The 72,089-nt window shown below is 35.9% G+C and overlaps 5 protein-coding genes and 1 pseudogene across 6 annotated transcripts; 1 reads left to right on the forward strand and 5 right to left on the reverse strand.

Moving 5' to 3' along the window:
• Nucleotides 1-490: 490 nt before the first annotated feature.
• Nucleotides 491-1,243, reverse strand: LOC149379517 (uncharacterized). Its single transcript, XM_089603729.1, has one exon. It carries the CDS (start codon nucleotides 1,198-1,200, stop codon nucleotides 553-555), a length of 648 nt encoding a protein of 215 aa, XP_089459855.1. The 5' UTR covers nucleotides 1,201-1,243; the 3' UTR covers nucleotides 491-552.
• A 15,660-nt stretch (nucleotides 1,244-16,903) lies between these two features.
• On the forward strand, nucleotides 16,904-18,974 carry LOC149379518 (uncharacterized). Of its 2 annotated transcripts, none has more exons than XM_089603685.1 (6): nucleotides 16,904-17,461; nucleotides 17,727-17,784; nucleotides 17,914-18,080; nucleotides 18,157-18,250; nucleotides 18,382-18,443; nucleotides 18,603-18,974. In XM_089603685.1, the coding sequence occupies exons 1-5, from the start codon at nucleotides 17,279-17,281 to the stop codon at nucleotides 18,396-18,398; spliced, it is 519 nt and encodes a 172-aa protein (XP_089459811.1). In that variant the 5' UTR covers nucleotides 16,904-17,278; the 3' UTR covers nucleotides 18,399-18,443; nucleotides 18,603-18,974. The 2 variants fall into 2 exon arrangements, with proteins under 2 accessions (XP_089459811.1, XP_089459812.1); XM_089603686.1 differs by having other exon boundaries at nucleotides 16,969-17,461; nucleotides 18,172-18,250.
• A 2,546-nt stretch (nucleotides 18,975-21,520) lies between these two features.
• MEE60 (maternal effect embryo arrest 60) lies at nucleotides 21,521-22,311 on the reverse strand. Its single transcript, XM_089602405.1, has one exon. The coding sequence runs from the start codon at nucleotides 22,223-22,225 to the stop codon at nucleotides 21,689-21,691; it is 537 nt and encodes a 178-aa protein (XP_089458531.1). The 5' UTR covers nucleotides 22,226-22,311; the 3' UTR covers nucleotides 21,521-21,688.
• An 8,999-nt stretch (nucleotides 22,312-31,310) lies between these two features.
• Nucleotides 31,311-32,967, reverse strand: LOC149379520 (organic cation/carnitine transporter 3 pseudogene; annotated as a pseudogene).
• Nucleotides 32,968-41,795: 8,828 nt separating this feature from the next.
• Nucleotides 41,796-44,153, reverse strand: LOC149379521 (auxin response factor 16-like). Its single transcript, XM_089603769.1, has 3 exons — nucleotides 43,960-44,153; nucleotides 42,140-43,699; nucleotides 41,796-42,053 (listed from the first exon to the last, which is right to left on the reverse strand). Exons 2-3 carry the CDS (start codon nucleotides 43,693-43,695, stop codon nucleotides 41,984-41,986), a joined length of 1,626 nt encoding a protein of 541 aa, XP_089459895.1. The 5' UTR covers nucleotides 43,696-43,699; nucleotides 43,960-44,153; the 3' UTR covers nucleotides 41,796-41,983.
• Nucleotides 44,154-66,759: 22,606 nt separating this feature from the next.
• On the reverse strand, nucleotides 66,760-70,661 carry LOC149379522 (uncharacterized). Its single transcript, XM_089604022.1, has 2 exons — nucleotides 69,815-70,661; nucleotides 66,760-66,869 (listed from the first exon to the last, which is right to left on the reverse strand). Exons 1-2 carry the CDS (start codon nucleotides 70,659-70,661, stop codon nucleotides 66,760-66,762), a joined length of 957 nt encoding a protein of 318 aa, XP_089460148.1.
• Between the last annotated feature and the right edge of the window lie 1,428 nt (nucleotides 70,662-72,089).

Here is a 72,089-nt window from a genome sequence, read left to right on the forward strand (position 1 = left end):
TAAACGCTCAATAACAAACTTTGCCAAATATAGATTTTTTTTAAAAATTCTAAATATATACACGTGTATTAACTTCGAAAATTTTGATTGATCAAACGTGGACTACAAGTTTTGTAAGCAAATTCTAGTAGAGGATATTATAGTAATTAACATTTTACATAATTAAGACACGTCATCATTTTTTGCTAGAGTGAAAATTTGGACGAAACGTTGGTTAGATTACAATTTCAACGTTTAAGGTGGCTTAGTTCGACTAATTTAAATTAAGAGATTTCTAAGGAACTAGCCTTTTATGAAGGGGAACATTAAAATATTAGCCCAACTATTTACTTATTTAAGAGAATAGCCAATTTTATTTTAGATTCCAAAATTATCCTTGTTTCCTCATTTCCTCAAGAAAGATCAGATCCATACTCTCTCTCTTCGGCGTCCTCAAGAACACCTCGCAGGTTCGACCTTCTAGACAACCGGACCTCCGTCGCCTCTGCTTCATCGATTTCCGATCCAGACTCGCCAACCTCTCGATCTCCGACGCGGTGGTCTCGTACTGCCTCAGGCCGCGACAGTTCGTCTCCAGTCCCGACGCCGTGCCGGAATCCGAACCGCCGGCGAATGGACTCGCCTCCTAGGTCGGAGCACCGATTTGAACTCCGGTTTCCGCGCCGATCTCGTCGATCTCGCCGATCTGACCATATGCGACTCGTGCGTCGCCGCCGTGAACAAAGTCGCCGACAGCGGCGATGACGAGCCAGCCGATGCGCCGTCGCTCTCCGTCGTCGTCGACGTGATCACCAGCGACTGAGACGAGTTCTCCTCGACCTTCGGCTTGGCCGGCGCTTTCGCCGCGGCGGTGGAGGATTTCTTCGCCTTCCGAGATCCGGCGCCGGAGTTTTGAGACTGGGATAGGGTCTGACAGATGGCCTGGAGCTTGGCGTCGACGGAGGAGTGGAGCGGCCTGAAATCAGCGGCGGCGGATCGGAGGTGAGGGAAGTTTAGGCGAGCGAAGTCGCCGCGGAGCTTGTAGGCGGCGCGATTGAAAGCCATGGCTGCTTCCTCTGCGATGTCGAAGGTCCCGAGCCAGAGCCTGGTCCGATTCTTCGGGAGACGAATCTCCGCCACCCACTTCCCCCAGTGAGTCTGCCTAACGCCGCGGTAGAGCTTCGCCGGCTTCGGCGGCGACGCCGATCCCGGTTGTTTCATCAGAACCGGCCCCGGGTTTGTTTATGAATCGTAGGTTTCCATCTGTGTAATTTTTTTTTTTTGTCTCTATTATGTATTCTTTCTTCTTTTCTTGAAGAAAGGTCATCACCACTTAGAAATTTGTTGTAGTCTTTCAGAATAAACATGGCACACTAGTTATCATAAGAATGGTTAAAAAAATGTCAAGGTAAATAAGATTTACTTTTGTTTTTGTTGCGGTAAATATGATTTACTATTATTCTTGTTACGGTAAATAAGATTTACTTTTGTTCTTGTTACGGTAAATATGATTTACTTTTGTTCTTGTTGTGGTAAATAAGATTTACTATTATTCTTGTTACGGTAAATAAGATTTACTTTTATTCTTGTTACGGTAAATATGATTTACTATTGTTCTTGTTGCGGTAAATAAGATTTACTATTATTCTTGTTACGGTAAATAAGATTTACTTTTGTTCTTGTTACGGTAAATATGATTTACTATTGTTCTTGTTACAGTAAATAAGATTTACTATTGTTCTTGTTACGGTAAATAAGATTTACTATTATTCTTGTTACGACAAATAGATTTACCGTAGTTTTTGTTATTGTTAATTAGATTTACTAAATTTTTTGTTATGGATGATATTATTTACTATGATAGTTAATAATATTAACTTAAGGGTATTATTGGAATATTGGAATGTTGTCATGATAAATTGGCTACTTTCTTAAATATGTTAATAGTTGGGCTATAATTTTAAAGTAGTGGTGTTGTTTTGGCTAGTTGTTTAGCAAGCCCTTAAATTAATGTATTATGCAATAAAAATATTTAACTGTTTATATTTAATTAGTAATTTAAGCAAATCATATTAAAAACAGGTCCAGTAGATGTAAAAATATGTAAACAAATTAATATATACATCAGATACAAATTTGTAATTGTAAATTTAAATTAGGATCAATTTTATAATTATTAATAACTTAAACATTTTTAAAAAAAATTGAATAATGGTGATCCATATGAAGAATGCACGCATCTATATGCATCTCCACTATTCAATGGTAATACAAATATGAAGAATGCATATAGATCACTATTGGAGCAAAATCTCTTAAGGGATTACACCAAAACTATGATTATTTAAGATATTTTTAATCAAAATGCATTAGTTGCTTTTAATTCTAAAACTATGATTATTTATCGACAAACATGTCAATTAAGAACTGTGTTCATCATAAATATGTCAATAAAAAAACTATGTTTATTAACAAAATTAATCATAGTTTTGGACTTAGGAATTTTGTTCAAAAAAGTTTAAAATGATCATACGTTTAGAATTCTCAAATGGTCTAAAGCCTTTAGCCCATCCATGTAAACTTGGCCATGTAAGGCCTGTTCCCTTGCTGCTCCCCTTTACCCTTTTTGCATCCCAAGTTACTATTTTTCCTTAACTTATCACATAAGCTTACAATTTGGATCATAAACGTCATGATACGAAAAAAAAGCCTTTCCCATATGGGTATGAATGGCAACAGATACAAGTATGAATGGGTGCATCTATATCGGTACCCGTATCCATTAGAGAAATATCCGTTAACCCATTTTTTCAAACGGGTCGAGTAAAATATCGGCCGGATAACAGGTGTGAAATTTTAATACTCGTTAACCCGATTCAGAAATAAAAAAGTAAAAAAAATAAAAATAAAATAACCACTCAAAAAGTCTAAATATTAATTAAAACTACAATTAAGAGTCAAAATATAATTTAAAAAGGGAACAATAAAGCAAACTAAAATTCGTAGTTACAACACAAATAATTTAAAAGAATTAAAAGGGTTGAAATGTATCTAATTTATAAATAAAAAATTTCAAAAAAAAATTATAACGGGTCGGATTAACGGGTTAACGGGTCAGGTAAATGTTCTCTGTACCCGTACCTGTTTGAATGTTTATTGATTATACCTATTAACCTGTTTAAAACGAGTATTACCCGACCCGTTTCGAACGGGTAAACAGATATCGGATAATAATGTCATCCCTAACCATATGGCGTTCCATGCTCACGGAGTAAAGGATTTTTGAGGTGAAAAGGGTAAATGTTTGACACAGTGATGATGCTCAACTATATTCATGATGATATTATTCCACTTGGAAAACCATGCTTTCTTTTGACTAACAGTCTCTCTCCATCTGGTACATTGATATCTCGTTAATAGGTTCTTAAGGCTAGTGGCAAACTATGATTTGGGTCCAAATGCAGAGAAAGAAAAGAATAACAGTATGTTCATTTTATTTTTCTAGTCCCTGTTTTCATTGCCTCATAACAAACAATGTTTCAGGAGAATTTTATGTCTGCTAGAGTATCATATGAAGTAAATCCGCAAGATGTTGAACCGGCAAATTTTCAGCTACAGCTTATTACAAGTCATCATCTGAGGCTTGGACTAGATTCTCATCAAGCTCATTGATTATTATATATCTTCATTGAGCTTACTTAGACTAAGCTAGTTTAATATTTTGTTTTTTCTTCTTCTGTCCCTCCTCAAAACTAAGTTCAGTCATCTAGGACATTTCAACTTTGTTCAGTAACCGAAGTTTGAAAATCAAGGATTTTATTCATTGCTAAATTTTAATAATCACGTTGAACAGATGTTGAATTTGTGGCATACCTAACATATATTGCTACAATTTGTTTGGTCATAAACAAATAATCAACGTTTAGGTCCTTTTTTTTCTTTTAAAAATAAAAACAGACCTAAACGTTAATTACTGTTTCCGTGCACTAAGATTTGGTCCACCAGGTATCCAGATTCTTGTTTGTTTGTATTATTAGGGTGTTATTAGGAATTTGACAAGTAAATTAATGACTTAAACAATCCATTATGATATTTGAATCCTAGTATTTCTTTTATTCTTTTTTTTCCCCTTCCATTCCGTGTCTTTTATATTCATGTTTTTTTATTATCTATTTTTCATTCCCATTATACACAGTCGCGCGCATATATATTGTAATTGATTGTATTAATCACAAATTACAAGTGAATCTTTCAGGCTTCAATAATTGAGGATATATAGTTCTTGGTTTTCTCGGTTATGGAGATTGAACTCATGCCGTCAAACAAGATATAAGACCTCACAAAAAAAAGATAGTATCACCCGAACTAGGCCATTGTGAGTCTGTTTTTGTCTCTTCGTCTTATGAAACGTGATATTGTTTCTATCATTTGATTACGGTGAAATATAGGTGTAGTATATTCAATAAAATCCTTGTTTGAATTTAAGATACGGCACATTGATTGATTAGCAATAAGCATACAAGCTTGACAAGAGTGACCCTCACCTCCCTCGATGTTTGTTGATTCAGTATATACAGTCGTCTAGGATTTGTTGTTCGGAAGGGTAAATGGTACATTTGATAAATAATAATAAAAAAAACAAGTATTCTAGATTTTCTAAGACCATCTCCAATCCATAACATCAAATTGGTGCAACTATCAAATCAAACAGTGTTTTCATCTCCATTTCACAACACCAATTCACACACTAAAAATCAAGGTTTGAAATGTCGTTTTCGACGCCGTTTTGAACCTTCCGATTTACGGAAAATCGACACGTCGATGGAAAATCGAACGGAAAAAATGTGGAAAAAGAAAATTGATATGCCGTTTTCCATGGAAAACCGACATGCCGATGGAAAATCGAACGGAAATAATATTGCAAAATATGTAAAAATATATACATAGATATATTTTTCAAATTTTAAACTTGAAAATATATGATAGGCAAGTTATAATATTTGTTTATGTATATGTACTTAAATAATGATAAAAAATAACAATTTATACATATAATATTTGTTAAAAAAATTGTTTTGTACACAAGCTCAAATAATGGGCTTTTATTTTTTATGACTTGTGACTCTTTTCTTTTTTGAGTATTTAATTTACTTGGGCTCTTTTTTATTTTGGGTATTTAACTCATTTGGGCTTTTTTTTTTTTTTTTTGGCTCACTAGGGCTTTGAATTTGTTATACACTTCAGCCACCTTCTTCACTTACAGTAACAGCCACATCCAACATACATATTCTTCTTCTCCACTCCATTGTTGGCTTCCTTCAAACCTCTGCACCAACAACTGTTGCTTCCTCAGCGATCCGGCGACGTAGTCTCTACTCAAGCTGCTTCACGCCGACGTCTTCACCATCTTCAACAACACCCTCTTCCCACCAAATATACATATATATATATATATATATATATATATATTTTTTTTTTTTTTTTTGTATTTCTCCGATATTCTCCGATTAAACGACGAAAATGGTGAGATTTTTAAGCTTCTATACATCGAAATTTATCAGCCGTTTAACTGCGAAACGGCACGTCGTTTTCCCGAATATCGAACGGCATTAAATGGAGAAACGAAAAAATAAGTCTTCGTCGGCCGTCAAGGGTCCGGCAGCGACTTCGCCAGCGATTTTCGGCGAATTTCTCCGACATTTAGAACCGTGCTAAAAATAATACTCTTTTTATATTCTTCAATATTACTCATATCAATTACATGTTTAACCCATCTATTAACTTGTTATGTCAATAGTAATCTTGTTAGATATTATATTATATTTTTATATCAACAATATCAAATTAATTTTATAGTAGGGTATTCTAGCTAAATAGCCGATTAAAAGTTATGAATTTGCAAAATATCCAAGATTTATCTTAATTTAGTAAAATAATCAAATTGTGCAATAATCTGGTTTCATCTTTTTTTATACTTCAAGAGTAATTTTTTTAAAAGTGATAGATTAGTTATAATAATCGTAAAAAAAATTAATCTTGACTGTCAAATTTTTTTTGAAAACATAAATTTGACTAATTTGCTGAAAATCTAAAACTTTGACTATTTTACTAATAAATAAGTTTCAAATGCTTATTTTGTACAAATTTTCCTTTATAGTATCACAAAATTAACAATAAAAAAAACACCTCGAAAAATGCATATATATATATATATATATATATATATATATATATATATATTGGAATAATATTCATAGGTTAAAGACTACTAAAAAAAATAGTTTTGTTCAAGCAATTTAACTTTGTGTTTTTATTTGATTATGCATGCAATTGTATTTTTTTTCTTTTATGTCATGTGTAGTAATTTTATTTCTTATTGAGATTGTAGTATAATTAGTGTGATATTTATCTAGTATGTATTGTGTTTAATTAATGTTATATATATTTACTCGTTTTTTTTAATTGATGATATGTTATTTTTTTTATAAATTAAGGTCAATTTATAAATTATTGTTTTCTAGGGATGAGTTTGCAATTAAAAAATTTGTTACATCAAATTGGTGTAGGTGAAAAATCTCTCACAAAATTTGGTGTGATACTATTCACAACATCATATTACACCAATTTGATCTAAAATTTGGTGTGAGTTGGAGCAATATCCACACTGAATGTGAATGTGTCGCTTTCCACACCAAATTAGTATGGGTTGGAGATGATCTAAGGGGTGTTTAAGATTAAAAGAATTTCACCAAGACATATATGAAAAAATCAAATAATTTTTTTACAAAAAATATAAAATCCTTAAAAATTAGGGAATACAAATTTTAATCTACAAAAGTTAGGAGATATGGCCCTTGGTTCTTACCTGACAGAGTCATTGCAAGTCGTGTGGAAAGATGTCGGTCGTTATGTTTTCTCTTCTGGTATGACATCTTTCCTCCTGTGTGCAGACTCTTTTTCTGGCAAGTTTATAGTTTTGACAGATTGCTTCGCTGGTGACTTATTGCTGAGTTATTGCCTCGCTGCTGTCTTCATTACGAGATATCTGCCTCGCTGGTGTCTTCATTGCAAGATATCTCTCGCTACTGTCTTCATGCACGATATTCGCCTTGATGGAGTCTTTACTATGTGATATTCGCTTGAGGCCGGGTAAGGAAACCCGAGATAACTTCCAGGATTGTAAAGTTGCTATAAATGCCATGCGCTCCCCCTTAGCAGCCTTGACGTTTTTCATCAAACACTCAGAGCTCTTAGACGTGCAAGACCGGCGGACTGGGAGGCTGTGTGTTTTGGTGATAAGCGGTGTTTTCTCTCAAACACTATTCCACAAAGATTGAGTGTCTGTGAGAGTTGGGTTTTGTGTTCTCGTGATTGAAGGTTCACGTACAGCTGAAGACTAAAGGTCATCCGAGCTAGGAGGTTGCTCGAATGGTGGAATTGAGACGGAGCTCAAATTCAGGGGGAGTCCCTGACTAGGTGATCACTGGTGGTAATAGTCTCTAGGTTTTATTGATTTGTTGATTGTAATCAGATATAAACCTTGTGTGTACTATTGACTACAAGATAGTGAAAAACCTTTCCACTGGCAGCGTACCCCCAGATGTAGGTGTGTTTCACCGAACTGGGTAACCATATCGTGTTTACTTTGTTTACTGCACTGTTTTGTTGTTTATCCATAATATGTGCTCAAGTAAGTTGTCGGACACATTGTGTGCGACATCTTGTCTGTGCGTCTAATCAGAATTTCAATGATCAGAGTAAATTTTAGAGAGATTGAGTGAGACAGTAATCGAAGTTAAGAAAAAATCTATTTGTACTATTTTTTAACCTAATAATAGACGCTAGAGGTCACCGTTAGTCGCGGTTGTAAGATGTTATATAATAGTCGGTCACGACATTTGTCGCAGCTGTTAAAAATCCCCAACTATATAAGTGCTACAAAATTGCCGCCTGAATTAAAAAAAGTTAAATTAGTAACAAATTTCTCACAGCTGAAAAATGTTACTTATGTGTACATATCAAGTTTTCTTTTATTTTTCCACATGGTTGTTCATCGCCTATATGAAAAGATGGATATTTATTAACTTACTTTCTTGTTCAGGGGAACATGTACTTAGTATGACACGAAACTGTTGTTACATTGAGGTTGACATTTTGGTTCAGGCAACTCTATTGTTCCTAGTGTTGTCTCTTGCATCGCATAGAACATCTTTCGTCACTTTATGCCAGGAAACGACGTGACCTCGCTGACAGTTTTTTGTCTGTCCTCGTCCTTATATGTGTCATCTGTCCTGGTGTCTGTTCATAGGGCATTCTCTTCTCTTGTCTCTTATAAAAGAGAATGTCATACCCTAAGAAAGGGTAACACACTTTACACGCCGAAATCATCTCCTCAAGAGAAAAATATGTGGGTTTTTGTTCTCTAGGTTTTAGTTCTTTTCCGCGAAGACAAACCTACCATTTTCTTACGTATTAGCCCCTTATAATTGTTGGCACCGTCCCTTGAACTCATCCATAATCTTTGATAAAAAAATAGAAAAAACATGATATAATTGGAAATTTGACTTTCAACAATCTATAGAAATTGATATATTAGTTGAGTGAGGCAAGGGTTACTTGCTGTACGCCTCATAGGGATTTTATTTCCATCAATTCCCAAACCAACCCAATTTTGAAGGAGACCAGAATAATTAAAACCACAGCGTGCCAAATCAAGGCATGCAAAAACACGTGAAATTGACGACATAATATATCGGATTACATTAGGTTCTGGAAAATAAAACTAAGAATAATATTATTGATTCGCAATTTGACTAGTGGACCGGCAACAACTTATCTTGTTCGACTTAATATTCTTCATCTACGTAGTAAATTTAAATGGCGATAAAAAGTAGAATAATTCATCGGCCATTTGCCATATATGCTGTTCTTGTTAGCATCGAACGATTTTACTCTTGTGATCCAAAACAAATTGAAACACGTGGTAAGAAAGAAAATTACACTTTGGCGTTCAAAAAGTATTGGAAGTACTTTATGCGTATTAATAGGCCATCAACCACGTATTCGATGAATAGTTTTTTAAAATAGAAATTTCACATATACACGTAGAAGCATGATAAATAGCTCTTTTGATCCAAATTAATATTGCAAAACCAATCAAGTAGTCTAATGTTGTAACCATTTTGAAACATAGTTTTTGAAATCTAGCCAACGTTTGTTAAATTTTGCAATCTAGCCATTTACTGAAATTTACGGATATAAAATACATAATTTACCTTTTTTCTTATACTTACTTGATCAAAGTACTAGCCCACGTTTGACCGGTTTGAATTGTATACAGCTAATTAATTTCAGATTTTTCGCAATTTAATTGGATATTTAGCTAATTTAATAGGAGATTCGGTGATGTAATTAAAAGAGAAGGCTATTATTTATTTATTGAATAAGTCAAAGTCAAACACGTCAATGAATACACGGGATTAGTCATGAACCGTTCAAAATTTGAAAATAAATTTGGAAAAAAAAATTGGTTTATTTGATATTATGCGTGTGAATCCAGTAATGCAATAAATGCACAAAAAATTTACCATAATTAACAGAAATTAACAAATTAGCGGAGATTTACAAACATTTACATTGTATTTGCTTACACGGCTATAATGTTCATTAAAGAAAAGCAATTTAATTTCAGCTTTTTGAATTCATTCATAATAGGAGATTCGGTGATGTAATTAAAAGGGAAATGAAATATTTATTGATTGAATAAGTCAAACAGGATAATGAATACACGTAATTACTCATGACCCGTTCAAAATTAGAAAATAAATTTGGAAAAAAATACCGTATTAAAGGAAAGGAAATAAATCGGCTCTACCTGCATATATGTAAATTTACCATAATTAACAGAAATTAACAAAACAACGGAGATTAACAAAAATTTACAAACATTTACATTGTATTTGCTTACACGGCTATAATGTTCATTAAAGAAATAAACGCTCAATAACCAACTTTGCCAAATATAGAATTTTTTTTTAAAATTCGAAATATAAACCGAATATAACAAATTCGGCTACAAACCCAAGTTTCAAAATGTGGGCTAGTATTTTTGAAACCAAAACAAGGCTAATATAGTAAATACCATCTTACATAAATATGACACGTCATCAAATTTGGCTAGATTCGAAAATTAAACGAAACGTTGGCTGGATTACAATTGCAACGTTTGATGTGGCTTAGATCGACTAATTTTTCATGTTTATATGCACTTGAATGCGTGAATTAGAATCATGAAAAACGATATAGAGATAAATATGCAAATGACTTTTATATCAGTGGTGTGGATATAAACATATGTTTGCAAATTACTTTTTTTTTTCTTTTCAGAATTTTAAAAGAAGCTAAGGATATCACTATAGTTGCAACAAATTTTTTTTTTTTTAATTACGAAGAGAAAGGTAATATTTTGTTCCTGTTAGATCAATATTCTCCGTTTAAGGAAAAACGACACTCCACCACAAAAAAACGATCACTTGAAAAAGACTCAAGTCTACACCCGATGTATGAGCTTAACTCCAAAGCCACTCGGCGGACTTGAATCCAAAGCCGTTCGGCGGTGGGCGTGAATCCAAAACCACTTGACGGACTTGAGTCCAAAGCCACTCGACAGGCTTGAATCCAAAATCACTCGACGGGCTTGAGTCCAAAGCCGCCCGGCAAGCTTGGTCCAAAGCCACCCGACGAGCTTGAGTCTAAAGCCGCTCGATGGGCTCGAGTCCAAAGCTGCCCGACGGGCTTAAGTCCAAAGCCGCTCAATGGGCTTGGATCCAAAACCGCTTGACGGGCTTGAGTCCAAAGGTGCTAGAGCCACCAAAACGCCCCAAATTCGTAGGCCCCGCATACATACCCACTTTAAGGGCCAAAACTCTTATAAATACCCCTTCAAACACCACTTGGAGGGGAGGTTCTCTCCATCTTAGAGAAACTCTCTCTCTTGATTTTTCTCCCACAAGAACACTTGAGACTAAAACAATTACACAAAAATAAAGAGAAATAATCTACTTTCATTCTCTATAGAATGAGATAAGAAATATTTACTCTATAGAGAAATCAAGCCAAATTATATTCTCTCTCTAAATGTGTCCAAGAATTTGAGAAATCAATTTTCATGCTCTTCACTTAATAAGAGCAATATTTCACCACACACTTCACGTTTTCTCTTTTCTTAGAAATCTTTGACGACATCTAGGACGGAGACAAGGAGATGCCCATCCAAGCCAAATTATATTCTTTCTCTAAATGTGTCCAAGAGTAAATATTTCTTATCTCATTCTATAGAGAATGAAAATTGATTTCTCAAATTCTTGGACACTATTCTCTTGGACACTTTTAGGTGCGCCCCAAGTCTTCCACTACTCTCTCGAGAGCGACGAAAACGTGACCCGAGGACTTAAAATCGAAACATGTTGCAAGCTCGCATCCCGATGCATGTCCTCGAATGTTAATCCAAAAAACTCATTAACAATTCCCCGTCCCTCTAGGCATGTAATCCATCTACAACGACTTAACATATCAAATAAGAGCATCTCCAACCAAAAACTCCAGAATTTAGTTATTTAAACTTTTAAATAGTATATATTTTAATCATATTAAACAGTGTTTAATCTTCAATTTAATACTTCGTTTGGCAACAAAATAACATATTCTTTATTATTTTAATAATTTTAATAACTTTTTTATTCATCCCATCATCCATATATATTTAATAACTTTATAACTGTTCATTATTTTATAATATAAACACACAATACGTACACATCTATATACATAGCACAAAATTCATAAAGTAACATCGTACACAAATATTAATATATTAATGACTTTTTAATGTTATCATTTTCTATCCCATTTTAAAATTAATTATCATATCAATTTAGAAAAAAAATAAAATAATTTCATATGAAACTAATACAATTATAATACCACATATAAATATAATTAGTATTGTGGTTGATATCTGATTAGATAACATAATTTAATATACATTAAAATTTATCTAAAAATAGAGTTGAATGAATAGTAAAATTTTATATTTGGGGTTTCACTATTCATTCACTTTATAATGACGTAATAAATTGCGTGTGGTGGAGAAAATACAACTCTATTTTGTCATCGTTATAGAATGAGTAAGAAATGCTCGTAATATCTTGTATATCTTTGCAACTTAAAAAGGACACGAGATTATTTTCTATATAATTACTCATTTTGTTTGGAGAAAATTTGCGAGAAAAAATTGAAAATAATTCATTCTAAAAAAATAGAATTTGAAATATCTAAATTCAAAGAAATCTCGAATACTTTTACTTTTCCATCTCACACGTCTTTTCTCATCACTCTGCTATTTCCTTTTTAAAAGCTAGTTTGCTTCAATAATGATGAAAATATCTAAAGATAACTAAAATCAAGATATTAAACTTTCAAAAGCAATATATTTTCAATTCTTTCTTAACATTTTTTTTTATTTCCCTTACTAAAATCTGAAATCTGAGTTCCACAGCAAGGCTTATCAGCATGTGTTATCTTCCGCTAAAGTTGCAATACATTAGTCTTAACTATAAGAATTTGAGCCACTATTTTCGTGGTTACGTATGCGAATCAATGACCATATATCTAGAATATAAAGATTTCACGTACGTCTTAATCCAAATCACTAAAGTGATTCACCTTTACGTGGGTTTAGGGATATGGAATTTCAAGCATATACTCAAAGAGCAACACAAACCCCTAATATAAAATGTACGTACATAATGTTCGATTACTTAGTGGTCCAGCAATTGTCATAACTTTCCATTGAAAGTTTATCCTCTTTTTTGTGATTTTCTTTTCATTTTCATTTTTCCTTGAAGTTTTATTTGCCTATTCTTTTTGTTCATATTGTAGTAGTTAGCCATCGTTAAAGAGCCTAACCAAAGAAGATTCTCAAAGTTACAATACAATTATTATTTTATAAATAAATTTTGCTTCTGAAACTCACAATTAACATTAATTGATATATAGTCAGTTCTTAATTAATTTTGTGAGATAAACTTCTTTTAGTTTAAAAAATCACGTGAGGTTTCTCGCGCAAGTACGCGTCGCGATATAATCTCAAAATCTCGAAGAATAGACAGAATCATGTGCCATCACTTTTCACTTTAATACATATCATTAGTTGGCTGATTAATAACGTTTTTTTTTTTTTTTATTTTTTTTTTTTTTTTTTTTTTTATAACCAAGCTGCTGCTAACGTTTAGTTGGAGAATCTGCATCACGTTTTGTTGATAATTTATTTGTTCAAACATAACGACTATAATGTTTTAAGAAACTATTATGTATCATTATATATATATATATATATATATATATATATATATATATATATATATATACATCTATTATATTCTGTACCATTATGTTTTCATCAACTCTATTATGGAAATAATAAATAAAAACCATATTTGAAACTTTGATTAAATAAAAAATAAGTTCATGACCATAAAAAAAAATATATATTATTTAAATTTATATTTGATTCTTTATGTGTGCATGAAAATTAAAAAATATTTTTTTAAAATTTATTTGTTGTTCAAATACCCCGCGAGATATTTTTTTGACGACATATCTCGCAGAAAGCGGAATATCATGCGATGCGAGATATCCTGAACATACATCAACTATCGTGGAATACTATGATACGAGACGAGATGTTCCCATAAGAAATTGTGAATTAGTCAACTTTTAGTAAATACTCCGTAAATAGCCACTGTGCATACGTGACAACTTATTAACTACTTAATTTTTACATATTTGCCCTAATTTCGGCCACCTGTTTTTTATATTGCAGTTTTTTTTAAAAAAAATTTGAATAAAATATGAAACCGATTAGGAAGTTTCAATTTGTATAACCAGCGATATTAAAAAATTTAACCGCTTGCTTAATTTGAATTAGTTTCTATTTTCGAAAATTAGCAATAAATTGAGTTCCCGAATATTTTCCCATTTATTAGCAATCTGTTATTTATTTTTGAAATATTTATTGATACCTTTTGAAATTCAAATTGAATTCCTTTTCAGAATTCTTCCTAAAATTTCAGAATTTTAGGACGTCCAAAACAATCTACTTTATTTACGACTTATTTACGGTCACCTGTTTTTTAATAGGCAGTTTTTTTTTTAAAAAAATTTGAATCAAATATGAAACCGATTAGGAAGTTTCAATTTGAATAACCATCGATATTAAAAAATTTAACTGCTTGCTTAATTTGAATTAGTTTATATTTTCGGAAATTAGCAATAAATTGAGTTCCTGAATATTTTCCCATTTATTAGCAATCTATTATTTATTTTCGGAATATTTATTGATACCTTTTGAAATTCAAATTGAATTCCTTTTCAGAATTCTCCAAAACAATCTACTTTATTTACGACTTATTTACAACTTATTTACTATAAAGTATCCTGAATAGTGGGAGTAAATGTCGAGTATTCTTGTTAATTACTATAATTTCCTGATTTACATCTACCCAGGCATAATGATTGCAAGTTGTTATGTTCTATAAATAATAGATTTACTGAGCATAATGTCATATTCAACCAACAAAAATTACACCATTCCTACATACAGGTTAATCTATGCATCCAAAAATTTTCCTACACGCTCGTGTCGGCCGATCTTTGACGGGGTGTGGAACCGGCACCTTCTTTGGTATTTTTTTTTGGCAGAGTAGGATCAACTTCGGGCTTTTCAAGGGCCTGTCCATTCACAATTTATTAACAGTTAATAACTGGAAAAAAAATTTCAAGACCAACAATTTTTCAGAATTACAAACCCATACCGAAACAAAATTTATAAACTCATTTCAATCTTTCACTCGAAACTCATTTTCACACCTTTAAACGACAGCCATTTCTATTTTCTATTTCGTCCCCAAACAATCGTAACCCAAAACTGTAACCCACTTCTCGAAATAAAGCAAATGGTTTTCCGATGAAAAAAAATCTCAGAACAACCAAAATTCTTAAAAATTGTTGTCGCATGTAAGTAAATCGTTCATGCATACCTTCTTCTGAGCCGTCTGGTTTGAACTCGGTCTTAGATCTTTAAACGCCGATCATATTTTTCCTTTAATTTCGAATCGCCGCTTAGGGTTTGTCTCCAGTTTTTTTTTTTTTTTTTTTTTTTTTTTTTTTTTTGTAGAGATTTGGGTAACGTGTGATGATGATTTATTTCCGGTGTAAATGAATATCCCTCGATATCCGCGATAGCAGTTATGGCCGAAAATTGATTTCCTTTTTTTAATTTATGGGCTGAAAATAATGAGCGGGAATCGGCTGGGTTATAAGAGTTTTTTCATATTCTGTAAATAAGGGGCCCTGATTATTTACAGCATATTAACGAAAGGTGAACTATTTTAGAAAAACACTATAGCGTTTTGGCTATATAGCTTAATAACTCTTGTAACTAAGATAAGGGTAATAGATAACTAATAAATTCTTCAACTGCGCAAAAAAAAAAAAACAAAAAAAAACAAAAAAAAACAAAAAAAAACAAAAAAAAACAAAAAAACTTCATTGATGTTTCCGCATCATATTATTCGGCTTGGATTCTTGGATAGATTTTGAAAGAATATATCATATATCTTCACATCTGGATGGTATCTTCATTATTATGCTTATGACAAACAAACAAGATTTAGAATTGTGAGGAATATTTTGTAATTGTTTTATATTCAATTGAGAAAGTCAACTATTATTTGACGCAGCTAGGCATAAAGGGGAAGAAAAAAAATCCCCAACTTGATCAACCGAAAACACCTTATCCATATCAAATTATCCACTATTGAACTTTGAAAGTAGTAAATAAAAATTAAGTAATATCATATGTCAAAGGGGGAAGCACCATGCATGCAGGTGGTCAAAGATATCGCTACACGTGGCGGAAGGGGCTTTGAGCTGGCATATGTCCACTTGGAAGAAGTAGATGCAACCAAGTCGCACCTATAGAGAGAGAGAGAGAGAGAGTATTTTCATATATATTTTTGGTGTCTAAATACATACCCACCAAATATACGTTTCCGATTCATTTAAATAAACAAACATCAAGATGTGACTTATCTAATCAAGTTTTTTTTTTTTTTTTTTTTTTATTATTGTTCATATCAATTGAGCAAGTGCGTAAGAAGGAAAAAAAAAAAGAAAAAAAAAGAAGAACATAAGTTCGTGGGAATGTAATGTATATGGACAGCTGTCCGGTAGCTATTGAAAACCATTTATCTTTCATTCTGTATTTCTATTTCAATATAGAATTCTTGAGGTCCCTTAAAAACAATGGCTTTTTGCGCTCATCATAAGTTTTATTTATACTTTTTTATGTTCGAGCCATGAGATTAATTCCATTAATAAGAGATCGTTTCAGAATCCCAAGTTGTGCCACAAAGGCTTGAGGTTGGATTTTCGAACCCATGTCACCTTCATTAGTGACCCCCAAATTAAGTCTTTGACTAGCCTTAGATTAGATCGACCTTGAAGTCAACATTCTTTGGTCAATCACCGCAAACGCAATAACTGAAATATGTTCTTAATGACGTGGCAAGTCCTCTGATTTTTTATTTACCAGCAATAAAAAAAAAAAAGGAGTCCTGAATTCATAAATGGTTTGAAAGTCTTAACACTTAGGATCTAACTTTGATAAGGGTCATATATATGTGTTCATAATAGTTATACAAGAAGAAGAAAAAAAAAACAGCATAAATGTTATCTGTAGTGTATTTTTAAAATTTTTATATAATATAATATTCTCAATAGCAACAATATTCTTGATGGAAAGAAGTCAAAAGGAAGGATAAAAAGAAAGCAAAGATTGAATTGAATTGAATTGAATGAAGGCACATGGGAGGCAGAATCCAACCACCATAGTTTTTGGGGTTTATAAATAGAGTAAAGAGTAACGACTTAACACCATTGCACTTCCATCTGAAATCTTCACGTGTCTCTCTCTCTCTCAGCAATATTATTCATTATCGACTTCCTTTTTCTGCTCACACCTTATCCACTTTCTGTGTTTGGCCGTTACCAAAAGTTAAGTTAAAAAAAAAAGAGTCGGTTATTAGTTCGTTGATCGACAGGGAAAGCCAAGCAACCAATTCTCTCTCTCTCTCTCTCTCTCTCTCTCTCTCTATATATATATATATATATATATATATATATATATATATATATATATATAGGAACATCCTATCGGTAGTAAGTGTGCTAAATTGATATGGAGAACAACAACAACAACATGAACAGCAAGAGTACTGGAGGTCAATATGGTAAAACAAGTTCATCTTCAACTTCATCGTTTGACTATCTATTCGGTCCTCGATATCCCTCTTCTTCATCGTCCTCTTCAACTAATAATAACGACTCGTTTCTTTCCACAATTTTTCCACCTCATGAATCTGTAAGTCTCAGTTCTTCCCCTTTTTCTTTTTCTTTTTTGTTTTTCTTTTATAGTAAGTTTCATATATAGTAGAAGTTTCTTTATATTTGGTTAAACCCTACTCACGGTTTCACACATTTTATTAAAAATCAACTTTTTTTTTATGACTAAACACGTATGTGTCCATCCATACCAATCTCTCTCTCTCTCTCTCTCTCTCATGCGGATATATGTAATTTTGTGATAGCTAGGTTGCTAATTTTTGGAATATTGTTAACAAAAATAGGCCATTGCAAGAGACAACAGAAGAAACGATGTTGGAAGTGTCAAATATGAAAAATCAGGTTCGTTGACCATATACTGCTCAATTAATTTTCATGTCCGTCTTTAAGTAAGCTAGTATATTATTATGCCTTGAGATTAGGACTCCGTAAAAGGGTTTGCTTAACTTTTGTTTTTAATAAATTTTTTAGAGAACTTTTCAAATGGGAAAAAAGGTGAAGGGAGTACAAGCAAAGATTCCAAATATCAAAATGAAACATCAGAGGCGTCTTACTACTACAGTTCATCAATCCACTATGGTGGCCAAGAAAATTATTCTTCCACTCCAACGACAACTCATGAATCGCAATATAATAATGTCAGTACTCTTATATCTTAATTCAATATTTAGGAAATAACTTTTAAATTAATCAGTTTAGTGATTAATATATAAGAAAGGAAAAATGCAGTTTAGGAAAGATGGAAAGGATGACGATTCAAACGACAATAATAATCCAAATAGTGCTTCAAGAGGAAATTGGTGGCAGGGTACGTATTATTATTGTATTCCAAATTTTTTTTTTACCACGATAAAGTTAAAGATTATATATATGCATATTACTAAACTTTAATACAAAACCCTATATAAGTTATGCTTCTTCTCTTTTGTTTTTCCATAGGATCACTTTACTACTGACGTCTCTGTCACACGTGAATTTCGCTTGTAAGAAGTCTAATTAAGGTAAAAGCATATTATATATATCATTATGGCTCATTTATTAATTAAAAATTCTTGTTTTTTTGGCTAATTAAAATTTGAACTTCTTTTAATATGTTTTCTTTTTGCCTACCTCTTATCATCAAATACTCTTTCTTTATTTTCTTTTCCAATATCTTGCAGCTAAGAGTCGTACGTGAAGCCTATAGACATATCTGTCTGAGTCAATATATAGAGAATAAAAATAATAAATGGCAATGCTGTAGTAGAAAGCGAGAAGATAATTAGCATTAAAGATCTCCAAATTGAAGAAACGTGTTGGGTTCCTTTTTGTCTCCGATACGGTTTATACATATTATATATGGAATCATGTCTCGTATAAAAACCCACAACAAGTGTGGGTTTCAAACGAGATATATATATTATGTAATGTAATTCCTATCCTATATCTATATATAACCAATGGATTTTAAGAAACTTTTCAATATGTATGTGTAGTTGGTACGTTTACATGTATCATGAACTAAAATACAGAAATTACTTCTCTTGCGTGTATACTTCTCTCATTCTTTGTACATTAACTATTTTGGTATTCTTCATCATGTATACTATTCAGGTACGTATGTTAAAAATGATTAAAAATATAAAACAACAAACTTTTTTTTTAGAGGGGATGTAAGTACAAAAAAATTCAAGGGGCATATAAGTAAAAAAAATCTCATAAACGTCGGGCAGAGGAAATTGGGTAAGTTGTCGAATTATGAGCGATTTTAGACAAAACCTTAACGAATACGTGCTGGACCAGAACTTGAAACCGATCGACACAATATTCCTCACGAAACAAAATGCATACATATTTGTGAACAAATAAGCCAAACATCGATATGTCATATAATGCCATTTATAACTCAGGAACCAATTCTAATTTATTTATTTTTTGGTCGAAGACACATTAGACATACGTATTTATTACTTTATGGATACATCCTGACTTCATAAATTTCATGTCGCTATTTATATTCGAATTTTGGCTGTGTATCATTAATTTGTCATAACATACATATAATATATATACATATAATATATATACATATAATATATATATATATATATATATATAGGGACAAAATCATGAATTTATGTGAGGGGCTAATAATTACTACTCATCTCTCGAATTTTACATCTCTCGAATTTTGCGAGTGTCACCATTGGTGCCACGTGAATAAGGTTATTGTTTTAGATCTCGACCTTGCATTCTTGAAAAACTTGTAAAAAAATTAATTTTTCTTTAATTTTATCCGTAGTTAGTTATGGGTAATCATCTTGTATCGTGTTTTAGTGCTTATTTAAGTATACTTATAAAGTAATTTTGAAGTCTAGATGTTATGTCAAAATCTATTAAACTTGTCATTAAATTTGGGTTCGTGTTTGAAGATTTAATGATAAGTTTGCCAGAAACTAACATCATGTCATTACAACTCCAAACAATATGGAGAATGGCAAGCTCAATTCCGACGAGGGGAGCATTGTTACGGACGAGCATCAATTCGTGCATCAGTCCACAACAGACTTTTAAAAAGGAGGATATTTTAATTGTTTCAATTAGTTGTTGGTTTGTTTACAGTTAGGATTATGTTATTTTATTTTATTTGGCTGTTTGCATATATTATTTGGTTGTTGCTATATATTATTTGATCTCTTTGCGAACTCAGCCTATAAATAGGCTTAGATAATGAGTGAAAGACAAAGTTTCCCTTATTCACATAATTTTTTGCTGTCGCTTAAGATTAGTTATAATTAATTAAGCACGATTGGGAGGAAGAAAAACACCGGACCAAGACCCGTGACGAGCTCTATCAGTCGAGTTCGTAATAGGATCACTTATTGGACACATCAAAGACCACAACCTGAGATTTCAAATTAAGTCTTCTACTGAGGACTGAAGTAAATGCGAGCTTACTATCTTTTTCTAGGGAAAAAGCTATCCATTAAAAAAAAAAAAAATCATTAACAATAACAGAGTATTCCCATAACAACGTCTTAAATAGAAGAATACAGCAATATGGTGACAAGGTGATGCGCCAAAATATTGTTCCGTCTAAATCTCCAACCAAAACAGAATTCTAAACACAAACAGAATTCTAAACACAAACAGAATTCTAATATTCTAGTTTGTTGATTGATCAGCATCCAAATTCTTCTCTCGTATATTTCTGGTTCCAAACACTCTAAATGTCCAAGATCACACCATCCATGGTTTCATGTACTAGTTTCATCATACTTTGGATGCTGATCAATTGACAAACTAGGAAGACTAGATTTTGTTAAATGTTTTGAAATATCATATCTTGCAAGTCTTGTACTTGTTAGTTACACCCTAGCCGAAAAAATTCGTAGAAAATCGAAATATCATGTAGATTTTATAAAAGCAACATTACATAGCTTTGTTACTCGGCGAGGCCTTAAGATGCTAGGGCATGCTCACTCTAGGATGAACATCATTGACTTGCTAGAAGTTATTTGATTTTTGAGGAGGGAGATATGAGGTATGCAAAAAAAAAAAAAAAAAAAAGGTTAATTTGTAAATCTTTAAGATTATATATAATAAATTACGCCATGTTTTGACTCTTGCTTGCTTTGACTCTGACCAGTCCATGTTTCTTGTCTCACCAATGTCCCTCCCTGCCTTCTATGCTTCTTATACTAATTGCTTTTAATGGATTTTGGTTTTTGGATATAAAAAAGAAAAAAATTACTTCGCTACTCAGTGGTACCTGAACGCCAGTTCTAGAACAAGGAAGAGCCACTTATTTCATTTCACCAAACCCAGCCCAATACCTCGGATTGTTTCATGTGAAGTGCGAATCTCAACTATAAGATAGTGTTCTCAGAGCCAACAATCCAACATCCACCATAAAATTAGTAACTTCTTCTTCTATCTTCTTCTGAAGATACGCCTCAAATCACAAATCCAATTTCACAGAATTCGCATTTCAGAATCACAAGTAGGAACAATGGTGCCTGAACCAACTATAAGATAGTGTGAAGTGTGAACCAACTATAAGATAGTGCTCTCAGAGCGGACAATCCAATAACGAGTCTGAAGATAAGCCCCAAATCACATTGATAATATAACAATACACTTGATACAAATCCAATCTCACAGTACAATTCCACAAGTAGAAACAAACAAAGGACAACAACGCATCAGCGTTGAAGAATCACAACTTGCTCTCTAATAATTGAGCAATTAGAATTAGAAGTACCAATTAGAGCGTGAAGAAGGCGTACAGGACGATGGAGATGTAGATGAGGAGGGCGGTGGGGACGAAGATGACGAGGGGGACCACGGCGGCGTAGGTGAGCGGAGATCCGCCGCAGCCGAGGGAGCCGAGCTTGATCTGCGCCACGTTGACAAGCGCCAGCATAAGGAACGCGCAGCCGAAGACGGAGCCGGCGCCGGAGACGAGCATGGCGGCGCGGAGAGCGGAGGCGTTGACGCGGCAGAAGACGCCGGAGGAGCCGGGAGGGCAGGCGGAGGGGCTGGCGGCGATGCGGATGGCCTGCTTCACGGCGAGCGCGACGAGGCTGGAGAACAGGAACGAAGCGAAGGAGTACACGTGGAAGGCCACGAGGTCCTCCGCCACCGACGCCTTGGCCACGCACTCCGGCGAGGTCACCACCGAGTTCGCCGGGTCCTTCGGGTCCCACGTCAGGCCGATGAACACGCCCAGCGTGAACAGAGAGTTCACGTTCACCACGCCGTCCAGCGCCGTTATGTGCACGCGCGTCGTCGTCGGACTCATCGCCAAACTTAGGGATTCGGAGATGCGAGAAATGCAAATGTGAACGCCACTGCTCTTCTCACCACTACCACTTTCCCTTCTCAACTCAAAACTTAAAACATATAATTAAAAATAAGATTAAAAAATAATTCCTCATTGTAGTAAAAAAAAATATTAAAAATAAAAATAAAAAAAATTCTCAAATGGTCATAACATTTTGCATTTAAGGTATTTTAGTCCCTACACTTACTTAAAAAGGCAAACTCCTGTTTAAATCTTGAATTTGGCAAAATTATTTCTTTTGTCAACTTAATACGCGGAATCTGCACTTGCCTTGCTCGAGAAATTATTTTATATATAAAAAGAATAAAGTATTTTGAAAAGAAAAAAAAAAAAAAAAGAGAGAGAAAAGGGTTAGTATACTACTCTTGATAATTTTTTTTCTTTGCCATCAAAAGTATAATTTGAACAAATATACAAGTAAATAGGTCCAGCACACAAATACAAATTTGCCCTCATTTTTTTTTTTTCTTTCTTTCTCTTATTTCCCCTCCTTTCTCTTCTCTGTTTCTATCTCCCATTCACTCTCTCTCTCTCTCTCTCTCTCTCTCTCTCTCTATATATATATATATATATATATATATATATATATATATATATCTTCGATCTAACCTATACAAAAAAATTAGGGATCCGCGAGGCGGCATATACTAAGTCGACGGCGAGGGCGCGGCGACGAACTGGAGGTGAGATTTCGATTCGGAGATGGCTGAGATGAGCGATCGAAAATCATCGACGGTGAGGATGAAGTCCTGGTCGTCGAATCCTTGGAGCGAGCCAAAGTGGCGATGGAGTTTCAGCTCTCCATTGAAGCTTCCGGCGAGGAATTTGAAAATGAAAGCAATGGAGTTTCAGCTCCGGTGAGGCTAGAAGAGATTGGTGGCGAGGAGGGCGGGAGCGAAGGTTGGCGAGGATTGCGATGACAGTTTTACAATTACTATTATTGTGCCGGCGGAGATTGAGCAACGGAATCGAGATCGTATTCGTCCTTTCCCTCGTCGTCATCATGTCCTTCACGTCACCGGAACCCCCTCCATCCATCGACTCCAGGTCCGACAGCCTCTCCACCACCGATAGCTCTCTCCAGCCTGGTCCATCGCTGTCAATGTCCTTCCTTTTGGGTATGTCAATGATGATTTGTTTCGATTTTTATTTTTTTGAAAAAAAATTAAAGGACCGATCTGGACAAGAGGAAGCTGAGAAACTTCGTTTGGAGGAAGAGCGGAAGAAGGTGAACATGGAGAAACTGAGGAAGGACATGGAAAATGAGATTTTCACATTTAATGAATGATGATGATTATGATGTCATTAATGAGTGAAGATGAAGAGGTCGACAAGTTCTCTTTCTAGTGAACCAAAGAGTGTGTGTGTGTGCATAATAGATTCTTGTTCAATTTCGTGACTTGCTTGGAACAGATTTTTGTTATCTATGCCTTTTTTGTAAGTTGTGTTTTATGGTCCTTTGTTTTGGATCAAACTAATGATATGTTTAATTTAGAACTCATTCTTTTCTTTTTCTTTGTTTCTTTTCCTCTTGTTTTTTTTTGTTCCTTCCTTGTATACGTATGTCATTGGTGTTGTACTTTTTAGTTGATGATTCTTGAAACACCTCTTGTTATAACATTTGTTGATTTTTTTAGGTGTTTGATGAAATTCTTGAACCATTTACATTTTGAAATTAATTTATATAAACTTACATTATATATTAGGTGTTAGATGAAATGCCTGAACCATTTGATTTTTTGGCCTTGATTTTTTTTAGCATAAATAGTGAAAAAATTGTGTCATTCAACAAATCATGTCGATTGTTGACAATTATGTCAACATTTCATGTCGATTGTTGATATACGTCAAAAATTCTGTCGATTGTTGACATCTATATCAATAAATGATTTCATTTTATGTCAACAAACGGACAAACTTTTCAGTGTTTTCATTTGTTGACATATATATGTCGATAAATCATGTCATTTTTTAATATCTATGTCAGGTAATTAAATAAACTTTTCAGTGTTATGATTTGTTGACATATATGTCAACAAATTGTGTTAACTGTTGACATATATATGTCAACAAATCATCAAACAAACTCGGATTTAGAAATTAAAAACAAATTTCTCGCAAGACTCGGAGAAAAAAAAATAAGAAAAAAAGTAAAGAAATAAAAAGAAGAGGGTAAAAATGGATAAAAAAAAAAATTCTCTATCCTCCTTTTACTAGTATTTTTGTCCAAATTATAGTTTTGGTGCAAAATGGGAATTGAGTTATGAAATTGTAGTATATTTCTCTATAAAAAAAATTATAATTGTTGTGGGCAAATTTCACAAGCCCAAAAAACAATTGGGCCACATGGGCCAGTATAAAACAACGAAACTCTAACCTCTATCTCTCTTCTCTCTTGTATGGATTCACACTGCCACAAAAATCCAAAAAACAACATTTTCCTCCGCTCTCTCGCATTGGCTCCAGTCACGCAAACAAAGAAGAACAAAAAACAACGTCTTCTTCTCCTCCTGAGCCATTCACACGGCGAGAAAAAAAACACATGGAAAAAATATATCCTTTCCACTTCATAAAAAAAGAAAGAAAAATAAAAAGAAAAAATGACTCCATCCTCACAGTTTCCTCTCCAGCAGAGGCAACGAAGAGAAACAACACAACATCAACATTTTTTTCTCCAGCAAAACCAAAAGAAACGATAAAGCATACACATCTCTCTTCTTCCACTCCAGGTGTCCGAGCCTATTGTGCCAAGTCTGAGCAGTGATGTTGTTGACATGTGTAGTTTGACTACTCTTCAGCACATAAAGCCCTTCATGTTCCTCACCCTTGCCAATCATCCTCTTCATCGACATATCCTGTATAGTGAAAGAATCATGTGTAAAGGACACCATCACAGATGAATCTAATGCCAAAGTATGTAATGAGATCAAATTAAATTTGAAATCAGGGATGAAAAGAACATCTTTGAGCATCAGATCATCATTGATAATGACATTTCCATAATAATGCACAGGTATAACAGTGTGATTAGGTAGAGTAACTGTAGAATTCTTCAAGGTTTTCATGTTAGCAAAAAGAGATTTATTTGTACAAACATGCCTTGTAGCACCAGAATCAATGATCCAATTGAGATTAGAGTGAGCAATACAACCTGAACCATTATTTAAACAGCAAGAACCTATATGGAAAGACGTCATATTGATATCAATATGACCTTCTTGTGGTGCTGGAGAGACGATTTGATATGACAGCATGCTAATGATCTGGTGGATTTGATCATTCGTCAGATTTGTTATAGAGTTTCCACCTGATTCTTTCTTTCCATCAATTGTGCTCTCAGCAATGTTAGTCTGGTTCTTTCCCTTGGTTTTGTATCCTGGTGGAAATCCATGGAGCTTGTAGCATTTGTCCACAGTGTGGTTTGTCATTTTGCAGTGTGTGCAGTAGAGACGCTCCTTCTTGTTGTTGGATCTCTTCTGATCATTGACAGCCATAGCAACAACATTTGATTGATCTTGCTGAGCGAGGTTGTTGTGGCTCATTGATCTCTGCTTCTCATCTTGGCAAACCATTGAAAAGACCTTGTTGATAGGCGGCAGAGGGTCTAGGAGAAGGATCTGACCACGAACCGTGTTGAAAGAGTTGTTCAATCCCATCAAGAACTTCATGACATATTCATTTTGCATGAAATTGAGAAGTTCTTTGGATCCTCCGCATGAGCAAACACATGGTGGCCTATAAACACTCAGTTCTTCCTAGAGAGTCTTGAGTTTCGTATAGTATACGCCAACTGTTTTCTAGTCCTGAACGAGGTTCATGATTTTCTGTCTGAGTTCAAAGATCCTAGGACCATTACTCTGCTCATACCTCTCTTGGAGATCCTTCCAGATGTCAGTCGCTGAATCGCTAATGACAATACTCGAGGCTATTTCTTTGGTACAACAATTGAGGATCCAGCTAATGACGATGTTGTTGTTTCTTTGCCAGGCGTTGAGAAGATTGAGATTTGATCCATCTGGTTTTTCAATCGAGCCATCGATGAATCCCAGTTTTTTCTTGATCAAGAGCGCCATCTTCATTGATCTGCTCCAAGAATGGTAATTCTCACCATTCATTGGTTGAGTAACCAAGATCATCCGAAGAATCTGAATGGTGCAAAAAATACGGATCAATAACCTCATCGATCGAGGTTTTCCGTGAAGCGTTTCCAATTGCCGACATATCTCCGGTCAAAGATTCTTCTGTTGACATTGTCGAATCTCAGTGAAGAAAACAATGAGAAAGAAGAGGAGGCAAAGAGATTCCGATCAGTCTCAGAGAAGCGAAAGTCGCTCTGATACCATTTCAAGGACTGAATCGAGATCGAGGAAATTTGGGGAAAAGTTTCAGAGAGAATTTGAGATGCAGAAAAAACAAAAGTTCTCATTAATTTGAAAAAGAGAAAAGTACAAACATATATGCGAACCAAAACAACGTTCCAAAACAAAAAAACTAAAAGACCCCTTACTTACATCAGTTAAGAAAGGGCAAAACAGTAAATTGATAAATCTAACAAAAGCTTATAAACGCTGATAAAACCTCATAAAGCGAGTTTCCGTACGAAAGAAGCAACTAAGCTATACACCCTATACGCCCCTGAATTCTAATACCAGGGCGACGAATTGTGCCTCAAAGCGACGTCGACAAGTTGTATCTCAAGTCTATGAAACAATTCTCAAGTGCACACAACAATTAGAGACCACATCTTTTTGAGTCATTACAACGACTCAATAGTAAATTTACAAACTCAAGAGCCAAACTTCAAATCAAGGCTCACAAAACGTCTCCCAAAACATGTTTTCAAGCTTCACTCCTTGAAAAATCTTCAAGGCAAAGCCATAAACATGACCACTCGGTTGGCTAAAGAAAGTGACCACCCAGCCAGCCAAAAAATGATGACCACCAGGCTGAAAAAAGAAAATGACCATCCGGTCGACAAAAAAAGACCACGCGGCCGTCTTCACTCAGCCAAGACCACCCGGTCGTCTTCACTCGGCCAAGACCACCCGGCCGTCTTCACTCGACCAAGACCCCCCGACCGTCTTCACTCGGTCAAGACCACCCGACTATCTCCACCACCCAACCAAGTAATTTCCACCAAACTTTTTTGCTCTTATAAATACCCCATCTACTCATAACACAAAAATAAATTTCTCTCAACTTGTCAAAACTCTACAAAAATCACACCACGACTTTCTCTATCTAGAAAACATAGAGATGGGTAGAAATCATTCACCAAGAACACAATACAACACGACTAATATTGAGCGTCGGAGCGCACTCCGAGAGAAAACTCTTTGCGTCCCTCTAAATTCACGTTTTCTTGTGCTTAATTAAGTGAAGATGTGAGAATTTAAAGACCCGGCAAGGAACATGAAAAACGTGGAAGATCCGAAGACTCGGAGACTCAAAGATCTAAAGACCCGGAGACTCGAAGATCCGAAGACCCGGAACTTGAGGATCTGAAGAACACAATGGACGTGAAGAACACGAACACATGAAAAACGAAGAACATGGAAGATCCAAAGAACACGATGAACGTGAAGAACACAAACACGTGCAAAACACAAATAACGTGGAAGATCTGAAGACCCAGAGACTCGAAGATCCGGACACTCGAAGATCCGAAGAATGCGAAGAACACGACGAACATGAAGAACAGGAGCATGTGAAAAAAGATTCATTGACGAGATAAAGACGGCGAGAAGAGAAGAATTTCGCTACACTTAACCTACATGTGCAATTATAGGGTACGGTCCTAAATCGAACCACATATGTTTCTGAATGATAATCGAAAAATACGATTAACAATAATCATTAAAAAAACGGAATTTACAAAAGTTTAGACGTCAAGTTTGCCTCGAAACTTTTGGTCAATTTCTTTTAAACTCAAAAGTAGCATATACATATCAAACTTTTTGACTTTTACACTCCAAATGATGCAACTAACTTATCTCCAATAATGTATTAGCGGATCTTTAATGGGCAATGTCATTGTCAACACTGCTAGTTTTGACCCTACAAAAGCATAATTAGTTGGAATTATTAAACAAAAGCATTACGACAAAAGCATATGTAAAGGAAAAAGGAAAATGGAATTATTAAACAAAAGCATTACAACAAATGCATTATTAAGTTTTGCCTCTCTGCCTATTTTTACTAAGAAATTAGAGACTCTTAGGTTTCATTTGAAACTTAGAAAAATTAGAAAGAAAGGAAAATGGAATCTTTCATATTTCTTTGGGCTGTATGGAGGAAAAATATAAAAAAAAAATAGATGAAAAATATAAAAAAAATGAAAATAAGAGGAAAAATAAGAGAAAAAATGTATATGTAGGAAAAATTAAATTTTTCATGTAAAATTGAGTAGAAATAAAATCCATCTAAATTCTTATAAAGGGGACTTTTTTTTGCTCTTTTTTCATGACTTCCATACCCATTATAGATTTTGATATTTCGTCTTAATCTTCTTTCTATTTTTTTTAGTATTTTTATTTTCTCTAGCATTTTCAAGATTCCAGAGAAAGCTAATTATTAGAATAAAAGAGAAGCCATACCATGCATAACTTACTTCTATGATCTCATCTTGATAAGTTTTCATTATCAAACTCAAAAGGACCACCAAACTGATCAAAATCTAAATCAGTAAAATAAAATAACCACAAGTTCAAATATAGAAAATTGTAATAGATAAAATCCTTAATGATTATCAATAATAAGAACCTTTGCGTAGAGACTTTGACGATGGCACCGTAGTTTGGAGACACTAAGAAGTGGGATAATACTAAAAATTCACCTTTGTACAAGAGGTAAAGCTCTAGTGTTGATATATGTTCCTACTTTTTTAAGAGGAAAATAAGTAGAAATAACGTCAGTTTAGATTGCATTGCGAAATAAAGACGTTTTTTTAAAAAAAAATTGAAGTGGAAATAATGTAATTTCTTCCAAAAAAAAAAAATAAATAAAGATTTTCACATGTTTAGTGACTTTAAAATTATCCTATTTTAAGATAATCCTATTATCTAGTAGCACATTCTTGTGAATCTTTCTTAATATTAGTGTATGCCAAACAAAAAATAATTAAAAGATTTTCAAACACGACATTAAAATTACCTCGTACCAAACACACCATATTTAAATTATGATTGTTCTTTCTAAAAATAAAAGTCATAATGTAACTTTTGGTGCTAGTCTATATAACACATAATAACTCTATTGTACTGGTGAATATTTCATGTTCATGTGGTAATCATGTCATATTTCTAAAAAAATATGTTCGAACAAACACTATGACAAAAAGGAGATATAGACGCGGAAGCTTTCAAAGTTACTTATGTTACTCGAACAGATGCGACTCAGGTCGCGCCTAATTTGTCCATATAAAAGGAACATATACGTGATTTTCATTCTCCCTCGCATTTTCAAAATTTCTAACATAGACTTTTAATAATAATAGAGAAGCCATTACATGCATAACTAACTTCTATGATATCATCTTGATAAGGTTTTTTTTTTATTTTTTTATTTTTATTTTTATTTTTTTTAACCAAACTCAAAATGACCACCAAATTCAAAATCTAAAACACACAACGAAATAACCATAACTTCAAATTTTACCACAAGTCGCGTCTGAATATGTATTCACACGACTTTTCATGTTTATATTTTTTTATTCTGAAAATAAAAAAGGCATACTTCTCTCCTATTTTGTCGAGTGAAATTAATAAAAGAACACAAATCTCACCGCGAATGAAATTTGGAAAGTTTTGAAACATACGCGATATATACAGCTTCTCATGTCTAAATAGATGCGATTTGTCGCGCCTGTTTCTTTTTGTGTCCTGAGATACATATTATAGTAGTCAGTGACGAGCCAGCTAAGGCCCTTAAGCCCCCCCTCAAATTTTTTTTTTGCACTTTTTGCCCATTTTAAAAAAAAATTACTTTTTTTTCCCTTGAAAATTTATACTTTTGGCCCAATTTTTATAAATTTTTTTACAATCAAGCCCCCCCTGAATTTTTTTTCTTTCAAATTAGCCCCCCTGATGGGCTTTTCTAGCTCCGTCACTGATAGTAGTGTAATCCTGACCTTTTAATTACGTGTAATGAAAATTCAAAAATGACCATTATTTTTTTTTTTTTGCAAACTCATATCCATCAACATAAAACGTTCGGGTTATCGAACCAACACTTAGGATCTTACCCAATGACAAATCAAATGTCATGAAGCGTCAAAAGGAGGCTAGTTGGAAATCATTCAACATTAAAGTAACATTGTTAGTACGGTTTCAATTGTATGTTTGTTTTTATTATGATCATGTTGTAATTTATAATTTTATATTATGATATTTGCATGTTTAGGTAGTTGGAGACGAGAACGTATGAATTTGTGAAGACGGACGTCTTTTTGAATTTTACTTTTATTCAATTTTAGACTAATGAAATATTATTTTGGAGCTTTATATGACTCGTATTTTGATCATTGTAGTAGTCTTAGAACCGGATATGGATTTTAAAAACTGGATCACCGATTTCTTTAAACTGGATTTAAAACTGGATCCGGAATTTCAAGAACCGGATAACCGAATTTTGAAAATCGGATATCGGACCGGATATTGGATTTAAGAAACCGGATAACCTAATATTCAGATATCTGAATTTTAGTTTTAGACTAAACTGGACCCAAATATTGGACCGAAATTTTTAAAAACCGAAAATTTGGATTCGAATATAAAAAAATGTCAAAAACCGAACCGAACCGATCTAGCTTCAGCCCCACTTTAAGTGCGAAACTTTTTTTTTTTGGTAGCAAAATCAATTTTAAAGGAAGTGTATTGAATTATTAAATTAATTTTGGATTTAGTGTTTAGGCCTAAGAGTCTTAAGCCTAATTTTGTATTTTTTAAATCTAATTTCTAGAAGCCAATTTAGATAATTGTAAAGAATAATATAATTGGAATTATGAAAAATACTATAGAAAGTTGGAATGAAAAAAGACGACACAAAATTATGTAATTAAGTGGTATCAAAGTCAAAATTGTAAACACTCTTTAATACAAAATAAACATTCACTTTCCTAAATCAACAGCTGTATAGCATCATCTTCTTGCTTGCCCTCCTCGTCTTCCATGGTGTCGCAGAGCACCTTCCCTCTGGTCTCCGGCAGAAAAATCACAAACATCCCGGAGATTACAATGGCCGCCCCGAACACCCCGAAAGACAACAACCCTTTCCCGCCCCGCCCCGCCGAGGCGAGAAGCGGCGCCACCACACTTCCGACAACCACCGCTTGCCTCAGCGCCGCCACCGCCGAGTTCCTCACCACCGTCGGAAAAAGCTCCACCGCCAATATCAGCATCATGTTCGAGGCCGTGCACGCCGCGAAGAACGACGCCACCTCCAACCCCACTCGCACGCCGTCCGGCCACCCCGCCGCCGGAGCCGAGGACGCAGCGCTGAGGACGCCGCTGGAGACCGTCAGGAATAGGATGGACGCTTTACGGCCGGCTTTCGCGACCAGAAAAAAGGTCGCGGCTGAGGCCGGGAACTCGGCCAAGCCGTTGATCGTCACGCTTAGATAAAGGCTTATCGGTAGGCTTCCCAGAGATAACGGCATTCCGTAGTAGACCATACCGATGCCGAACCCTAGTGCCATAACGGCTAGTAATCGCCGGAGCGCCCACGGCGTCGAAATCAGAATCTTCACGGCGGAGAAGATCGTTAGCTCCGAGCTTGTTCCCAACGGAATATCCGGCAAACTACAGGAAATTTTATTACTCCGACTGGCAATTTTAGTCAGCGCTTCGACGGCTTCTTGTTTTCGACCTCGCACGAGGAGCCACCGCGGAGACTCCGTGACGAAGAAGTGGATACAGACGGAGTAAAACGTCGTCAGCGCCGAGACGAAGACGTACAAGTTTCGCCAGGACTGGCCTCTGTTGAGATACGCCATCCCCGGGAGCGAGAGAAACCCTAACGTGAAGGAGACGAACCCTAGCACGCCGACCGAGCCGCGCCACCGTTTCCCGACGAGCTCCGTCGGAAGCACGAGCGCGCAGGTTCCGATGGCGGCGCGGCCGAACCCGGCGGCGAACCGCAGGGCGGCGTAGACCAGCGGGCCCGGGGAGAGAGCGGTTAGGAGCGCCGCCGAGGCAGCGACCAGGCACGAGAGGAGGAGAACCCTTTTCCGCCCGAGCCAAGAGTCGGCGAGCAGGGCTAAGGTTAAGCCGCCGAGGAGGGACCCGGCGAAGAAGGCCGACGCCGGAGCTCCGGCGGCGAGCGGCCCGGCGCAGTGGAGGCCCCACTCGGAGACCGTCGAGGCTCGAGCCGGGAGGTCCCACGCCCAAGACCCCCCGGGGATCCGGCACACGTCCGCCGCCGCCGCCACATTGGCGGCGGCGGATCCGTCGGTGAAGTGCCACGCGGGCTCGGCGTCGGCGAAGATGGTGACGAAGGTGTGCTGGGCGTCGAAGAACCAGGCGAAGGAGACGAGCGCGGCTCGGAGGAATACCGTCAAGCTGAACTCGTCTCCGACGATCTCGTTGATGACAGAGTCGATGGAATTTTTGGAGAATCTTAGGGCCGTGAGTTTCGGAGGCTCGTCGTCCAGAAGAAGCGGCGTTGGGTTCGCCATGTGGAAGCGATCGAGTATATCTTCCTTGCGATCGCTGGAGAGGTATGAAGAGATACTAATTAACGTTAGCTATATACTAAGTTGCCTTTGGGAAATGGTGGAAAAGGCGTGGAGTTTAAATATTCAGCAATTTGTAATGGAATATATGAAAATATTTGCGTCATTTTACCAAGATTCTTGAGGTACCGTCTACCGTGCTGAAAGTCAGTATTTATAAAAATGCTCTTTTCGCAGGGATTAACAAGGATATACTGGGAAAAAAAAATCAGTATACCGTAGAGTAAACCAATCCCGCGTGGGTAAACCGTAAAATATTGAATTTATCGAAAGATTTTCAATGAATAATAAAAAATAAAAATAATTTATATATATATATATATATATATATATATATATATACCATTTAATATTAAAAAAATATACATTGAAAATTAATAATATCTCAAATATTATTTTTTTATCACAATATAAAAAATATTTTGTTTATTTTTCTCCTATATTGATACAAAATAAGCTATTTTTACAATATTATATATATGTAATATTTTATATTTATTTCTATTCTTTCATGTATAAAAAGGGATGTATTAGCTACACTATATAGAAATAGCAAGCATTCTTTGTTTTATCATTTTATATATTAATTTATATTCTCTATATCTGTAGCTAATAATATACGAATAGCAAATATAATATATGAAAAAAATAGAATAAAACAAGCAAAATAAACGTTGGTAATTAAGCTACAACTTTTTGCTCTATTATAGTAATAACTTTTTGCTCATTCGGAGCCCAATTTCCTCTCTCTCTTTTCACTTCATCTTCTCCTTTCATACTAAAAACCATGGTTTTAAATCCCGAGGGAACCGGACAGGAACCGGGCAAATTCTCCTTTTTTACAGTCCCCGGCACTGAAAAGTGCAAAACCCGAATATTTCGGTGATTCCGGGGGAACCAGACAGGAACCCGATTCCCACTTCCCGGTCCGGTTCAATGTAATGAAAAATCGGGTATAGGTCTTGCATTTTCCACCGCGACCCAGACCATTTCTTCTGCAATCCCGCCCAAATCCCGCCGTGCTGTCCATTTCCCGACTCGGCGAAGGCAAAAAAGCTCCAGATCCCGTCAGTTTTGACATCTCCCGGTGAGCTTCCCGACGTCAAAATGTTTTTTTTGATAATTTTGAGTTAAATTTTGAAATTTCTTGATAATTCTTGAAGATTATGTATAATATGGTAGTTGTGAACATGAATGTAGTGTTGATTTTGAGTTTGTGTCCATGTTTTCTATTTTCTTAATCAATCCGAATTTTTTGTAATTTTTTTATTAGTTAGTGGTGATTATGGTTATGTTGAACTTGTTTAGAGATTTATTCCGAAATTGTTATGACTTGTTTTCAATTTTAGACTTTGTGTTCATGTTTTCTATTTTTTTTAATTAATCCGAAATATTTTGCAATTTTTTGATTAGTTAGTGATGATTATGGTTATGATGAACTTGTTTATTGATTTATTTTGAAATTCTTATGACTTGTTTTCAATGTTAGACTTTGGTATGAATTATTTTAAATTTTCATTTAGATTCAGGAATATGTTAGTTCCGGGAATATGTTAGTTTGTGAATATGATTCGTGATTGTTAGTCTAATTTGATTTACTAAAAGTGATTTTAAAATTTGTAGGTTACAACTTACAAGAATGTCGACCCCCGACCCAGCTAGGAGGTATTGTACGCCCGTGCCCGGAAAAAATAGCGCCCACCAGTGTATATTTTGCAATCACATTATGGGAGGCGGCGGCATCACGAGAGTGAAAAACCACCTAGCCCTTGTAGACCCAACCAAGAGTGTCAGATTCTGTGAAAAAGTCTCTCCTAAAGTATAAGCAGAGATGCGACGTTTACTTGAAGGCAATGTCGTAAAAAAAAGAAGAAACAGTCGTTGGATTCTACGATTCGCAAGACATTGAATAAAAATGTTGGCGTGGCTGAATCAGACGAAGAAGAAAACTACGAAGCCCAATTACGAGCAATGATAAAGAGGTCACGACAAGAGACGGCTCAGACAGAATGGGAAGCTCGGACGATGTCGGGGCCCAGTAGTGGTTATGCGGAAAAATCTCCACTGGCTGCTCCATCATTATATTAGTCTGCGAGTGCTAAGCAAAAAAAAAAAAATTGGCTAGATGGTGGAGCCAAAGAAGAAAACATGGCTTGAGAGATCTATAACCAAATTCTTTGTTCACCAACATGTGCCGGCGAGTAAGGCGGACTCGCATGAGTTCAAAAACATGATTGCGACCGCTCAAGATCTAGGTAATCATCAATTCATGATCACTAATTGTATTTCCATATTGTCGCATCGCATGTGTTCTTGAAACGTTAACGTGATGTATATTGGCATATTGCAGGTCCTAATGTTTCTATACCATCACCGTATGAAATTCATAACAAGTACCTCGATATGGAGGTTGCAGACGCAGAGAACTACATTGAAGAACAAAAAAAAAGCGGTGCTCAAGTTGGATACGCACCATTGGAAGAAGATTATGATCGTCTTCATCACCTTGCATTTTTTTATTCAGAATACGGGCGCAAAGGTCAGGGCGGAGGTATGAATGATGCCATGTCATTTACGTCTAGCAATGACGTTGATGACTTGTCCTACAACTTCGGATCGGTATCAATTGGTCCTCAAGGCATGGAGTCCTCGTATGATGACGGGTATTCGAGTTACAACCAGGACTACTATGCATTAACTCAAGCTCCCCACACGGTGCGACCAGTTCCAGGTTATCCCTTCCACTCCATGTCTTTTGCTGCATCTCAAGATGAGTACAACTATCACTTGGACAGGTACTTTCGTGCATGTGCTCATTACATGAGTTGATATGATTACTGTATGACCGCTGCATATGGTCGCTATGATTAGTCATTTATATTCCTTTTATGTTTAATTTGTTGAATTATGGTATTTGGTGGATTGTGTTGAACTTTATCATCTTGGTTTGTACTATTGAACTTAGTTTTTGTTGTGTTTGTAATTTGGTAATGTGTTGAAACATTGTACACTATTTTTAATTTTATAAATTTTATCCTACGTAGTTTGTATGTTTTTAATTTGTATATTTCTTTTCTGGATTCCTCTCGGTAAATACGGCATTTGACGGTATTTCTCTACGGTAACGGTAAGTTCTACTGTACTGGTTTCCTCTTTTTCCTGCTTTCCCCGGTATTCCTTTATGATATCAGGGGTTACCAGTAAATTCTGAACCTCGAAACGGTAACGGTAATGGAAAAACACCATTAAAATACACACTGAAGATCTGAATATTTTTTAAACTTATTTGCAATCAGCGAGAATAGTGATTTCTCTTTATCGCTCTTGATCTGTTTGAAATTTGTTGAAGTTTATAAGAAATTAATGTCTAGATTTTTTTGGTTGTTCCTATTGTTCTTTGGGTGTAGAGAAATCTGAAGGATAAGATAGATTGAGAATTTGATTTTTATTCTCTCGAAGTCAAAATTGAGGAGCTGGTAGATGTCTCACTACAGTTCAAACTTCAAACTGATTAAACATTTCGAATCTTAAAAAGAAAATAAAATTATACCTCGTTATTCTTCTTCTTCTTGGCACAATCGGATTCAAATATTAGGTAAAAGTATGATTTCGGCGATTGATGACGACATGAGTGAGGTTGTGCTGCTTGTTGACGGGCAAGGGCGTTGCTGGATTCGACGAGAAGATTGGAAATTAGAGAACATAGAAGCTTTTGACTCAAAGTGGAAGCACGGATTGGCCGGAGCGATCTCGGCGGCAACGTTCGGATCGGTGCAGATGTCGAGTACATATGCTTATTCACTGCGTTCGAATCAATTGTAAATAGTTGTAAATAAAAGTTGTAAAATTTTGCAAATAGTTGTAAATAATAGTGTAAATATTATTTATTTGCAATAAAAAATAATATTTTGTAAATAGTCAACACATTCAAATATTGACTGTAAAAATATTTGTAAAATAAAAGTAAATAATTGTAAATAATCGTTAAAAAATACTCAGATTAAATTTAATAAAATACTTAGATTAAAGTTAATAAATACTCAAATTAAAGTTAATAAATACTCGGATTAAATTTTATTTAATTTTAAAATTGGAAAATTTTTGAATGGAAATTTTGATAGAGTATTTTTGCCAATTTACATTTGTAAATAAGGGGTCATGACTATTTACAAAAAAATTACTAAGATTGACTAATGGAAAACTAACACTGTAAATATTGCTACATATCTTATAGACCATATATATAACAATACTTTGTATAAGTTGTCCAATTTACTACTGACAGTATCTTTAAAATAAAAAATATTACAGCAAATATCACTAGGCACCAAGTTATACTTATGCCGAGAACGTCGAAATTTCAAGTAGGATTCCTTCTAAATACAAATGGATATAGTTAAAAAAAAAAAAAAAATTGAATGTGCTATATGATAGATGAGACTCATGATGTGCTACTGTATTGAGAGCCCATTTTCTTTGTTGCTTCGATTCTCTTTTATATGAGATAATTTCATAACTAAGACAATTTAATTTTTTTTTTTTAGCAAAATCTATTATTCGCTTTTTATTCTAAAACTATTGACCATGAAATAAGAGAGGAATTTTTTGCACTAAAATACCCTTCATCTCTCTCTCTCTCCCTCTATCTCTCTCTCGGGTTCTTCAAAGTTTAGGTTCTTTTAGTTCTACATATTTATTTGTTCTTTATGCTGAATTCGTTCTTCATTATTTATTATTTTTAATGTTTATGGTATATGGCTTTACATTAAATTTATATTTTATAATAAGTCAAATGGTATGTGAAGTTAAACATATGATTTCAACGTGTTTTTGATTTTTTTTTTTTAAATATGGAATTTTTTTTGTGTCCAGCCCAAGACCCGCGATTTAGTCGAGTCACCTCTGACTCTGACCAATGTTCGCCATCATCGCCCACACCACCCTTGGCTCATTGTCTTGGTGTCCTTGAGGTAAGTTTATAAATTTTTATGGATTTATTGCCGATTTGAATCTCGGTATACAATTTTTAGTGTGTTACTCCTAAAATTCGCATATGTCGACCAACGAACTACCCGTAAACTAGAGCGACATGTATCCATCACCGGGCCCAAGTAAACTAGACTTTATGGGACTTTGTAATAAGGAACTATCCATTCGTAAGGCAAGAACGAACCTTGTCGAGTAGAACTTCAAAGAGAAGAGAAACTAGTAGGTCAAATACTAGTCAAATAATAAAACATGGCCACTTAAACTTAACATATCGCTCGACGACGCACACTTTGACGGTTACTCCGAGCATGAAACCAAATAACCGCCCACTACACACGATTAGAGGCAGTTATATATTAGAAACAACCGTCAGAATGTGGGTCTGATCAACTTACATACTCTCAAACGACCATAAATGCTAGAGGCTTCGACAGAAGCGGGCGCATACAATTTTATATTGAAACTCGTTTAGAAAGCTTCACTTATTGTTCAACACCCTCAATTTACATTCTCTCTTTTACTAGTTTCGTCTCATTTAAGAATTACAGAAAGACACATTATTAATTCATTTTTTTTTGTTCACTTTTTAGAAAATGAAAATAAAAATGGGTGATTTCATTATAGGTACTATGGTCAAACGAAAATATTTATCTGAGAAAGTAATAAAATCTTACAAAAAGGGATGATATTGATAGGTAAATATGTTTTAGGGTATATTTGATATTAATATAGTGATATTTCTATTTCTAGAAAATGTGAGAATAAACGCCGCATTTTACTTAAACACACACAGTACACACGCACATATGCATGCACGCACACGCGCACGCACACACACTAAGTATGTTGTCTACCATGCACGTGGAGCGGACGCCGCGGAAGAAGGAGTAAACACCAAGGCTTGTAGTTTTTTGTTGTTGTATTGGTTGCAAACACACTATAATGGCTCTATTCTTAACTTGAGATTTGATTGAACTTAGAATTGAAGTTGTTTATAAATCATATTTTTGTTCAACTTTGGGTAGTAGGTTTCAGAATCTTAAATTATGTTTTTTTTTTGCTCTTTATATTTTGTGACCACCTAGGGCCGTCCCAATAATAATTAGGCTTGTAACTTTTTTGAAAGTTTTTTCAGAAAATAAAATGAGAACTTTAAGAAAACATTATCAAAATTAGATCTGGATATGATTAAAATTAGGGATCTTTTTTACGCTGAGGTCCAATATCAAAATTGTAAATAGTAAAAATTACTTTTGATAGCCATTTTTTTGTACTTTATCGCAAAAAATAACATGTTTAAAGTTTTTAGTATGAAAATAATCATATCTAAATTCTAGATAATCATTTTTTTAATAATGTTTTACAATTTTGTAAGAATTTTTTTTTTTTTTTTTTTTTGGTGTGTTGGGCTCAATTTAATTTTATTTACTATATACAATTTTGTTTATAAATAAAATAATTTTTAGCATTTGAACAAAGAAAACTCTAACGAATTAGGTCACTTGAAACGTTGAATTTGTAATCTAGTCAACGTTTTAAATATATTTAAAATCTAGCTACATTTAGTGACGTTACCTTATTAATCAGATAGGATATTACATGATTGTCTCTACTATTTCTATACGTTAATTTTAATAAATCTTTGGTAAATAACTAATTTACTAAAATAAATAAAATGTTAGCTAATTTCTTAAAATCAAATTTAAAATTGGCTAGATAGCGCTCATGGCCCTTGAAAAAAAATGCTATTTTTGAATGAATTTAAAATTGTCGTTAATTTGGAAATATTATACCTAAAAACGTTATTTGTATAATTTCCCCATCAAAATAGCAAAGTATCTAAATAGCTAGGCTTTAAACTAAAATGGGCCTTACGGTGGAAAAATCAACATTTGCTCTGATGCATAACCGTACTCGCTTTTTAATACATTGTAATATTTCTTGGCAAGTTTTTGTACTATTTACTAATAATGATCAACATTTGTGCATAATATAGCCCGATTTTGTCTTCGAAGTTGGGATGAAAACTAAGCAATGCTGAAAAATAAAAGGTTTTATATCTTTAATAATTAGAAATATGCTAAAGCTAGCTGGATGAATTGCACCAAAATAACTATTTGAAAGGGTAACGTTTGCTTTTATGCAAACCGTGATTTTCAAAATTTTGATAAAATAAATATTAAATTAGAGATAATTTGTAAATAAAAAAGAAGTTTAAGTTTGTTTGTTTTTCAAACTTCTGAGAGTTGACTTTTATTACAGTGTCTCAATCCCCAACGGAACCAACCCACGTTTCAAACAAATACTTGTTTAATATTTCCCATGCAATTCGTGCGCTTGAATACAAAACTATTAATCCAAACAATAAGAGAGATTATTGAGAAACAGGTTGGAGTTTAATTTATTTTCCTCGGTTTTATTTCCCAAATGTAGGAAAATTGATTGCCGGAGTTGACTAACAAGACAACACCGCGTTCAGGGTAAAATCTTGGATCTTGCCATCTTGATCACTAATATATATATATATATATATATATATATATATATATACACACATATATATATATATATATATTATATAGCTCAACGTCATTGAAAACTGGTTTAGGTTTATCAATTTCAACACCCTGCGCTTCTCTATATAACATTGTCAAAACTCAAAACACCCTAGTTTTTGTTGATGGACTTTTTGCAATTTTTTTAAGTTTCGTGGATTTTTGTAAAAATTAATCAGATTGTTAATTATATATATGATATTAATTTTGACTATATTTAAAATATTATAGAAATCAACAATACTTAGGGTTAATTAAGAAATAAAAGAAGCGACTACCAGGGTTGTTGGATCATATTAAGCAGAAAACTGAGAGTTTTAAATAATAAAATGTGAAACAGAGGGTCAAAACTGGGATTTTCTGGTGATATTTTCTCTTTTTTTTTTTTTTTTTTTTGAGGAAGTATTTTAATAAATATATATTTTAGACGAGTTTGGCGCGTAGTCACAGAAAACCACACTGGCGTCAACGAGGAGATCCCAATTCTGCGCACAAAGAATGTGTGGTCTGCTGTCCTATTTATTTTCTTGTCTATTAGTCCAGCTAGCCAGATTTCGTGACCTTCATTTTTCTGTTTTTTTAAATACTACTACATATCTTGATTCATAATATTAAAATAATGTCAAGTCATTAAATAGCACTTTGGTCTATCCCTTTTCTCACGAATCATTGTCTGCTACATGCATTTCGAGATTAAAAAATAAATAATTTTAAAAGTTTAATATCATAGCTTCACACATCCACAAGCGGAAGTGAATACTATATAGTGAATACATGTGTCTTCAGATTTTCGAGAGATCATTTATTCACGTATGACCTTCCAAGCTCCCATTTTCGCGGCACAATATTTGCATCCATATAAAATACTTGAAAAAATAGCCAATTCTTGAGCAACGAAAAGGTTTGAATACGAGTGATGAAGGGACAAGGGCAAATGTTTGTTGTTTGGTCAAACTCAAGTAGGGTTTTATGTTACATAGATATATAGATCAAATGTTGCTATCTTTTGGAGTTTTGGACAACTCTTTATCACAATTGTTGATCTTCCTACATCGACAACAAGCTTTCAACTTAGACAAATAGTGACTGATGACAGTAACATTTTAATTATCTTGTCTTCACTTATTTCCCAAATTGTTGCTTCTTGTTTTGTTATTTTTCTGGACTATTTGGAGAACTGTTATATTGTCCTAAGGCGAATCAGCGGTTGAATTCCCAGTTAGAAAGAGACTTGTAATAGGATATTCTGGCTATATTTCTCAAACAAAATAGAGCATTGGAAATATATGAATTACATTTTGATCCCAACAGTATCCAAACATGTAAATACTCAAAAAAATGGCAGCAGGGGATTCTCCCCCAAAAAGTTGCAGAGAAAATGCAAAGATAAATTTTAGAAACTAATTAGTCTATACAAATTAGAAAAGTGGGTCTATATTTGTCCTAAAAGCCTCCGGTGTCGGATTGCGGTTCCGTAAGAATGCCTAGCCTTGTCGCCGTCTTCAAGAACTCACTGCCACAAATAAACAAAAGAAAAAAAAAACATTAACGGATAAAGAACAAAGAACGCCCACGACACGATACGGTTGAATCGGGTACCTGAAAGGCTCGTCAACTTTAACGCAACCCGATGAGTTGTCCCTCGGAGACCCTCCTCCTCCTCCAGAGGCGTCGGAAAAGGAATTCGAGGCGTCAGAGAGATTCGCGGAGGTGTTTGAGAGCTGGTCTTGGGTCAGTATGACCTGTCCAAACAACAACAAGGGTCGCGGCTGCAGAGACGGCTCGTCCTTCAGCCTCTGCTCCGGATTATGCCCGATTCTGAGCCAGCAAGAGATATCGTCGTCGCTGCCATTGTCGTCGTTGTTGTTGGTGTTTCTCAATATGTTGATGAAGTTGAGACTGGCCGCGGAGGGTTTAGGGTGGTATAGGCTCGGGTGGTGGTGGAAATGGAGATCTTGTTGGTAGGGCCCGAAACGAGCGTTATGCCTGGCTTCCTGTATGCCCGCGAGAGGGAATTCTTCGGGGGAGTGTTGCGAAACTCGCGGCCTCTTTCTCGGGGGCGAGAAAAACGGGGTCGGAACGCTCGCCACGAGCTCGACCAGCCACGGGTTGACCCGTTTCACGTTCTGGAGGAGATCCGGCTCGTCCCACGCCACCTGGAGAAGACGCCACGGCGAGTCGGGCCAGTTGACCGGATCCGAGGCCTGCACGGAAGAGATGGTCCCCATGAACCAGCTGATCCTCGAGGAATCCTCCGTCTCGAATGGCATCTTGAATCTCATCCCCGGGCACCAGTGGATTCGCAGGGCCGTTTTGACCGCCGAAGCCCGGACGCAAAACTCGGGCGTGCTTCCACTCGAAGCGCTTCCCCGGGGATAGTAAACCACCTCGAACGCTTCCCCGTTCGCCGCGGCTTCGACCGCGGATTCGATCTCCGCTCTCCCTTTCGGGTTCCACGAAGAACGGTGCTCGTGCTCGTACCCGATCCCCTTCTTGGCCCTCCTGATCCCGACGCAGAGATCGCCGCTCTCCGCGGCTCTCAGGAACACGATCGAGTCTCCCGCGACGAGCTTCTTCTGGTTCACGAAGTTGCTCCACCCGGTCGTCAACAAGTGTCGCCTCGGAGTGCCTCGGTAGATGTGCCTGAACTTCCACGTCTCTCCGTGGACGTCCTTGGCGAGGATCGCCTGAACCGGCGGCTCCGCAGAGTAGTCGAGCCGCGGGAATATCGTCTCCGCACAGTACCGCGGCACCGAGAATCCGCCGCCATTGTTGGCGTCCGACTGGGTCAGCGTCTTCACGAACGACGTCGGTTTCTCGGGATTGTCGAACACATTACCAGAGTAGCCATAGCCATTGTCGTCGAAATCGGCTTCGTTGCTGTCCTTCACGGGGAGAAGCGTGATCTTCGCGTACACGTCGTCGGTTTCGTGGTCGGCCATGTAGCGAATCGCGACGACCTTGCAGAGGATCAGCGCCGGAGCTTTGGGATTTCTGAAATCGGAGCTGCCTTGGGCGTGCTCGGCGTGACCTTGAGGGGAATAGAACACCTTGGAGTTGATGGCCGGCATTTGAACCATTCCACCAGCGCAGGCGTGCCATAGCTGCGGATCCAAACATTTCTCTCCAACACTCGAATCCATTACTCTCATCATCTCTCTAAAACATGTGAAAGTTACATAGATTCATTGTCAGATATAGAGATTGAACTACTATTGTTAGAACGATTTGTCCATCTTAACACTCTTGACGCACAAGACTCCTTTGATTTGAAAACTAAAAGAGCTAAAATGCCAGGAAAAAAGGCAAATCAGACATGAAATTCACAAGTATATCATTCAAACCATCACTGGAACTTCCAGGTTTTACCGAGACGAAAAGAAAACCAGAGAAATATAGGAAGAGAATCAATAATTTACCTCTCAATTCGGAGACGAAAAACAGAGGAGCTAAAATCTCGATCGGAGCGCCTGCTCAGAAGAACGGAAAAGGAAGACAAAAAGGGGAAAAAAAACCTAAGGCAGATTTTGGTTGGCTTTGGTTAGACCGGCGATAGAATTTGTAGTGAAAGAGAATAGAGAGAAAAACGGTGTGAGGACAGTGAATAGTGGGTCGGTTCAAGTGCGGAAAGAAATAGTTGGTTATTTATATACCCCCACACACACGTGAATATGGCTCGAGTCTTTTTTTTTTTTTTTTTTTTTTTTTTTTTCGAGAGTAAATTTTAGGTAGTAGAGCCTTAATAGCATTATAGCTCAAGTTTGACTTTCTAAATAATTAATAATTTTTTTATTAAAAATAATTTAGATTTTTTTAATTACAATAATTACTTGTCGTGATACATATATGGAGAAAACAATTTTGTACCCAAAATTTTGAAATTTATAAATTATCTATTTAGTTAGAATTTTTTCTAAATTCGGATTATCTTACTGATCGATCCAAATCTCTATTTAATTCTTACATCTGACATATAGTTTGTGCTAAAATTAACTTGACTAACATTTTAATTATATTTATCTTTTGACCGTTTGTCTTCAGGCGTAGAAGTAATTACACCCTTCTCAACAGTAAATATATGAGCACTCTAAGCTTTCAAAGTGCTTTCCAAGCCCTTTCATCAAAACCCTCTCATCAAAATTATCTTGAGAAAGCCTTTTATCTTGACATTTTACTAGTCACAGTAAGGCCCTTCTATAAGTGGAGCTAGACCAATTCTGTCTTTCTTTCACGCTCATCTCAAACAAAATCATTAGTAGACAAATAAGATCAAACAACTAGAGTTTAAAGAAAAACAAATAACGAGAGTAAGTGATAAACAAATAATATTATGAATTGAAGTTGATGAGGAATTTGATTGGAGAAAATATCACAAGCTCTTCTCCTTCTTCTTCGATCTAAGAACTCAAGAACTTAAAGTTTCTCTCAAGACTTAGGTCTAAAACTAAAACTGTAGAATATAGTGTAATTGAATAAATTAGACCTAAGACTCAATGATGGATTTCCAGAGCATTTTGGACTCTTGAACGTGATCCAATGACCGAATTAGCTAAAAACTGAGCTCTTTAAATAATTGCTTCCATGACTAGACGTCCAAAATGCATCTTGCACGTGACACTCTATCGGCTGACGCGTTGCGTCATTTTTCTCCTCTTAACTCTTGACTTTCAATAGCCATATCTTGCTCAAAATAGCTCTGATTTTGCTCATTTTCGAACCAAGTCCTTCTCTCGCTCTTCTATACCTGAAAATACACTTAAAAACTATAAAATAACATCAAATACTCTAAGGAAGATCCTCCAATCCAAAGGGTGCGACCCAAACGAATGCCAAGGTCCTCCAACCCTCGAACCCTTGAATCATGGTGGGAGTCTATATGGAAGTTGCAAGTGCCGCCCAAGGTCCATCTCTACCTCTAGAAACTCAGAAAAATATGGATCCCCACCATGTCCTCACTTGCCTCGAGAGGAATGTCCATGGACCAAAATCTGCCCTTGATGCCGTGATGAGCGAAACTCTCTTCCACGCTATCTGGAAATGCAAGGACGTCGTTCAAAGCTGAAAATCTACAGGTTAATGGGCCACCATCAAATCCATCCTCCATGGAGATTTGTTGGGTTTCCTCATCGAGATGAAACACTCTGTATGTTCTGGACTTCAAGACCTTCACGATGATCGCTTGAAAATTTTGGAACCAAAAAAAAAAAAAAACTGCATCCAAGATGGGTGGATTGGCTCCCCGAAAAATACGGAGAATAACGCGTTGCACTACCTCGAGGAATTTAGAAACTGCCACCGCGCAGCTTCCCCAGCCCCTTGCCCAGAGACAGCCCATAAGCGATGGCTCCCGTCCCCTGCACCCGCGCTCTCCCTCTGCGTCGATGCAACATTCTCCGCATATCTCAAGAGCTGTGGGATCGGAGGTATCTTCAGATCTGCCACAAGCAAGGCCCTGAGCACTATTATTGCCCCATTAAATAGAGCCATCAGCGCCCCTACCGCCGAGGCCCTTGCCATTCTTTGGGGAATCAAGCTGGCTAAAGATTCCGAGCATCACAACCTTCACATTCAGTCTGACTGCGCCACGGTGGTCTCTTCCATCACCAGAAACCTTCCACCCCACATGGACGTTGGTATCTTCATCAACGAGATCTTGCTGCTCACCGACGAGTTCATTGTTTTAACATTTCTCATATCTCTCGCTCTTGTAATGGCATAGCTCACTATGATGCCAAAACTGCTCTCCGTTTTGATGATGCTGTGGTGTTGAATGATTGTTTCCCACCGGATATCGAAACATTTATTTAGGCCGAGTGCCTTTAATTAATCAAAATTCTAATTTATTTTAAAAAAAACATCAAATACCTTAAGAACAACTTTCGATTATTGTGTAAAAGGTAATGATAAATGTGGTTGAATCTCACTTATAGTGACCCGCTCTGATACAAATTGAAACTACTAAATGTTACGAGACGGTTGTTCAACTATTAGTTGTGACAACTAGTTGAACAACCTATTGTTTATACATGATTGAATAAATAATCAATCAAACAAATATAAAACAATAAAAGACACATATTTATTCTTTATTGCTTAACCTTTAAGATTTCTTTCGTTAACTTTTATAAATTCAAAACATATTTTGCTTAGCTTGCAAAAGTGAAATCGTACCTAATGAAATATTATTACAAAGTGTCCCAAAGCCATAATCTTAGAGCAGGCTCTTCGGTTATATATGGACTTAATAGTTAAAGCTAAATATATGTTTTTCTCTAAATTAGACATTTATTATTTCCTTGTTATTCCACTAAAACTCTGGGATTGAATCAACTATCGATATTGTTGGAATTATATTTATTTAGTGTGTGGCGTGCCCATTGACGTGATCATCCATCGTTAGGCTTTCTCGTAACAAGAATGTGTATATTATCGTTGATTCTTTAGCAATTTTTTTGTTTTTCCGCTGATTTGTAAAATAATGTCGACAATCGTTTAGGAGAGCTAGGTTCCATATATGTGAGTATCTTTCTGCACCGATCATATGGCTCTCCTAAAATATAAATAAGCTTTTATTAGCTTTAAGATAACAAGAATGTGTATATTATTGTTATAGCTTTTGATTCACATATAAGTCATTAGTACCATTGATTCTTTAACAATTTTTTTTTTTTTTCCTGACTAGCAAAATAGTGTAGACAATCGGTTAAGAGAGCTAAGTTCCATGTATGTGAGAGTATTTTTTGCACTGATCATACCACACTCCTAAAATATAAATAAGCTTTCATTAGCTCTAAAACAATGAGTGAAAGAGCTCGAAAATAGAACCGATCATTAACCGTCCCATCTAATCAAGGTATGTCATAGTCGTGTCCATATTATTTGCACATAATCCTCCTACTCCCGATCCTACACGTCATGTTATGCATACGTGATTTTCAATCTTATTATCAAAACATTGATTAATCATCGAGCAGTCTTAATTTTCTACCTAATTAAGAGTTTTATATCATATTCATATATAAGCATGTCAATCAAATCACTACAGAAATTTTAGTGTTAGATGATTGTTATTACACTTTGCTTCTGAATTTCATATTTTTTTTCATTAGTTATAATGTCTATTTATTTTATTTATCAGCAATATGTAAGTAATTATAAATACAAATACCCCTGTGAGATTATAAATATAAAGACAATGAAACAACTTAGTCATATTAAGTTTGGTCATTTATAAAGTAACCATAAATTTTAAAATTGTAAAAAAAATGGCCACCATGAATTAAAGCTAAACTTTGGCCACATACGTTTGTCGCATATTGAAAAAAGTCCATCTACGGTTCAAGTGTTACGAGTGTTGACTAAGAATTTGTAAGCTTTATTTATGAGTATATTGTATGCTTGTTCAGATTTGAATTGTAGTTCACAAATAAATCTGTGACCACTTATTAATAGGCCATGTGAGGTACGAGTTCGGAAACACTCCAAATAACAAAGTCCTTTTTGCTTTCTCTCAAATCCACTTTTTGATTTAGTCTATCTATTTAAATTTTAAATTAATACATGTAATGTGAGCTAAAGTTTAATGGGCGAGTTACTCATAAGTCATAACTCTTTTGACCCGGCCAGATTGATACTCGAGTCTGACGTTAACCAAGCACGGTTGATTGTTGACTATTTTGTTTACCATTTGAACGCCGAGGTAAAATTCGCGCAAGGGTGAAATTTTACTCATTAAGATAATTTGAAAAAACTATGGAACCGAAAAATAGACTAATTAATTAGGAGATTGAGACAGAGAATCAAGAGCGCTATCCGTGTCTATTGTGTTTTGCTATTTTCTATTTTTTTTCTATTACCTGCTTTATTTATCTTTTACATTGCTTTATTAATCTTTTGCTTGCATCAAGTAGTTATAGTTATTCAACTAAATAGTTAAACAACAACCATCCCATATACATTCATCTATATTATATTCATGACTATACAATTCACACATAATCTTCTGATAATAATATGAGTTATTAGCGGCAAAAATAATTAATATTTTATTTATTTATTGCAGTTTAATACTCATTTTTTAAAAATTACGGTAAAAATACTCAATGTTATAATATCTTTCTACCGTTACTACTTGTTCGTTAAAATAGATGGAAATACCCATATAAGTCATATAAATGAACAAAATAAAAAAATAAACATCATATTTACAAAAAATTGCTCACTCTTTATCTTTGGTCTAAATTATCTACCCCTCTAACACATTTCCGTTTATTTTAAAACTGAAAAAGCTTGTATACTCTTTATTTTTAAATAAATTACAAAATATATTAAAGTAACAATAAATAAAGAGTTAGAAGTAATTTATTTAATTTTTTAATATAAAATTATTTATTTTCTAAAGCATTAGAAGAATTAAAAATTAATAATAAATAAAATGCTAATAACGTGAAATTTGCCAAAAAAAATCGTATATATAAATATACAGTTGGAGGGATTTTTCCCTCTTTAAAATTCGAAATTAATTCTAAATTATTAGCGACGATATTATCGTCGCTAACTGAATTCACAACTAGTTAGCGACGATTTTTTCGTCGCTAAATATTTTCCCGCGAACTTAGCGACGACAAAAAAGAATTAGCGACGATATTGTCTTCACTAATTATCTTTGCCGCCAAACTTTAATATTTTTGACACCAAATAATCAGCGACGATAATATCGTCGCTAAGGGTGATTAGCGACGATTAAGTCGTCGCTAATAGTTTCGTCGCTAAATGTCGTATTTCTTGTAGTGGTTATGAAATAAGTTTTGAGCAGTGACAAAGTCAATTTTTGTTAAAAATAGCTATGAATGTTTTTTTAAAGCTAATACTTTTACAGCGTCTACTTCCATATGTTTTTCAGTCGTGGTTTAAATTTTATAATTTTTAAAGCTATGAATATTATTTTATGAGTTTTATCCAAACAGTGCGTAGACTGATTTTTCAAGTCCGCCAAATTTTGAAAAAACGTTCTTGGTTTAAATATTTCTAAATTTCATTTTAATCTAAAACTTTAATACGAGATTCATTTATATGATATCATTTTGTGATCTAAGTTTTAGAATTTTTTGGATGCACAAAGGATATTTTCGGTTTTATTTTCGAGCAGCGCGCAGACTCGTTTTAAATCAGTCATCTAAAAAAAAAAAGAGCGACTCTTTTGTGTTTTAAGCCTCTAATATTTTATTTATTGTTCCAAACCAATTTCGACCACGTCGCTTCAGGAGAAAATGTTCAAAATATTTTTGACCTCTTATAGTAATTTTTCCAGATTTGTTTTCAAAGTTTTATTTTTTCCCGAGCCCAAGGGCATTTAAGTAATTTTTTCTTTCAGTCGCAATCAAGAAAATTTCCAGAATTAATCCTAGTAGTGTATTAAATGTTATAATTAGCATAAAATTAACTATCGATTCCTTCGATTAGGTTCTGAGTTATTTAAAGCGTCTGTTTCCGTCAAAGATCTACGATCGTAACTTCCGATTTACAGGTGAGAATAATCTCACTGCAACATAGATTAGTTCAAAATAAAAGACGATAAGTATATGATCTGAATGAGTTAATAATATTTTTTTATTGTTATTATGTGATTGTTGACATATGTATGGTATGGAATGATATGATAAATTATGAATGATATGTTATGTATGCGGAGTTTATGATGTGATATGGTATAGTATGTTATGTAATGATATGATATGATATGGTAGGGTATGATAAATTATGAACGATATGTTATGATATGCTGAGTTTATGATATGATATGTTATGGTATGCTATGTGATGATATGATATGGTATGATATGATATGTGATGATATGTTATAAATTAGAATACTTATATCATGTTCTTTTTCTAGTCATGTTATCATGTTTATTGTATGTCATACGTCATTCGTGCATGTAACGAAAAAAAAGAGAAAAGATAAAGATAAGCAAGGGAGTCGTACCGCCTCGAGCTACGGAGGTCTTAAGGAGAATTTCTCGAGCCGACTTACGGGCCCAAATGGGGAAATTTCTCGGGCCGAGGCCCTAATAAGTTTATAAGATAGAGCGAAGTGTGGGACCTTGCAACCTCATATCTTCGTCTCTAAAGTGTGCACTGAAATAGGTACGACTACCCTAGGGGCACCCGAATTAAAAGTTGATAGAATCAAGAGAAGAAAGATCAAGTCACCGTTTAGTTTTAAAATACTAATAACCGGTTCATGCACTGCATTACTCTTTTTTATTTTGTGAGTTTTTAAAATACTAATAACCGGTTATGCATTGCATTACTCTTTATTTTGTGAGCTTTATATTATTCTCACTGAGCGTAAGCTCATCTCTTCGAAAAAAAAAAATATACGTCTGTGTTGTAGGTAAACATCTTACAAGTAACTGAGCAGGACGGACTAGCGGCGTCGATAACGAGAGGGTTGGGTCATGGTTTCCATTCACGAATTAAGTCTTCCGCTACGAGTTATTAAGAAATAAAGTTTAAAGTTTTGTTTTCGTTATTAAGAAATAAGTCTTCCGCTACGAGTTTTTAAGAAATAATTTTTAAAGATTTTTATTTTCATTTACTTCAAAGTTTCAAAGAGTTTTCTATTTTAGTTCAGACGTAGATTATGGAATATGTTTTAGTATTTTTGCCGTTATGTTTAGTTTTAAATTCGTATTTTCTATTTTGGTTAAGTACTTCTCATGAAATGTTTGATATGCAATCTTCATATTTTTCTTAAATGCTTTTGTTTCTTTTTAAGATCTTTAAAATTTTGGTTCGCATTGATTCGATGTGTTTTAAAAAAAATTTCCTCCAAATTTTCTAAAGAATTTTCTAAAGTTTAAAAAGTAAGATAAGTAAGACTGTTCGAAAAGTCAGATCGTCACATTACCATTACACCCTTATTTATTTACTTTTTGCAAATGCCAATATCTCATGAACCCCACTCTCACCGACTCCATTCTCTCTCTCTCTATTCTTTGTCCTTCTATATTATATTCTGAACAATCAAACCACAGCATCACAAAAGAGAAAAAAAAAATTTAAAAAAAAAAGAGAAAAGAACATTGGCAAATAATACACAGGCAACCGTCTACAAATTGAATGAATTCTCATATTTTAATGCAAATGTAAATCTTTCAAACTCAAACTACCTACAAGCTAAAATTAATAAAGTACACACATAAATAATTAATAAAATACACACATTTTTTTTTATTTTTATAAAATTAATTTTCCATGAAAATAATAAAGTACATACAAATAATTAATAAAATAGACACATTTTTATTTATTTTTATGAAATTAGTGTTCCATGAAAATAATAAAGTACAAACACAAGTAATTAATAGACACTTTTTTCTTTTTATGAAATTAGATTGATTTAATTTCTATGAAAATAATAAAGTATAGACATAAATAATTGATAAAATAGACACATTTTTTTTATATATTTTTATGAAATTAGTTTGATTTAATTTCCATGAAAATAATAAAGTACACACATAAATAATTAATAAAAAGACACATTTTTTTTATTTTTATGAAATTAGTTCGATTTAATTTCCATGAAAATAATAAAGTGCACAAATAAACAATTAATAAAACAGACACATTTTTTTCTATTTATATGAAATAATAACACGAAACAATAAGATTTCGTGACTTTCATGTAACGAAACAAATGGATTCGAGACTTTTCTGTCACGAAAAAATGGAGATTTCGTGACTTTTCTATCACGAAAAATGGGGATTTCGTGACTTTCCTCTCACGAAACATTGAGATTTCGTGACGTAGATGTCACGAAAAAAAACTATTCAAGTTACGAAACAGTACGTTTTCGTGACATTTCAGTCACGAAATGAGATACTTTGATGGAATTTAATGAGAAATCTCTCTTTTATTTCATTAAATACGTCTTAGGTGACAAATATTTGTTATAAATATAAAAATAAAAAATTTGAAAAAAATACATGGTAAGTCAAGCTTTACTTGCCTAGAAGATCTTGAGGAAAGAATGTGTCTTGTATTGTGAAGTGTCGTTGACATACATTTATTTGTCCCTTTTCATCATTTCAAATTAATGGGACAAAGTGTCAAGTAGTCTAAAACAAATGAACATAGGTGAATGAGATTTACTGTCATGTCGTCTGGCATGTCGTTTTCCCTTCCAACTTCTACTTAATGTGGGGATTTATTGATAATACATGTATTAGCATTGTTAGTCCTCCAAATCAACTCATTTAACAGTCTAGAAGCAAGTTTATGAGGACCAAACGAGATAAAAAGAGCAAAAGAGAGCATGTTTCACGTAATTGACTGAGAATTTGTGACGTCTTTGTCACGAAAAAAAGGAATTTCGTGACTTCTATGTCACGAAAAATAGGAATTTTGTGACTTCTATGTCACAAAATATTGAGATTTCGTGACTTATTTTTCACGAAAAATAAAGATTTCGTGACTTATCTGTCACGAAACAAAGCTCTTTAAGTCACGAAATTGTACGTTTTCGTGACATACCAGTCACGAAATGGGATACTTTGATGAAATTTAATGACAAATCTCTCTTTAATACGTCTTAGGTGACCAATATTTGTTATAAATATAAATTAAAAAATTTGAAAAAATACATAGTTAGTCAAACTCTACTTACCTAGAAGATATTGAGGAACTAATGTGTCTTGTATTGTGAAGTGTTGTTGACATACATTTATTTATTTGTCCAATTTCATCATTTCGTGACTTATCTGTCACGAAACAAAACTATTCAAGTCACGAAACAGTATGTTTTCATGACATTTGAGTCATGAAATTGGATACTTTCATGGAATTTAAAGAAAAATCTCTGTTTTATTTCATTAAATACGTCTTCGGGGACACTAGTACAAAATATAGCATCAGGTGCGACTTTTTTCGCACCTAAAAGTGCAAAAGTCGCACCTGATGACACTTTCAGGTGCGACTTTAGATCCGACAAAGTCGCATCTGAAAGTCTGCACCTGATGATTTTAGGTGCGACTTTTCGCACCTGAAAGTCATCACTATCAGGTGCGACTTCTCGCACCAAAAGTCGCACCTAAATTTACTCCAAAATAATATATTAAAGCGGGATATATAGTATCAGATGCGACTAGTCGCATCTGAAACCTTCGCGCGAAAAGTATCAGATGCGAGTAGTCGCATCTGATACTCATTTATTTTGGCGGGTTATAGTACAATCAGATGCGACTAATCGCATCTGATACTTTTCCCGCGAAAGTATCAGATGCGACTAGTCGCATCTGATTATCTTTAGTTTTTTTTTTAAATGCTGATTCTAATAGAATCAACATATAAAAAATTCTATTAGAATCAAAATTTTTTGTTAAATTAATTAAATAATTTTAATAATAATTATTATATAATATTAATTAGAATAATTATATAAATAATTTAATAGAAATTCTAATATTAAATTCATAAAATTTGATAATTTACATTCAATAAATTAAAAAAAATTACAATCTATTCCTTTTGTTTCCCTTTTTCACTCGAAGTGTTCCAATTCTTGAATGCACGGCCTCCTCTTCCGCCAGATCTTCCTCGTGCGCCTTGGCGTCCTGGTGCGCTGCCGCTCGAACGATGTCGCTGAAATTCTACCGAATCTGGCGTCTGAGCATTCGGCATTGAAGCTGGTGGCGGCGTCTGAGCATTCGGCATTGAAGCGGATGTCGGCGTTTGAACATTCGACATTGAAGCTGATGGCGGCGTCGTCCCAGGGTGCAGCATCGCGGGGGATGTCTGCATGGGAGACGGATGCTGTTGTGTGTAGGCAAAGAACTGTCGCTGTAAGGCCTCCATCTGAGCTCGTTGCTCACACCTCATCTCTTCCATTGCGACCTGTTGTGCGGCCAACGCTGTTTGTAGGTCGCTAACCACTGGATCTGGAACGCGCCTCGATGACGAACCTGATGACGAGCTCTCGTCCTGAGCCTGAGCCAAGAGATACGAGGATCTCGGGATCGAGGGACTTATCCCGACATACCAATCTTGACGTTGCCCGAGAACAATATCCATCGCGTACTGCTCCGCCTGGTCTATGTCAAACGTTTGGCCTGACTCCGCTGCTTGTCGCTGAATATCCTCGACTTGAGTCCTAATTCGCGCCTTCAAACATATGTTAAAAAAATTATTAAGATTATCGAATATTGATTATTAAGTAATTAACACAAGTAACTTACAAATGCTTGTTTCGCCCAATCTGTCGTCCAATTGCCTTGATCATCTTGATTTTTTTTCTACCACGTGTCTAACGCCTAGGCCAAAGTCTCATCTTCCCTACTCTGCAGTTCATATCAAAATATGAGTAATGTATTTATTGTAAAAAAAATATTACAAAATTAGAATAAACTTACGTTCAAATGTCGATGAGCCAAGAAAGAAATCGACCCTTGTGTGGACTTCGTTTTCTTGTTCTTTGAATTGTCCCTGTTGCGATTAGACTTTTTCTGCACATATTAAATTGTGTTATAATTCGATTTCATAGAAGATAACATAATTTTTTTGAATTATACATTACCTTCCAATCGTCAGTTGCGAACTCCTCTATCACCTTCTCCCAATCGTCTTTTTGATATCCTTTTGGGATTTCTTACTTGGCGACATTTATTTGCCCGCAACATTTGCCTAAAAAAGTCCCTGATAATCTAGACTTTTGGTTACGCCTCATTCGCTTTGCATCGCGAATGATAGTCTGGTCAATCTGATGACGAAAGCAATCAGCCGGAAGCAGCTCCTCGGTCTCATCATCCTTGTACACGAAAGTGTACTCGGAATGAAGTGCGCTCAGAATATTGCCCAACATCTGGGGCGTCACTTCGTTCCAATCACGAATTGTGACCGGGATATGGACTTTCACCAAAGCGCCGACACGGTTGTTGAATACTCCTACCTTTTTTTTATTGTTTTCCTTACATCCTGGTAGAAGGTTTGGTTGATTGGGTCCCACCTAACAACTTTCGCGTCGGGTACGCCAAGCGCTGCTTTTGCCGAAGTACAGCTGGTTGTTGGTCCCCTTGTTTTCTTAGGACCTTGGGAACCCGGTGTCTCTAGCGGAGACTCATCTCCACCTGCTCCTGAACGGTGTAGCGGAGACTCATCTCCACCTGCATCTGACATCCTGTAAGATGTGAACAATATTAGTAAATAAATATTAGTTTTCTGTTTAAAAAAAACGTGGACGGCACCACAGATTTTATTATTAGCAAACCTCACATATGGCGGAAGAAAACCGTGATTATATACTATAGTAAATAAACATACTAAAAAGATATTACTCATTCATCGTCATCTATGCCTATAATGTTAATATCATCTTCTATATCGACATCAACATCTTCTCCCTAAAAAACGACCCGTCTCTCATTTTCCTTATAGTCTTCTTCATCATCGTCAACGACAGTCACTAACTCAGCTTCATCGGTGTCGTGTCGATGATTCAAACGCTCGATGTTTGACAACTCTATAGTCAATGGGATCGAGGCTGAGTTGGAGGGGTCAACTTCAGGAATGTCCCAAATCCCTCGATGATTGCATTCCTGGGCGATTTCCCAGTCGCCGCCTTTAACAAGATCTTCGATGTAAAAAACTTGTTTCACTTGAGTCGCGAGTACATACGGCTCCTCTTTAAACCACTGTTTCGCATTATAAGCACTCGTTTCTCCAGTAGTCTTATCGGTGTGCACTAGTCGGTTTGCATGATACTTGTCACCGTACCAAATGCATTTGAACAATACAACACTACAGTTATGCCTATAGTTCACGACGATGATGTCTTCCATTCGACCATAGTAAGTGAAATCATCCACAAGCACACATACACCGCTATTTTGAGAGACTCGTTTATTATCGCGACGACGAGTGATGAACTTCACGCCATTTATAGAGCAGCTCGGATATTGATAGGTGACTTGAAGGGAACCGATAGAAAGCGAATAGAGCTCATCAGACACGTCAGAACCACTAGCTTTCATATAAAAAAATCTGGTTACGAAAGAAAGCATTGATTAGCACTTGTGCGTTTATCAAAAAATTGCATTGATATTGTGTTATTACCTTCTTCACAAACCAAATTTTGAACCTCTTTCTATGCTCCGCTTCAATATCGCGAACTCCAGATTCGCTCAAGAGATTCAAATGCTCACTGTTGTTAAAAACATTACTCCAATAACAATATATACAATAATGAATTGAAACACATTCTCAATGATAACTTACGTCAAATATGGATCCACTTCAGGACAGTTGGTATAGATGTACCACTCCACGTTCTCTTTCTGTTCATCGTCTAATACTATCGGATTCATCATCCCATAAGGCACACACATCTCGGATCGAAAAACAGAGAGCTCTCGCACTTGAACTTCATCGACACTTTTTTTATCTTCAAGATACCTTGCAACGAACGTTAGAGCTTTTTCTACAACATAAGCTTCCGCAATAGAGCCTTCTGGTCTAGCTCTATATTTGACAAAATGTTTTAACGTCCCAAGGTATCTCTCAAATGGGTGCATCCACCGCATATGCACCGGGCCGCCATACAACGCTTCCTCTGGTAGATGAATCGCCACGTGAATCATGATCGTGAAAAAAGCTGGTGGAAATATCATCTCAAGCTTACACAAGATTTCGATGATGGACTCTTGCGTATTTTCAAGATCTTCTACTCTCAATGTTCTCGAACTTATCAACTTGAAAAAGTTGCAAAGCTCGGAGATCGTCTGTTGTATTTCTTTTGGCACAAAAGGACGAATACCAACAGCCAACAACCTCTGCAAGATCACGTGGCAATCGTGCGACTTCAAACCTGTGAGCTTTCTATCAGCAGTCACATTTTTCTTCAAATTCCCAGCGACCCCATCTGGGAATTTGACAGATTGGAGGAACTCGGTAAATCGCTGCCTCTGATCAAGGGTTAAGGTGTACGATGCTCGCGGTTTGTACCACGAATCCCCTTGTTTTTTCAAGTGGAGAGCGGTCTTGATGCCCAAGTCCATCAAATCAAACCTCGCCTTATCCGTGTCGTAGTTCTTCTTTTCTAAGCTGAGCATGGTTCCGAGAAGATTCTCGCACACGTTCTTCTCTATGTGCATGAAGTCCATGTTATGCTTCAACTCCAAATCTGACTAGTACGACAACTCGTAAAAGATGATTTTCTTGGCCCAATTTAGTTCGCACTCGGCTCGCTTTCGTTTTCTGCCCACGGAACCAGCATGTTTGCCAGTTGTCGTGCAAGACACACTAGCCAACTAAGCGAGTATGTCTTGCGGAGTCAACTTATCGGATTTACTGCGTTTCTCGTGGCGATCCTTGTAGTGATTGGTGCTTTTTCTCAATCGGTGACGCGTACGCAAGAATCGACGATGGTCGTAGTAGACGATCTTGTTTCTGACTTTCAAAGACGGCGTGTCAAGGTTGCACGTCGGGCAAGCGAGATACCCTTGGCCACTCCATGCCGATAAATAGGATCGAGCCGGAAAATCGTTTATCGTCTAGAGTAGCGCGGCACGCAATCGAAACACTTCATCATTGGCGCCATCTCGAACGCGGAATCCGGTCTCCCACAGTTCTTTCAGCTCTTCAACAACTGGCTGCAAGAACACGTCCATGTCCTTTCCTGGTGAGTGAGGCCCCGGGATCAAAAGCGTCAGCATCAGGTACTCTTTCTTCATGCACAACCAAGGCGGCAAGTTGTACGCAGTTAGTACCACAGGCCACATGTTGTACGATAGACTAATTTCTCCGAACGGATTGAATCCATCCGTAGCTAGTCCAAGCCGCACGTATCGAGGCTCTGTAGCAAAGCCTGGGTATCTCTCGTCAAGGTTTTTCCACCGCAGGATGTCGTAGAACACCAACTTCCCTGACGCGATCTCTTTCGTGCCACTGCATCAGAAGCGATGTGTGTCGAGACGTGTACAACCGCTTCAATCGATCTTTCAGGGGAAAATATCGCAAAATCTTTTGCGGTATCATTTTCCCAGTTGGCTTCCATCTGCTCTCGTTGCATACTGGGCACACGTCGGCTTCCGCGAGATCTTTTCGAAATAGGACACAGTCGTTAATACACGCATCGATCATCTCGTATCCCATACCAAAACGCTCTAGCTTCTCATTTGCCTCGTAATGCTTCTCCGGAATTCGATTACCAGCTGGATGAGACTTCTTCAAGAGCTGCAAGAGTTCTGTGAACGACTTGTTCGTCCAATGGTTCGTGACTTTGAGGTGCATCAACAAAACCAAGAAGGACAAAGAAGAAAACTCTTTGCATCCAGGGTACAATTCCGCTTCCAACTCGGCGAAGAGGTCTTCCACTTGCTCCTCTGCACGCACCTCGCTCTGAGTCGGCTCCGTAGCATCGTCGAAATCCTCGTGATCCCTGATATCCTCCACAGCACCGTGCAATCCTCCTATTCCTCTCTGATCTGTTCCCCCGATGGAATATTCTTCATGAGGAAGGACGACACGCTCGAGCTCGCCGTGATGATACCATTTTGTGTAGCCTGGGATAAACCCCTTGTTCAGCAAATGATTCCTGACAACCCCGATGTCGTGCCATCTCACGTTGTTGCAAGGTTTGCAAGGACACCGATATTTGTCATTTTCGTTAGGGAATCTTCTTGCAGCGCGAATAAACTCGTTAACACCGGTTTTGTACTGCAATGTCACCCGATTATTCTCCGTGATCCAATCTCTACTTGGATTGGACATTTTGCTGAATGAGAGCGCAAAAATGAAAGTTGTGAAGAGTTATTGATAAAGGATGGAGAACAAAATGAAAGAGAGATTATGAATTGTATGTTATTTTGAAGTCGGATTGAATAAGTTCGGAGTTTTTAGACTAATTGATTCGAAACTTATCGAAATTTCGGTAGAGTTTCCCCTATTATACTAACAAACCAAAAACCTGCAAAATTATTTAAAAACATATACAAACCATCCAGAACTATCCTACAAATTAGCTCAGGCCTAAACCGAACCTCCGTGGTTCGGTCAACACATTTTATAAATGAAAAACCGAAATTAACAAAATATCACAAACTATCAAAACATGTCACAAACTATTTTTCTTATTTAAAGTTCAATTACATTTCATGTTAAATCAACCAAACAAAACTAATCACAAATTCATGAACTTAATTTTAATCTAAACTTCATTTTATACTAAACATGTCACAAAACATCAAAACATGTCACAAAACACAATTAAAACTTAATTTTAACCTAAACTAATTAAAATATTAAACATGTGAAATTATCAATACAATTACTAGCTAGTCAATTTCAAAGTAGCATATTACAATTACAATTTTAATTTCATTAACTAATTTTAAACTAAACAACCTATCATGTAATTATTAGACAAATTACAATTCCTAATTGATAAATTACAATAAATCAAAACTAATTAAAACAAAAAAAATTAAATTTAAACAAAATCCTAACCTACATATTTCACATCAACTAGCCTAATATTAACTAACCTAACATATTAACTTATATAAAACTAACCTAACTAACTAATATATATAAGCTAACTAATATATAAAACCTAACTAACTAACCTGCAGGTATAAGGACAGCCGGGCCAGGACGGGATGCACGACTTTGGTCTCGGGGACTCGGGGACAGCGGCTCGGAGGCTGGGACTAGGGGACAACGGCTCGGTTGTTGGGACTCGGAGGATAGGAACTCGGCAGCGGGGCCGGGGCTGAGCGCACGGCGAGGTCCGGAGGCACAGGACGACGATCGAGGCTGTGAGAGAGGGAGAGAAACACTGAGAGAGAGAGAGCGAGGCAGAGAGGGAGCGAATTCAGTGAGCGGGAGAGAGAGAAATACCGGTTTGGTGGAGGAGCTGCTGGCGGCGGCGGAGCGCGGCGGAGATCCCGATCCTCTCCTTGTGGCTGGTGGCGCGCGCGGCTTGGTGGAGGAGCTGCTGGCCGAGCGCAATCAAGAAGAAGAAGAGACGATGAAGGAGAGGCGATGGTGGCGCGCGCGCGGCTTGGCGGAAGAGCTGCTGGCCGATCGAAAGCTCTGTTTTTTTTTTCATCTTTTCCTAGTGAGGCAGAGAGAGAGAGAGAAGCGGCGGCGGGAGTGGAAAGGGCGGAGAGCGGCGGCGGGGATGGAAAGGGCGGAGCGAGGCGGAGGTGGCACAGAGAGAGAGAAGTGGCGCAGTTGCAGAGAGAGAGAGGGTTTTATTTTTTTAAATCGGCGAATGATGAAATGAGGAAGATGAAGTTCAGCCGATTTTATTTTATAGAAAACCTAACTTATCAGGTGCGACAATGTCGCACCCGTAAGTTCTATCGGGTGCGACTAGTCGCACCTGATAATATCTATAAAAAAAATTAACCCAGAATGTCACGTCAATCCTGAATGAAAAAATGAGGGGGAGAATTGACCCGCTTAAAATTTTAAACTATCAGGTGCGACTTTGTCGCACCGGATAGTTTTCGTGTGCGACTAGTCGCACCGTATATTTTTTTTTTACTATCGTGTGCGACTAGTCGCACCTGATACTCAAAAGCAAAAACAATTTTAGCGAAATTTTTTACACTTCGGGTTGACAATCTGGTGCGACTAGTCGCACCCGAAAGTCATTTAGATGCGACTTTCAGGTGCGACTAGTCGCACCTGATACTTATGCGCATCAGAAAACCAAATTGTTTAGTAGTGGGACCAATGGTTGTTATAAATATAAAAATAAAAAAATTGAAAAAAATACATTGTAAGCCAAGCTCTACTTACCTAGAAGATCTTGAGGAAATAATGTATATTGTATTGTGAAGTGTTTTTAACACACATTAATTTGTACAATTTCATCATTTCAAATGGGAAAAGAATGTCAAGTAGTCTAAACATATGAACATAGGTTAATGAGGTTTAACGTCATGTCGTCCAGCATGTCGTTTTCCCCTCTAACTTATCTTTAATGTGAAAATTTATTGATAACTCATGTATTAGCGTTGTTAGTCCTCCAAATCAACTCATTTAACAGTGTAGAAGCAAGTTTATGAGGACCAAGCGAGCTCAAAGGAGCAAAAGAGAGCATGTTTCACGTAATTGACTGGGAATTCGTGACGTTTTGTCACGCAAAAATAGAAATTCGTGACTTCTATGTCACGAAAAATTGGAATTTCGTGATTTTTATGTCCCAAAATATTGGGATTTCGTGACTTATTTATCACGAAAAATAGGGATTTCGTGACTTATCTATCACGAAACAAAGTTCTTTAAGTCACGAAACATTACGTTTTCGTGACATACCAGTCACGAAATGAGATACTTTGATGAAATTTAATGATAAATATGTCTTTTATTTTATTAACTACATCTTAGGTGACCATTATTTGTTATAAATATAAAATAAACAAAAAATTGAAAAAATACATGGTAAGTCAAGCTCTACTTACCTAGAAGATCTTGAGGAACTAATGTGTCTTGTATTGTGAAGTGTTGTTGACATACATTTATTTGTCTCATTTCATCATTTCAAATTGATGGGACAAAGTGTTAAGTAGTCTAAAACAAATGAACATATGTGAATGAGATTTATAGTCATGCCGTCCGGCATGTCGTTTTCCCCTCTAACTCCTTTGTCACAAAATTTCGAGAATTCGTGACATCACGAAAAAAAGGAAATTCGTGACTTCTATGTCACGAAAATTAGGAATTTCATGACTTTTATATCACGAAAGATTGGGATTTCGTGACATATTTGTCACGAAAAATGGGGATTTCGTGACTTATTTGTCACGAAACAAAGTTCTTTAAGTCTCGAAACAGTACGTCATCGTGACATACCAGTCACGAAATGCGATACTTTGATGAAATTTAATGACAAATCTCTCTTTTATTTTATTAAATATGTTTTACGTGATCAATATTTGATATAAATATAAAAATAGATACATTTTTTTTATTTTTATGAAATTAGTTTGATTTAACTTTTATGAAAATAAAAAATAGCTCAAAAACAAAGGAGCTCTCAAAGTTTCCAGACCATGTCGGTTTCAATTTTTATTACTTCCCTATTTAATATGCAGCAGCAGCAAAATCAATTATAGAAACTTTTGCTCAGGCACAATGTTTGTCGTACACTTCGTTGGCGTATTTCCAGTTTATGACTTTCCAGATGTTCTTTAGATAATACGGCCTCAAGTTCTTGTACTGAAAAAAAAACCCCAAGTCAGCATTAGACTATACTCTCACAAACAATGCTATTTTTGCAAGTCAAGATTAAGCAAGGAAAATCCAATGTAAACAATGAACAGTCCATAACTTATGGACAAGAGAGGATAGCTCAGTAGTCAGGTAATTTTTTTTTTCACTAGATAGCTCAGTGTTGATCATTGAGGCTTGTACAAAGCTTTTTGGCTGAATTCTTTGAATGACGTTACAAATTATTTGTTCAATTTTCAGCCAGAAATTGGACAAGACATGCAATTTATGAGCAAGACCAACTCTACGTCGTCGAAATAACAATTTAAGTCACTGATAATGAACTTCAAGCAGATTTCATGGAAATCTTATTTCCCAGCCATCTTAATCCATCGGAAGAAGAATTCCAATTTCACTGAAATACTAAATAAAGTGTGAGCTTTGTTAGAGACTGCATCCGATTATCAGATTGTATAATTAACTCCCTGCCTAAAACAATTACAAAAATAATGATAAAAATTTGAGCCATTATAAACATGTAATCAATCTGCAAGCATAGAAAAATACCTTTTAGCGGCATTGCAGCAACTATCAGAGAGAATATACAGCAAATTGAGTAGATAAATTTCAAATTATTTACCTGCAAATAATATGCATGCTCCCAAACATCGATACCAAGCAATGGAACTAAAGTTGCTCCTTTCGTGACCAATGGGTCCTATTATGAACCATGAAAGAGTAAAATTAATATAATAATTTTATAATGCGAGAAAAGATTAGTCCTCTTGCACATGTTTGGAAACTTCAAACAAGAGTGGGAACAGCTAAAAACATGAAAACAGCTCCGGAAATATATAAAATAAAATAAAAATGATCACATCAAATCGCGATAAACCCCGAGGTATTACCTGGTTCGCAGTTGTTTTAACCACGAGTTTCTTCAACTCTTTGTCCGCAGCAAGCCACTGCCAAGACTAAGTACACCAAACATTCCCAACAAAAATAAAAAACATAGAACACGAAAATGTCTTCTCCGGTTCGCGTGACGAGGCTGCCTCCAACTTGGTCGCGGCACACCCCTCTGACCAGCTCGCCGGCGCGTTATTGGGTTCCTCGGGCTCGGATCTTCTCTTTGAGGATTATTTATCAACTCACCTATATGCAAATAAATCAAATAAACCGGTCATGCTCTGCAAGACTTGAGCGGAAACAAACTCAGTGGAAACAAAAATGGTGGAGAGAGAGAGAAAGTGAGACAGTAAGAATGAATAAAAGGAAAGAAAAAAAGATATTAAATAAAACATAGGGAACTGTAATTAAAAAGTAAAAGTAAGGGTAAAATTGTAATTACATAAATAAAAAAAATGGCTAAGGTCTTATTTGTGACTTTTAAAAAAAAAAGTCTAAACTCTTTTTTTTACTCCTAGTTTGAGCAATTTCTCATTAATTTCTTGAGTGTGTATCTTTGGCCCACTTAGCCTCGAAGCTTATGGGCTAGTTTATTTTTTAGTCATTATATCGTATTGCCGTTCCTCTATCTAAACACTTGGTTTTTTTTTTTTTTTTTTGAATTTTTAACTTCTCTAGAAGTCATCTTTAAAAAAAATCACGCTCAAAGCTTATAATTAATTTTGAAATTAACATTCTAGAGATATCACACCAATTACTTCAGAAAATATACAGAAAAAATCAAACATAATTTTTAATGGTATCACAGAAATACACAATAACAAAGGTCCATTAGATATATAACCTTATTTACATTTTTGGATTATTATTTAGCTAATCTTTAATAAGTTTTTGGTAAATAGCCATGATCAAATATTAAATTAACTTAAATACTCTATCAAAACGTTAGTTATTTATCTAAAATTTACAAAACGTTGGCTATTCATCTAAAATTACAAAAGGTTGGCTAATTAAAAATTTATCTAGTTTAAGTTGGCTAATTTGCTAATTATTTGATAAAAATAATGAAGAAAATATACGAAGTCCTCAATTAAAATTATTTTCAAACTATTCAAATAATTATAGAAATAACCTGAATCATGTGTACGGCTTTATAGTATGGTGCATACTTTATGTGTTAGGTTGAGCTGTTTTCTTAGTGTTTTAGATAATTCCATTACAATTTTAATGTAGGGTTTGAATATGTCTAACTCCTCCTAAAAAAATTAGGTTTTTATATAAAAAAAAAAAAAAAAAAAAACTCGTTAATATATGAACCGATTTTTTTTGTGTGACTATAAATTCTCATTTAAAAATTTCAGAGACCAAAAATCAAACATCCATACAATTGATGAAAAGAGAATAATCAATAATTTAGTGATCAATTGCACATGAAAGCCTACTATTTGTATGAATTTAAATGATATATACTATATGAGTACCTGATATTGAACCTAGTACTACGTACCAATTACGTAATAAACGAGTCCGGTAAGTTGGTCAACATCCAAGCTACTTCCGAACTTGACTCCATCGGAAGTGTCATTGGAGATTACCGGAAGTGCAAGCCTGGCCCGAGCTCGAACAACAAGAAGCCCTCTAAAAGCATCTGCAACATATAGCTTGTTCTCTCTATAATAAAACCCTAGACCCAATGGCCTCCCACATATAAGGCCTAGCCTAGCTGGGTCATTAGTCCCATCACACACCAAGCTGGTCCTGAAAATAAAACATATATAATAGAAAAACATCCATATGATCAGTATCCAAAACGAGACCGTAATATGTATCCACACGTATAATAAGAATTATTATTACCTATTGGGTGAAGGAATGTAAAGATCTACAAAGCTTGACCGGCCATCGTATCTGAGGATTCGGCCATCGGAAATACCCGTATAGACTCTACCGCGGGAATCAAAAGCTGTGTCTTCTGGGCCTTTTGAAGTGCTTGGTAGATCAATTCTTCGAAAGTTAAATATTGGGATTTGAGAAAGCGCTATGAAGGGAAAAGATAAGCACAGAAATATAATAAGCTTGATCGTCATATTATATTAATTATTTAGTAACTACTAAAAGTTGTTACTTCTTCTGGATGATGTGGTATAGCAGAAACAAACCTGCTAGTATTTATAGAACGACTTCGTGTATTACATAAGTGCTGTGCCAAAAATTATATTATGAATAAATTTTGTTATCGTTTAATATATGTATTAATGTATATTTAAGTTCTACTCGTAAATTATTAATCCGGGCGAGCTTCTACGACAGAAAGTTTGTTACGCAACACGGGTATCAATACACTATGCGTAGTGTTAGGCATCCTCTATGTGTGTGTGTGTGTATATATATATATATATATATATATATATATATATATATATATATATCATCATCTTATTATATCGTAGATTTTTAGTGATCTACTATAAAGATAAGGATTTAGTGACTATCTAGTCATATGAAACGTTAGAAAATTTGAAATAGCCAATGTTTCGTTAATTTTTTGTAAATAGCCACATAAATCTATTTACGCTATCAAATTAATAAAAAACACAGCTTAAATTTCTGGTAAATATGATTATTTACGAAATATTTACAATAGTTTTTTGCTATTTACGAAAAATTTACAAAACGTTGGCTAAAACGCAAACGCTTATGTTTATGTGGCTTAAATCGCTAAATTTTTGTAAAGATAATAATAAATTAATACAAAACAGTTAAAGTTAGGCATGTATACTATTTTTTTCTTGATCTTGATTTGTCAACTCTCTCTCTCTCTCTCTCTCTCTCTCTCTCTCTCTCTAATTATTCTACCCGAAAATTAGACCAAACCCATATATGACTCTTTTTAAAAAAAAAAAAATTACGTTTATTAACAGCATTATCATCGTTTATTATTTTTATTTTATAAAGGGTTCTCAAAATAATATATTGATAAAATCCAAACGACTTAAATTTAAAATAACCCTAAAGAAATCTAAAGACTTATATATGAAGAAAATGAAAAGTGGACTAAAAACAATAATAAATACAACAATTTATTTTTGAGTTACTCGTCTATATGCAGATGACCAATCATTATCAGATTACTATACGAATCACGAGCAAAAACTCCGGTCTTCACCTGTTGCAGATTGCGATCATAGGGGTCTTGCCCAACTGAGATTTACACCCAAAGAAAACCATATCTTAGATATGAGATTCAAATATGAAGAAACTAACCACTCCGATTAAAGATTGGACGGTACAAAAATCAAATCTAATATAAGTATGGATTATTGAAATATAATCGAAAGAAAAAGTATTTAAACTTATGTCTTTCTCTCTCAGCCTCCGACTTGCCCCTCCGACCAACCCCTCCGCTGCAGCCCCTCCGACCAGTCCCGAGCCTCCGACCAGCCCCTCCGCCCCCAATTTTTATTCTGGATTCTAGGGTTTGATTTTGGGGTTTTTTCATGATTGTTGGTGATTTGGAGTGTTCTCAGATTGAAATTATGCTCAAAATTGTGTTTACAATGGATCGTTGGTTTTGATTTTGGGTTTGACCGTGTGTGTGTATATGTGTATGTGCGACTTTCGGGTTTGTTCTTATCTGCGGCGAGGAGCGGCGACGGAGATAAGAACAAACCTGAAAGCCGCCATTTTTTTTTTAATTTTTGGTGACTTTTTAAGTGCGACTTTAGGTGCAGAAAGTCGCACCTAAATGTAGCAACCGAAAGTCAAGAGTTTTGGGTGCGACTTTTCGCACCTAAGATTTTTAGGTGCGAACTTTCGGGTGCGGAAAAGTCGCACCTAAAGATATCTTTGGGTGCGAAAATTGACTTTTGGGTGCGAAAAAAGTCGCACCCAAAGGTCTTTTTTGTACTAGTGGATGCCATAAGCCTGAGTGTACCCTTTAGCGACAAGACGTGCTTTGTATCTCTCCACTGTGCCATCTGGATTATGTTTGATGGTGAAGAGCCATCTACATCCAACAGTTCGCTTGCCTGGTGGTAGTTCGACGATATCCCACGTATCATTCTGTTCGAGGGCTTGGATCTCGGCATGACTTGCGTCTCGCCACTCGGGACTTTGAAGGGCTTCCTTGATGGAGTTCGGCACTTTTCCTTCATATAACCTCGCCACATAGGCTTGGTAGCCCGTAGATAGGTTCCCATAGTACACGTAATCCTCCATCCTGTATTGACCACACGACCGAGCAGGTTTTCTCAACGCAATTGGTAAGTCCGGAGATGAGGTGTTACCTTGTTCAGTAGTGTCGTGGTTCAGGTTCGAAGAGACATCTAGTTCGCGAGCTTGTACCGGACTCTGGGTGATGATCAGTTCGCATGGAGAGGGTTCAGAGGCTTGTGAGCTGGGAGTCGGTGACGAACTGGACGGACTGGACGAGGTGGGAATATCTTGAACAGGTGAGGTTGGACTTTGAGGCGAGGTGATCGCGGTTTGGATAGGTGAGGAACTAGGTGGAATAAGAGGCGAGGTAAATTCTGGGTTTATGATGAGCCAATTTGGGAAGTCCTTTTCATCATTCTCCCCCTGACGAGCTGAATTGGCGAAGTAAGGACTGAACTCATGAAAATATACATCCATGGAGACTATGAATTTTCGTGATCGGGGTTCAAAGCATTTGTAACCTTTCTGGGTTGCTGAATAGCCAAGGAAGATGCACTTGAGCGATTTTGGTTCAAGTTTACCTTGGCCATAAGAATGGGTGAAGACTGAACAGCCGAAAACTTTCGCAGGTAGGGTTGAGATGAGTCGAGAGTGAGGGTATGTCTCTAGAAGGACTTGGGATGGGATTTTATAGCCAAGGACACGAGATGGCATTCTGTTTATGAGGTAGGTGGCTGTGAGGACTGCTTCTCCCCAAAAATGAGATGGGACGTTTGAGGAGAACATGATGGCTCGGGCGACCTCGAGTATATGTCGATTTTTCCTTTCGGCTACCCCATTTTGTTGCGGGGTGTGAACGCATGAGCTGGAGTGAATTATGCCATGTGTTTTGAAGAAATCTCCGAGCTCGGAATTAAAGTAATCTCGAGCATTGTCGGTGTGGACAATTTGGATGGAGGTGTCGAACTGTGTTTGGACCATTTTGTGAAAGATTTTAAAGAGGTTGGATGTTTCAGATTTTTGTTTCATCATGTATATCCAACTGAGTCTAGTTTGGTCGTCAACAAAGAGAAGAAACCATCGAACTCCAGTGATATTGGGAACTTTTGAGGGTCCCCATATATCACTGTGAATTGTGGAAAATGGGCGAGATGGTTTGTACGAGGTGGGGTGATATGAACTTCGAGTATGTTTAGCGAACTCACACATGTCACACTGAATGGAATTGATATTTTTATTGATAAACAAAGAAGGAAACAGTCTTTTGAGATACATGAAATTTGGATGTCCTAGTCTAAGGTGATTGAGCATGATCTCTTTATACTGGGGTGATTGTTGGGCGAGCTGATACATGGCGGACTGATCTGGCTTGATGACATAGAGTCCGATACTTAGCTCGGCATTACCAATCTGTCTCCCCGTGACCTGTTCCTGAAACACACATGAACTTTCATCAAAAATAGTTCGGCACTTAGAGTCTTTGTTGATCTTATGCACAGATAAGAGATTGCATTGTAGTTGGGGAACAAAGAACACTGATTCTAGCCTCATGGACTTCGTCAAGACTACAGTGCCAACACCAGTGACTTGAGTTTTGGCTCTGTTGGCGATGGTGACTGATATGCTTCTATTACAAACTGAGTAAGTTGTGAATAGACTTCGATTACCAGTCATGTGATCAGATGCACCGGAGTCGACAATCCATGTTGTGGGATTCTCTGAGCTTACATGGAGGGCTCTAGGAGAGTTACCTAGAGGACCAATTCCCGAGTGTTCTCCACTGAGTTGGACTTGTTGGATAAGCTTCTGGAGAATAGCGAGCAGGTCGTTGTTGAAGGGAGAGGAGTCTGAGGTCGAGGTTGAGGCAGCGGACGAGGTGGATACTAAGTTTCCGGCTGAGTTCGGATCCTTAGTGTCTCGGATTGACCTTGAGCTCGGTGGTTTCCCATGCAGCTTCCAGCAGGTTTCTCGTAGGTGTCCGGGTCGTCTACAATGATCGCAGTAGGGGCGAGGTTTGCGAGGTCTCTCTGTCGAGACGCGAGCTGCAAGTACTTCATCTCCATGCGTGGTGAGGGCGGATGAATCTAAGGATGAGCTCGGGATTGGGCTCGATTGGATAACTCCAAGCATGAGTTTTCTCCTGCTTTCCTCATGTCTGACCGCAAAGAAGGCTTCACGGAGAGATGGTAGTGGTTTTGTACTAAGTATCCGACCTCTGACCTCATCGAGGTCTTGGTTGAGCCCGGATAATATTTTAAACACACGTTTGGTCTCCACTATCCTGCGGTAGAGTTTTGAGTCTTCGGAGCAGGTCCACTGGTGATGTTCGTAGAGGTCGATCTTCTGCCATAGATGCGTGAGCGAGCTGAAGAACTGAGTAACAGACATCTCTCCTTGACGTAGGTTGTGGAGAGTGTTCTCAGTTTCAAACAGCTCGGAAACATCTTCTGAGTTGGAGAAGATTTCTCTAGCTGCTTGCCAGATTTCTGCTGCCGTTGGGTGAAGGAGGAAGGTTTCCCCGATTTCGGGATGCATAGAGTTTATGAGCCAAGACATCACCATGTTGTTTTCTGCCTTCCAACTCTTGAACGCCGGATCTTCGATCTTTGGAGATTTAGCCGCGCCTGTGAGGTAGTCATCTTTACCTCGTCCCGATATGAACATGAGTACTGATTGAGACCACTGTAGGAAGTTGTGGCCATTGAGTTTGTGGCTCGTGATATATTGGGAGAATGATTCAGATTGAGACTGAGTGGGCGCGGTGGTCGAATTGGTGTTGAAGGCGGATGAGTTTTCGAAGGATTTCATGATGATTGAATTTCTGGGCTCTGATACCATGTAGAAATGATAAAGAAAGATAGAGAGAATCGGAAATGAGAGAGAGTGTTCCGAGACTTTTGAATATTTCTTATATTTGATATGAACTTGTATCACCTATTTATACATATGGTGGATACAAGAGAGAGTGTAATAAATACATGTAATAATTCTATCTAGGAAATAGAAGGTAATAAATATTACACAGAAAATAAGGCATAGAAAATAGATGACAAATAAATATAACACATTTTCCCGTGTGATATGAGTTTCAAGCAGTGAGGACTTCCGAGGCATGCTTGCCATGAGGAAGGACGAGGTGACGAGGTGAAGCCTAGTTTGGACGAAGTGACGAGATGAAGCTTAGGCGATATGACGAAGTGACACGGGAGGACGAACTGATGAGCTTGATTTCAACAATATATATATGTATATGATTTTATGGAGCTTTAACACTCTGTCAATCAGTTATGGTTCCCAATGCTCCATATCAGAAAATAGTCATTATCTTCTCATAAGAGTGCACATCCTGCTTAGCGCGATAAGATCTAACGGCTGTTTGATATGAGATATTGTTTGGTATAAATTTATTGATTGTTATTTAGATTTTAGATCATAAATTTATATTATGTGGTGTCAAAGCCCTAAATCATCAATATTATTGGATAATTTTCAGATTGAAATTTGAGTTGAAATATTTTCGTTCTCCATTTATTCATGTCCAGAACTTTTGAATAATGGCTGCGTTGAAGGATTGTTCGCTTTGATTTTTTTTTTTTTACTCTATTTGGTGAGTTTGATAAATTAAGTGCTGCTCCGTTTGTAGATACGATATTTGTTAGTGATTTTTAATTATTTTATATATTATTGATATATTAACAAAGTCAGCATCTATTTCCAAGCATATGTTATGCATAAATACGAATATTTTAGTTTTTTTTTTATGCCTTCAGATGTTTGCATATTTTTCCATACGTGCATTATTTAGAGACGGAGACGAAGTCAGAAACTTAAATTAGGTGCTAATATACAAAAAAAAAAAAAAAAAAAAAAAGGTTGAGAGAAGATTAATTTGTTAATTTTTAGAGTAAAAAAATTTGGCAAAAAGTGTAATTTTTTTTTTTGAGGGGGCCTACAGTATCTTTCAACTGTATACATATTATTTATGGGAGATTTGCGTCAATGTCACAAATTCGTTGAGTTTTTGCATTTGTGTCACAAAGTTGTTAAAATTGCATTTGTGTCACGTATTTACATTCGTATCACATGTGCAAATTTCAAATTACTCTCTCTCATCATTTAATCTTTTTATTAGTTACCCAATGTCTTCTGAATTTTTACAATCCCGAGCATAATAAAAATCACTTCATCTTCCTCTAAAACTTTCTAAAATTTTTGCGTGTGACTTATTTGCAATTGGATTGTCAATTTGTGACATAAGATGCAAAT

Source organism: Urtica dioica, chromosome 12, assembly GCF_054948205.1.
Source record: "Urtica dioica subsp. dioica isolate 48M chromosome 12, U.dioica_male_clone48M_v1_H2, whole genome shotgun sequence".
NCBI lineage: Eukaryota > Viridiplantae > Streptophyta > Magnoliopsida > Rosales > Urticaceae > Urtica > Urtica dioica.

Excerpts from the sequence above, each read along its gene's own strand:
- LOC149379517 (XM_089603729.1), bottom strand. The coding sequence starts at position 1,200 with ATGAAACAACCGGGATCGGCGTCGCCGCCGAAGCCGGCGAAGCTCTAC.
- LOC149379518 (XM_089603685.1), top strand. The coding sequence starts at position 17,279 with ATGGAGAACAACAACAACAACATGAACAGCAAGAGTACTGGAGGTCAA. Across the intron at positions 17,462-17,726 it reads TTTTTCCACCTCATGAATCT|GCCATTGCAAGAGACAACAG; the intron begins GTAAGTCTCAGT and ends TAACAAAAATAG. Across the intron at positions 18,081-18,156 it reads ATGAATCGCAATATAATAAT|AAAGGAAAAATGCAGTTTAG; the intron begins GTCAGTACTCTT and ends TTAATATATAAG.
- MEE60 (XM_089602405.1), bottom strand. The coding sequence starts at position 22,225 with ATGAGTCCGACGACGACGCGCGTGCACATAACGGCGCTGGACGGCGTG.
- LOC149379521 (XM_089603769.1), bottom strand. The coding sequence starts at position 43,695 with ATGATGAGAGTAATGGATTCGAGTGTTGGAGAGAAATGTTTGGATCCG. Across the intron at positions 42,054-42,139 it reads AAAGTTGACGAGCCTTTCAG|TGAGTTCTTGAAGACGGCGA; the intron begins GTACCCGATTCA and ends TATTTGTGGCAG.
- LOC149379522 (XM_089604022.1), bottom strand. The coding sequence starts at position 70,661 with ATGGTATCAGAGCCCAGAAATTCAATCATCATGAAATCCTTCGAAAAC. Across the intron at positions 66,870-69,814 it reads TCGCCCCTACTGCGATCATT|TTGGGCAAGACCCCTATGAT; the intron begins GTAGACGACCCG and ends TGTAAATCTCAG.